The sequence below is a fragment of the Ornithorhynchus anatinus genome, chromosome 2 (genome assembly GCF_004115215.2).
Source record: "Ornithorhynchus anatinus isolate Pmale09 chromosome 2, mOrnAna1.pri.v4, whole genome shotgun sequence".
NCBI classification, from domain to species: domain Eukaryota; kingdom Metazoa; phylum Chordata; class Mammalia; order Monotremata; family Ornithorhynchidae; genus Ornithorhynchus; species Ornithorhynchus anatinus.
In genome coordinates, this window is record NC_041729.1 from 136,563,536 (window position 1) to 136,635,624 (window position 72,089).

Here is a 72,089-nt window from a genome sequence, read left to right on the forward strand (position 1 = left end):
ACTAGTAGTGACCATATTTATTAAGGGTTTACTATGTGCAGAGCTCTGTCCTAAGCACTGAGAGAGAGAACATAAGTGGGAATTAGACCTGGACCCTGTTCCTCAAGGGGTCCAGGGAATGTCTCTGATCCATTTATCTTGTATCTACCCAATGTTTAGCAGAGTTCTTGGCTTAAATAATGCTTAATATTTATAAATACCATCGAAAAAGACAACGAGGGTGTTTCTACTAAATGATTTCCTTCCAGGAGAAGCCTGAAGACTTCCATTTTAAGGATTTAGCTTAATTGAGCAGAGTGATGCAAGAGACAAGGAATCCCAGATCTTTGAGAACAGCAGCAGACTCCAGGAGAGGAAGGACACAGAGAGGCCAATCGATCAATCAATCGATTGATCCTGATGATCCCAGACACTGAAAATCATCAGCGTCTACAACCAGATCTTATGTGCTTGAGGTTGTGAGATTGGCAGGGGGATGGCGACTTCAGTGGAGAAGTCAACCCTAAAGATCAGAGACCCTGTGAATCGTTAGAGTCTACACCAAGGTCCTATGGGCCTGTGGTAAGCCTGTCAATGGGCAGGGATTGTCTCTGTTACCGAATTTTACCTTCCAAGCGCTTAGTATAGTGCTCTGCACATAGTAAGTGCTCAGTGAATATTATTGAATGAATGGTTGGCAGGGAGATGGAAGACATCAATGGCAGGGATGAAGGGTGGTGCTTATGGGCTCATTTCTCAGAGAGAAGTAGCATGACCTAGGGGATAGTCTTCAGGCCTGGAAGTTAGAGGATGTGGGTTCTGATCCTGGTTTTGCCACACCATTGCTGTGTGACTTTGGGCAAGTCATTCCACTTCTCTGTGCCTCAGTTACCTCATTTGTAAAATGGGGATTAAGTATGTGAGCCCCAGGTGGGACAGGGACTGTGTCCAACCTGAATACTTTATATCTACCCCAATCTTTAGAATAGTGCACATAGTAAGTGCTTAAATGTCATTTAAAAGAGGAAATGAATGATTGCAGGATAACCAAACAACTGCAGGGGACTAAAACTGGGAAACAGAAATCAGGGAAGGCAGAGGAAATGTGTGGGACATGGTAAAATATGTCCCAGACAAAATATCCCAGCCGCAAACGGAGTCATTCATTCGTTTAATAATATTTGAGTGCTTACTGGGTGCAGAGCACTGTATTAAGTGCTCAGAGAGTACAGTTTGGCAACAAACAGGGACAATCCCTACCCAACAACGGGCTCACAGTATGGGGGGGGCGGAAGAGAAGGGAGTCAGTAACTGAGGAAAGACCAGCGTCGTACACTGCCTTCAAAAAAGGAGAAAACTTCATAAGAAGTGAGCAACAAAGAAGCAGAAGTAAAAACACTATCAGGCACTGCAAACATTAAATATAACAATGCAAGAAGGGACACAGTGTGTGCGCACTGTGGACAGGATTGTGGGTCCCCCCATCAGCCTTTTTAGTCACACATGCGCTCATAGGTGAATTACACCATCATTGGTGTCTTTCAAATATAAATATGTATATATATTTATATATGATGGTATTTGTTAAGTACTTATGTGCCAAGCACTGTTCTAAGCACTGTGGTGGATACAAGTTAATCAGTTTGGACAGAGTCCCTGTTCTACTTGGGGCTCACACTCTTAGATCCTTCTTCTGTAAAATTGGAATTGAGACCCAGAGAAATTAAGTGATTTGCCCAAGGTCGCACAGCAAACATATGGCAGAGAGCCAGTATTAGGACCCAGGACCTTCTGACTTCCAGATCTGTGCTCTAACCACTAAGCCACACTGCCTCTCAGCGCTTGGAGAAATTCTGCCGCCTTCTCTTCCAAGCAGTAACGCAGGCACTAAAATCCGCTCTGATTCTCTCCCCGACCCGCTTTCCATCACCCCAATCTTGCTTTAAGCACCATTTTTGCCAGAGGAGATGTATGCGGACAGCAACCAGCAGGGCCCGACCCCTATCATCCTTTGGAATGAGGCTCCAAGGGCCAGAAGATTTCTTGACTCAGTCAATCACTGGTATTTACTGAGTGCTTACTATGTGCAGAAAACCAAACTAAGCGCTTGGGAGAGTACCATGCAACAGAATTAGCAGACATTTCCAGCCCTTAACGAGCTTAGAATCCTCAGCATCCTCAGCTACTTGCTCTAGGCCTGAACAAGGAACCAACAAAGGCAGTGGATGGCACGGGGAACCAAATTCTGTCACTAAAGGAGAACAATATATGACTTTCACTCTGGGGAACAGCTCTTTTCCAGATGAACACAGGTAGAAAAAGCAGGAAACACTTGTCCCTTCAGGCATGTACGCTCCTTATGGGCAGAAGGCCTCCAAATGGGCCCAGGATGGGAAGATTCCATGCTGATCAAATAAGAGCCTGCGTGCTTTAGGGAGAATAGCTGGAGACGAAGGGAGGTACAGGATGCGTCAGCCAGAAGTGACTTCCTCAAGGAGATGGATGAATGCAAGCACCTCAAGATCGCCCGCTTTCCCGTACTCCATCTTCATGCCGGCGGTTGGGGGGCTGAACCCTCAGAGGACGAAGCTGTGTAGTGTGTGTGCATATGTATACATAGATTCACAAACCCATAGGATTAATACTTGTTCCTGCAAATCTAGGTCTGGATCTGGGGGAAGATCCGGGGCCCAGAGTGATCCTCCATTTCAGGAAGGACTACTTTTATTTTGAGAGATGGACGGCTGAAGAGAAGTGGGTATAAAGATCACCAGGGCATTAACTAAATTGTTGCTTGTAGTACTAATCTGGAGGCAAGCAGGGTCATATGAGGAGGGAGGGAATGAGAGTCAGAACTTGCCTAAGGTATCTTGTAACAAGTAGTATCCATTGTTTCATTCATTCAATAGTATTTATTGAGTGCTTACTATGTGCAGAGCACTGTACTAAGCACTTGGACTGTAGAAATCAGTAACAGATAGACACAGTCCCCGCCCTTTGACGGGGAAGGCAGACAGACAAGAACAATAGCAAATAAATAGAATCAAAGTGATGTACATCTCATTAACAAAATAAATAGGGTAATGAAAGGGGCCGTAAATTGGGAAGGAAAAGTTATGAGCTACTTGGATCGGTCACTCTAGCTATTCAGAGATTGGGATTTTGGATAAAAGCCTGCTTGACGTTTACTGTGACTGCTTTAACTGCTGCTATTGAACACAGGAAGCTCCCATAACCTCCCCTTCTAGTCATTCAATACTAAAGGCTCCACCATCTCTAATCTCTAAACACACACATACAATAGGCTGATAAAAGGTAGCCTGTGAAAAAAAAGGATTTTTTCTGAGCCAGAATTTTCAGGTATCTCTCAAAATAAACAGCAGTAAATTTCTTTCTACATCATAGAACATCACAGAAAATGTGCATAAAGCTTTACCTACAAGCTGATCAAATGACCTGATTTTCTTCAGTCATTCAATGGTATTTACTGAGCACTTACTGTGTGCAGAACACTGTACTAAATACTTGGGAGAATACAAAATAGCAGAATCAGTAGACCCACCTCCTGCCCGCAACAAGCAGTCTAGAGGTTGTCCTATATCTAGATTGTGTCATGAGCCCCCAGTTGGTACCAAGCAGGATCTTCCTGGACCAAGGGAGCCGCAGTGACTCATAGTAGAGTTCAAATCACCCCCCGATTACCAAACTTACCATGACAAGCTTTTACTTAGTTTTTACCAACATGCAAGGGAGTGACACATACTCACTCATTCCATCAAGGATCCAATACCAGTCTGTAGTCAAAAAAGCCCATTCTGCAAATGCATCTTCTTTCTGCCTCCACTTGCCCCCTTTATCTGACTTAGTCGTTGCAGCTGTGGCTTTAAACAGCAGTCATTGATTGATCCAGGGCCCGTTACCTGATAGAAGAGGGAGAGAAAGCCCCGCTTCCCTCCATGCTCACCCCCCACAGGCCAACAGTCACCTGCCTCAAGTAGAGGCCCATCAGTGGCTTTGCAATGTCTCTTCCTTGTTGTTATTTGAAGGATCACAAACGGTCACTAAAAAGGCAGCTTACTGTGGGCTCCTCACAGATTGCCCAGCACATTTGTGTGTAAATGATGTTGGTATTTGTTAAGCACTTAATACATGCCAAGCATCCTTCTAAGCGTTGGTAAATAAATGGTTGCATTTGTTAAGTATGGACTATGTGCCAGATACTGTATTCAGTGCTGGGGTGGATACAAGCAAATTCAGTTGGACACAGTCCCTATCCCACGTAGGGCTCACAATCTCAACCCCCTTGATCTTATCTCCTCGATTCTAGTTATCTTGATGATGAAGCAGCGTGGCTCAGCGGAAAGAGCCCGGGCTTGGGAGTCAGAGGTCATAAGTTCGAATCCTGGCTCTGCCACTTGTCAGCCGTGTGACTTTGGGCAAGTCACTTCTCTGTGCCTCAGTGACCTCATCTGTAAAATGGGGAATAACTGTGAGCCTCACGTGGGACAACCCGATTACCCTGTATCTACCCCTGCGCTTAAAGCAGTGCTCTGCACGTAGTAAGCGCTTAACAAACACCAACATTATTATTATGCTGTCTTGCTTTGTTTTGTTCTGTTTTGCCTTGCCGTCTGTCTCCCCCGTTTAGACTGTGAGCCTGTCATTGGGCAGGGATTGTCCCTATTTGTTGCCAAATTGTACATTCCAAGCACTTAGTACAGTGCTCTGCACATAGTAAGCGCTCAATAAATGCTATTGAATGAATGAACCCCCCTTTTTCCACATGAGGTAACTGAAGCCTAGAGAGTGAAGTGACTTGCCTAAGGTCACACAGCAGACAAGTGGCAGAGCCGGCATTAATAATAATGTTGGTATTTGTTAAGCGCTTACTATGTGCCGAGCCCTGTTCTAAGCGCTGGGGTAGACATAGGGGAATCAGGTTGTCCCACGTGGGGCTCACAGTCTCAATCCCCATTTTACAGATGAGGGAACTGAGGCACAGAGAAGTTAAGTGACTTGCCCACAGTCACACAGCCGACAAGTGGCAGAGCTGGGATTCGAACTCATGAGCCCTGACTCCAAAGCCCATGCTCTTTCCACTGAGTGACCTTCTGATTCCCAGGCCCGTGCTCTATCTACTATGCCATTCCACTTAAATGGGATATTAGGATGAGGAGGAATGTGTCTGTTACATTGTTGTAGCGTACTCTCCCAAGGGGTTGATACAGAACACTGCATGCAGCAAACACTCAATTAATATAGAATTGACTGACTGACTGAAGATGAGGAGGTCTTGATTCTATTTATTGTGATTATGTTGTCTTGCTTTGGTTTGTCTGTGTCCCCCCATTAGACTGTAAGCCCATCTTTGGGCAGGGATTGTCTCGATCTGTTACCGAATTGTCCATTCCAAGCACTTAGTAAAGTGCTGTGCACATAGTAAGTGCTCAATGAATACTGTTGAATGAATGAATGAAGAGGACCAAGGAAGAGGAAGAAGAGAGGGGAAGGAAAAAAAAGAGAAGGCGGAGGGTAAGAGGGACAAGGGGAAGGAAGAGGAGGAACGGAAGAAGGATGAGTAGAACAAGGAGGAGGAGGAAGAGGAAAAGGATGGCGCCTTTTAGGAGCCAGAAACGGCTGAACAACTTTCAGTCTCTATTTCCATTCTGGGAGTAGGGAGGCAAAAGGGGATGAAGTGAAAAGTCCATTCAAGTTGGTCGAGACTGGTTCTTCCCAGTTTCCTCTGAGGGGATCTGGGACCGTGGGGCTAGAGTCTGGATTGGTTGAGTTCCTGTTGGACCTGAGTATCGGTATGTCCATCACAGCACCGATCGAGTAAATGCGGAGTATGGAGCACTGTATTGAGTGCCTGATGTGTGCAGAGCACCAGGATGTGGTATAGTGAGCACCTATAGGGTGCGGAGTAAGACACTAAGCATTTGGGGAACATAGAGAAGAGATCTGAATGCTCTGCACATAGTAAGCGCTCAATAAATACTATTGAATGAATGAATGAATGAATGAATGAATCTGAGAAAGAAGCCCTCCCCTCAGGGATCCTTAGGGGAGGATGTTTGAGGGCAATTTGATTCCTCTCCCCTCCAATTCTGGCCATCGTTCTGAGGGTCCAGGGGATTGGGAGGGCCCCCAGAGCTGTCCCGTCCTCTTAGCAGCTGCAGACTCCTCAGAGCCTTCCATCAGGCGAGTTTATTGAGTGCTTAGTCTGGGCAGAGCACTGTACTAAGTGCTTGGGACAGTACAGTAGAATAAGTGAGTGATTTAGGGGAAAGAGCAAGGGCTTGGGAGTCAGAGGATGTGGATTCTAATCCTGTTTCCCCCACTTGTATGCTGTGTGACCTTGGGTGAGGCACTTTACTTCTCTGTGCCTCAGTTACCTCATCTGTAAAATGGGGATTAAGATTGTGAGCCCTATGTGGGACAACTTGATTTCATTGTGTCTACCTCAGTGTTTAGAACAGTGCTTGGCACATAGTAAGTGCTTAACAAATACCCTAATTATTATTATCATTATTAAGTGGATAATCTGGGAGTGCTGGTGGAGTCAACTCAGTCCCAAATCCACATGGAGGGAAAAAAAGCCACCCTGGGGGTCCATCAGTGGGGACTAATGGGCCCAGAAGCAGATTATCATGGAAGGAGCAGAAAAGATTGAGGTCTCAGCAACCCTATGATCAAAACAGGCCAAAAAAAGTTGAGAGTGGGAGACAGGAGAAGGGTAGGGTAGGGCAGTCTGGTGGTCGGTTCACTTCTAGTGGCTAGAGTACCAGCCTGGGAGTCAGAAGGACCTGGGTTCTAATCCCAGCTCTGCCACTTATCTTTTGTGTGACCTTGGGCAAATCACTTTGTTTCTCTGGGCCTCAATGACCCCATCTGTAAAATGGAAATTAAGACTGTGAGTCCCTTGTGGGACAGGGACTGTATCCAATCCAATTTGCTTGTATCTACCCCAAAGCTTAGTACAGAACCTGGCAAGTAGTAAGTGCTTAACAAATACCACAATTATTATTAATATTATTACCCCACCCTCCCCAAGGTGTACAAATCCAGGGAGGCAGGAATTCTCTCCCCAAACTTCTTCTGACAGAAGCAACCCTTCCATGGATGCTGGACACGGATGTCTAATAATGTTGGTATTTGTTAAGCGCTTACTATGTACCGAGCACTGTTCTAAGCGCTGGGGTAGACACAGGGGAATCAGGTTGTCCCTCGTGGGGCTCACAGTCTTAATCCCCATTTTACAGATGAGGTAACTGAGGCACATGTCTAGTCTAGTGTAAACACTTCGGTACTCAGCTCTGGCTCCCATTGGGGACTTTCCATGTCATGTTATCATCAAATCTGCTGACAGCAGAATGAGATCTGCCTCCCCTATAAATTATAGCTATTAAATTACAACCCAAACCTCTGGAATTCCCCATCTCTGCCCCAACTCCCTCTCTCTGGGCATCAACCAAACCTCTACGTTTGCATGTAACATAGATGACAATAGAACCAAGCCCAAGGCCCACCCCACTTCCAATGACCTACCCTCCTACCCCACCTCAATGTTTTGAGTGACCTAGGGCAAGTCACTTAACTTCTCTGTGCCTCATTTCCCTCTTCTGTAAAATGGGGAGTAAGACTGAGAGTCCCTTGTGAGATAGTGACTGTGTCCAATCCAATTATTTTATATCTACCCCAGCATTTAGAGCAGTGCCTGGCACATAGTAAGCACAAATGCCACGATTATTATTATCTGTCAACTGGGGATTAAGTCCTACTCCCTCCTTCTTAGATTGTGATTCCCATGTGGGACAGGGACTGTGTCCAACCTGATTAAATGATCAACCCCACTGCTTAGAACAGGGCTTGATACATAGTAAGCACTTAAAAAGTGCCATAATTACTGTTATCAGACATGTTACCAGCCCACAAGGATCTTTCCGTCTAGAGGAGTTGAAATCCTGAAGGGTTTCTGAGCCCATCCCGTAATGCCAGCATTCTTCAGCCATAGAGCAACTCACCTCTGCGCCTGAGAGACTCAATTTCCTTGGGGACGGTGAGGTGAGCGGCCTGGCTTCAGCTGTCTCTCCCAGATAAACTTCCCAGCCCATTCGCCAACTGGGCAGTGGCAGAGCCAGGCCACCCCAGCTCCATGCCCAGCTTGGCCCTTGCCCCTGGGGAAACCAATCACAGATGGAAGCCACGTTTCCCAGGGAGGCACCTGTCCCATGGTGACCCCGGGGTAACCCCCATCTCAAGACCAAATGTTATCTCGTGACCACCCTAGCCAGCAAAGTGGAACTTGGAAGTGTGGGTGGGATACGGCCCCCATGACCAAAACTGCTAGATTGACAGCCAAAGCCGGGAATACAGAAGGAGCCCTCACCCCTGTGCCAATTAAATTATGCAAGGAGGAGGGGGAAGGGGGGAGATTGGATAAACTGAGGCCGGAAGCTGGAATGGCCTAGGAGTACAGGTGATAAATCCCTGAGGCCTCTGACCTTCTGTGCAGCGGATCGAGACTTGCAGCAGCTGGCTGTGGGTCACTTCTGCCCAGAGCATGAGATGCCCACTCTGCCCGCACCAAGTGAGGAGCCGTGGGATGGGGGAGTGTCCCATCCCTCTGAAAGCTCGTGGGGCTGGAAGTGGAAAGTACTCGTGGGTGGAAGCTAGGCGCTTTACCTCAGGGGTCTAACGCATAAGTGGATTCCTCGCAAGTGGGAAGAGCTCGTGGGTGGGAGCTAGCCGCCTCACCACTTGCGAACAAACCCTAAGCGAATTCCTTCTAGGTGGAAGCTGGGTGTTTTGCCATTTGCGAGTAACATATATACTGGAGGAATATACTTATGTGTTACTCATGCTTAGTAAAACACTCAGATCCCACCCAGGAGGAATTCACTTATGGTTTGTTCGCACGTGGTGAAGCGGCTAGCTCCCACCCGTGATTATTTCCCACTTGGGAGAAATACACTTATGCATTACGCACCCGTGACGGAGCACCTGGCTTCCAGCCCTGACTTCTCTCCTCCACAGTATCTCATTTTTTTTTTTAATAGTATTGATTGTTAGGCATTAGGAGATTCTTGCTCAGCATCTTCCTTCTCTCTGATCTCCCTTCCTCCTCTCTCTCCCCGCTCCAGTCTATTCTTCACTCCGCTGTCTGGTTCATCTTCCTGCAGAAACGCTCTGGGCATGTCACTCTCCTTCTTAGAAACCTCCAGTGGTTGCCTATCGATCTCCGCACAAAACAAAAACTTCTCACTCTAGGCTTCGAGGCTCACCATCACCTTGCCCCCTCCTACCTCTCCTCCCTTCTCTCTTTCCACTGCCCACCGCGCATGCTCCACTCCTCTGCCGCCCATCTCCTCACCGACCCCCGTTCTCGCCTATCCCGCCGTCGACCCCTGGGCCACATCCTCCCGCGGTCTGGGAACGCCCTCCCTCCTCACCTCCGCCAAACTGATTCTCTTCCCCTCTTCAAAAGCCTACTTAAAGCTCACCTCCTCCAAGAGGCCTTCCCAGACTGAACTCTGCTTTTCCCTCTGCTCCCTCTGCTCCCTCTACTCCCCCTTCACCTCTCCGCAGCTAAACCCTCTTCTCCCTCCTTTCCCTCTCCTCCTCCCCCTCTCCCTTCCCATCCCCTCAGCACTGTACTCGTCTGCTCAACTGTATATATTTTTATTACCCTATTTATTTTGTTAATGAGATGTACATCGCCTTGATTCTATTTATTTGCCAATGTTTTAATGAGATGTTCATCACCTTGATTCTATTTATTGCTATTGTTCTTGTCTGTCCGTCTCCCCCGATTAGACTGTAAGTCCATCAAAGGGCAGGGACTGTTTCTATCTGTTACCGATTTGTACATTCCAAGCGCTTAGTACAGTGCTCTGCACCTAGTAAGCGCTCAATAAATACTATTGAATGAATGAATGAATCTTCCTGGCCCTTGCTATCTAATGGAAGACCACCAGGGAGGCGGGACCTGCCGGGGATCTGCTCAAGTGTAATAAGTGGGATGGTTCGGTTACAAGAGAAGGCAATCAGTCTTTCCAAAATAATCAGGCAGACACACATCGGTTCTCAGCAACCATCAAAATTTTATTCAGCCTCAACCTGTTCCAACATTCACTTTCCCTGGACCTTCGCGCGGGGTAAGCTGGAATCATTTCTCAGACAAAAATATTTTATGCATTTCTTATCCTTCCCATTTCAGTAGCCAACAGCAACCTATTTCCCTAATTAGCATGACCAATTTTATTACCTCTAATCAGCATATTTTAATTAGCATAAGTCTTTCATTAGTAAAAACGATTTCTTATTTGCAAAGCAACACAAGAGCTTCGTCTATTATAGTATTTTGCAAACTTCTATTATTTCTCCAAGAATGTCCTTTTATTATGGTATTTAGCATTTACTATATGTCAAGCACTGTTCTAAGCGCTGGGGAAAATACAGGTTTATCTAGTTAGAAATGGTCCCTGTCCCACTTGGGGCTCGCAGGGTAAGTAGGAGGGAGTAGAATTTAATCCCTAGTTTTCAGTTGAGGAAACTGAGGCACAGAGAAGTTAAATGACTTGCCGATGGCCAAGCAAGCAAGTGCCACAGCCAGAATTAGAATCCAGGTCTTCTGATGTCCAGGTCTGTGCTGTTTCTACTAAGCCATGCTGACTCTAAGAGATTTAATTGATTCTTAACAAGGCAACAAGAGAGACAAATTTGGTTCATATCAACTTTCCTTAGATCTAAGACTTTCCCTCCCAGGAACCTGATAAAACTCTTCTTTGGCTGCAGTAATTTCCATTTTGTCCAAAGTCTGCTGCAGGCACCTTCTCCCTTTCCTAGTTTTTCCTCGGCACGAGTTCCACGCTCATTCTGACACGCAAACTCACAGCTTGGTGAAAGTCTCACTTTCTTCATTCTCAGGAAGGCCTGGACAGTGATCTGCAGGTTGTGCTGCATTTGAGAAGGATTCTCACCAAAAACCTTGGCTATAATCAAGTTACTGGCAATGACAAAGGTCATCAGCTCACTGTCATAATTTGGTGATTTACTGGCAAGCTCTGGGGCCTGGAGATGCTCAGGGTCCTTGACTGACAGAAAGTCAGATCCCTGATTCCCCAACCTCTGCTCCATGGTCCATCCCATTATTCCCCCTTGGAGTACCCTCTGGCCATTAAATCGTATTTGTTCCCTCTCTTGAAGTTTTATAGAAATTTGCCTCTTACACGAAGCCTTTCCGAGAATCTCTCTGTCTGCTCCCAGAATGATCTATCCTGGGCCAGGTACAAAAGTCATTACTGTGCTTCTTTGGCCCCTCTTCGCCTCCAGTTGAGCAAAACAACTCCTAATTGCAGTCTCAATCCCCCCACGTGCCTTCAACCACCACCACTACCACTGACAGCCCTCACCGCAGCTGAGGAACTCTCTGCCTACCCCTGGCATGTTTTGTGTAGTCCAGGCTGGCCATAAAAGCTGTTGTTATGCCTTCTCAGTCCTTCTCTTTCATTGCAACTGAGCGAAATGCATTCCCTGCATGCTTTTAACCCTCCTAACACAGCTGAAGAACTCTCTGCCTGGCTCTGGCGTATTCTTTGAGTGTCCGGCAGCCTGTTTCCAGTATGTTCTGTGAGTGTTGGGCGGGTTATAAAATCTACTGCCGTGCCTTCTTGGATGCTCTTCAACTCCAGAGCTGAACAAATGAGATCTCTGGCATCTGCAGATCTGCAGATCTCCCTGCGTGCTCTCACACCCCTCACCATAGCCGAGGAAAGCCCTTCCATCCTCACCATCCAGAGGTGGCACTAACTCCCCTCTGTATCATGGGGAGACCCCATCCCACCCTGCTTTCCACTGCCCTTAGTGTGCAGGAGAACAGTACATGCTATGTTAGACCTCATCATCATTCATTCAATCATATTTATTGAGCGCTTACTGTGTGCAGAGCACTGTACTTAAGCACCTGGGAGAGTACAGTGCAACCATAAACAAACACATTCCCGCCCGCTACAATCAACATCATCATCATCACCGACAAAAGTGTTGAGTACTAACTGTGTGCAGAACACTGTACTGAGCCTGTTGACAAGTACGGTTCAACAGAGTTGGTAGCCATGTTCCCTGCCCACAGGGAGTTTACCTCTGGAGAATTAGTGGCTATCTGGTTATTGCTGTGGATTTTGAATCACAAGGTGAAATTCTGCTTCTCTAGCTACAGCTCCCTACTGAATTTTGTTTTAGTTTGTGGATTGCATATTTGTCCCTGTTCATTTCGCTGTTTTAAATATTTAGTGTTTCATTGTTCTCAGTGTATTTGTCTCCAGTTCTCCCTTCTCCTCCCCCCCGTACTCAGATCGATAGATGGCAAGTCCCTTGAGGGACAGCATTCCTTGTCTATTTCCCTCTTGCATACTCTGTCCCAGCATTGAAAACAATGCTCTGCACACAGTAAGTGCTTTCTAAATGCTATTGCTATTCAATTACTTCCACTACTGCTTAGCAAATACCATCATCGTTATTATTATTACCATTAATAAGAATATTACTAGTCATGGATTAAATCATAGCAAACAAATGACAGCTTCTCTTGCTATACTGTCCTCACTGAGAAAATGAGTAATGGAGGTAAAGTCCTAAAGTTTTCTAACCCAGTTCTTCCATTACCTTCTCCTTTGGTAAAGATTTCCATTCTTTTGCAATTTCCCCCTTGCCCTCAAATTTTCCATTTTGAGCCTTTTCCAGATCTTTTTCAAAGTGACAGATAAACCATTTCCAGTAAGATAGCATAGAGGTTGCTGGTTTAATGTCCCACTTGGCATAATCAGGACCGACTTCTCTATACTCCTTGAATTGAAATGTCTTTCCTTCCAACGTAGTGGTGGAATCACTTTCTACAAGGCTTGAGCAAATGTCAATGATGAAATAATTTGTTCCGTTCCATTTAACACCTGATAGAGCCAAAGGACGATGCATCTCCACACTATGGTACCCTTCATGACCTGGAATTGTGTTAGTGCAGACAGCCAGGCAGAAGGGACATCATTTAGAGCAACCAGCCAGAGACTCATGAAGGATCTCATGGGGTTTGGATGGAAATGGATCCAAATCAGATGTAGCAAAGTCATTTGTCAACTCCTCAAGTTTGTTGTTCAGAGTTTTAGTCATGGTTTCCTTTAAAAGTTTTGTCAGTTATCTCGTGATGTTCGATATTTTCCAATTCTCTTCGTGAGAATTGCAAGTCATCTCCCAGTCTCTGATGAAATTCATCCAGCCACATAGATGCGTTCCCACTTTTATGTTGGATAACTTCAGTGGATCCTAGAATTGCTGAATGAGCAAGAACTCGGAGTTTCTCGAGGTTAATTTCTAACAAGCCCTTCAGTTTGAAGTTCTCTTGATTTACATGCTCATCATTAACACATTTTCTAATAAACTCCTCCATGTACTATTCTAGATGGCAGAGATACTGATTATACTTCTCCAGGTTTTCCTCTTCTGCAAGAGATTTCAGCATGTGGGATTCCACTTGTGATCTATTAGATTTGAAGGTTTTTTCAATCTGGTCAGCAATTGCCTTGGCAGTCTTCTCATAGATTTCATAGCTGATGGACTCTTTCAACTTGTTACAGAAGAAATCAGCAAAAACAGAGCTGGACACAGCTGCCTGAGAGTAAATTTGAAAACTGGAAAATAAGTCCTTTCTGTGCCTTGTAAGGTATGTGGTTGGGTCACTGTATTTCTGAAATGTATTGCTCATCTCATTTAATCTCTTTGTTGCTTTGTGGCACAAAAACAGACACACATCTGTTTGATAAGAAGGGGGGAATTTTGATTCAGCAGATTGAGTTTTTAATGTACTTTCCATCTTAGCCACTATTTCTGCAAAGTAATGGGGGCTGTAATCTTGGCCCTTTGTGTTCTTCCTCGAGAAGGTAGTCATCCATCTGTTTTTTCAAGAGTTGAGTTGTTTCCTTTAGCTTATCTTTACTACATGAGTTGCCAAAAAAGGACCATACTCTTTGTAAATTTCTCTCCTCATAACGTTCCCAGGGAACACAGGTCCATTTGGAGGATTCCCGAATTTTGTTTTCTATATCAGCAACCGAATGAAAATGACTTCTAAGAAATTTCTCCATGTCATGAATGATATTGTGTTTTTCAGATGTGTTCTCAGCCGATAACTCATCAATCCACTTCTCCCAAAGTTTATCAAATTCCTCTCTGAGTTCAGAGTCACTTACATTTTTATTGTTGAATTTTACCACCAAATCTTTGCTTCTTTTGAGGAGTTCATGCTTGTAGTCTTGTTCCTTCTGAGCTATAAGAATGAGGTGCTTGGTTTTTGTCATGAAAATTTCACACTGTTTGTAAATATTATCCACAAGCTCTTGTTTAAAACAAAGCAACTTTTTTTCAGAAGAGGCTCTCCATTGAACCAATAGTCCATGGTCATCATGTTCTTCGAAGAAGACTTGGAAACTATCCGTTGTGCTTTTAAATTTCTCTTCTATTTGATTTTCAATGAGACTTCAGTTTATATTCAGATATTTTTCATTCTTAATTTGAATACCCAATTTGTGTCGCACATCTAGCATGTGACTTCTCAACTCCCAGGTCCACCTGCTAAACTGGGATTCCAGCTTGTTGTATGCTGAAATCTCCAAGCTCTTTTTGAAGCTGAAAACAAAATTCTCATTTAACAGAGCTTTCCATAACTCTCTAAATTGCACTGTAAACTTTGACACTATGAGAACCTGGGGATGGAGTATCTCCTTTTCAGCCTTGAGAATCTGACTCTTCAGATCCTGTACGCTGTGGCTGTAACTGGGATTGGGAGGGGCCATGGGGGGATCCCCTTCCCACAGGTGAGCAAAGTAATGGACGTGAGTGTTCACTTCAAACTGGATCACATCAGTGAAGGAGGTTACCTCATAATGCACTTCTTTGCCTGCAATAATTGCCATTTTGTTCAAAGTCTGCTGCAGGCCCCTTCTTCCTTCCCTAGTTTTTTCCTCTGCACCAATTCCACCTACATTCTCATGCACAAACACACAGCTGGGGGACAGTCCTACTTGCTTCATCCTCAGGAAGGCTTGGATTGCGATCTGGAGGATGTCTTGCATTTCAGAAGGATTCTCTCCAAAAATGTTGATCACTGTCAAGTTACCGAGGCGGATGACAAAGGTCGCCAGCTTGTTGTTGTGATTCAGTGACATATCGGCAAGCTCTGGGGCCCGGAGACCCTCAGTGTCTATGACGAGCACAAAGTCGAACCCCAGGTCTTTCCTGACCTTCTCCTCCACCTTGAAGAGATGCATATAGGCTCCCTGTGTACATTTCTCCGCAATGACAGCGAACTGCAGACTGAACATAGCATTCATCAGTGTGGACTTCCCACTGCTCTGGAGGACCAGGACGGAAAGCACAAACAGCCTTTTGTCTCCCAGGATTTCCGTTAGCCTGTCAAAAACAGCCATGACCCATTTCAGGGGACCGTAGGAAGCATCCCCATCCACGAGCTCCATGGGATACCCAGCAACCAACAGGTCTGCGACAATCTGGGGAAGGGAAAGAATGAGTTTGTCCTGTTTAGGTAAAGTTTCATCCACAGCTTCGTAGATTTGACCCATTTCTCTCAAAATGTGTTCAAGACCAAAGGTTGATTTCCTCAGCTCCTCTGCCAGTGATTGTAAGTTCTTTTGGCAGTTCTTCTTGATTTGCAATTCCAAATGTGTTTTGTGGTATTTTTGATGAAGTTTTGTCAGGTGATCGCAAGAAAGTTCCTTGATGAATACTTTCAGCCACTGCAGGAAGTACAGTTTGGTGTCACCTGACTGGGAATGAAGAGCTGAGAGCACCAGCTTCATTAGATCATTTAGAGGAAATGCTTTCTGAACTTGCTGTTGGCATATTTTGAGTTTTTTGGATTCAGATTGGCTTCCCGTCCCCTCCAATCTACCGAGACTGCTCTCTCTAAGGTCACCCGTGACCTCCTTCTTGCCAAATCCAATGGCTCCTACTTTATCCTAATCCTCCTCGACCTCTTAGCTGCCTTTGACACTGTCGACCATCCCCTCCTCCTCCATACCTTATCTCACCTTGGCTTCATGGACTCCATCCTCTCCTGGTTCTCCTCTTATCTCTCTGGCCATTCATTCTGAGTCTCCTCCTCCCCCTCCCATCCTCTAACTGTAGAAATTCCTCAAGGGTCTGTTCTTGGTCCTCTTCTGTTCTCCATCTATATTCACTCCCTTGGTGAACTCATTCGCTCCCATGGCTTCAACTATCATCTCTACACAGATGACATCCAAATCTACATCTCCTTCCCTATTCTCTCTTCCTTCAGACTCGTATCTCCTCCTGCCTCCAGGACGTCTCTACCTGAATGTCTGCCCACCACCTAAAATTCAACATGTCCAAAACTGAGCTCCTCATCTTCCCTCCCAAGCCCTGTCCTCTTCCTGACTTCCCTATCACTGTGGATGGTACGACCATCCTTCCCGTCTCACAGGCCCGCAACCTCGGTATCATCCTTGACTCGACTCTCTCATTCACCCCACACATCCAGTCCGTCACCAAAACCTGCCGGTCTCACCTTTATAATGTCGCCAAGATTTGCCCTTTCCTCTCCACCCAAACGGCTACCTTACTGCTATAGACTCTCCTAATATCCTGGCTAGACTACTCTGTCAGACTGCTCTCTGATCTCCCTTCCTCCTCTCTCTCCCCACTCCAGTCTATTCTTCACTCCGCTGCCCGGTTCATCTTCCTGCAGAAACACTCTGGGCCTGTCACTCCCCTTCTTAAAAACCTCCAGTGGTTGCCTACTGACCCATGCACGAAACGAAAACTTCTCACTCTAGGCTTCGAGGCTCTCCATCACTTTGCCCCCTCCTACCTCTCCTCCCTTCTCTCTTTCTACCAGTCACCCCGCGTGCTCCACTCCTCTGCCGCCCACCTCCTCGTCGTCCCCTGTTCTCGCCTATCCCGCCGTTGACCCCTGGGCGACGTCCTCCCGTGGTCCTGGAATGCCCTCCCTCCTCACCTCACCACCCTACTTAAAGCTCACCTCCTCCAAGAGGCCTTCCCAGACTGAGCTTCCCCTTTTCCCTCTGCTCCCTCTTCTACCTCTCTGCCCCCCCAACCTCCCCTCAGCTAAGCCCCCTTTCCCCCCGCTTTTCCCTCTCCTCCTCTCCCTCTCCCTTCCCCTCCCCTCTGCACTGTGCTCGTCCGCTCACTTGTATACATTTTTATTACCCTATTTATTTTGTTAATGAGATGTACATCCCCTTGATTCTATTTATTGCTATTGTTGTTGTCTGTCTGTCTCCCCCGATTAGACTGTAAGCCCATCAATGGGCAGGGATTGTCTCTATCTGTTGCCGAATTGTACATTCCAAGCGCTTAGTACAGTGCTCTGCACATAGTAAGCGCTCAACAAATACTATTGAATGAATGAATGAATAGTATTTATTCTCAGAATAACACAGACAGATGCTCACTGAGGGAATCCAATATACCCAAAGACACACAGCACACAGATAAGCCTGGGTACACAACCACACACTCACACACACACACACAAGTAAATAACACATAAATATGAATGCTTGGGCAGATCCCCAAAATGCTCCTGGGGGCTCACAGATGCAGGGATACCCGTGACATAACCCTGGTGTACCCCCTCACAGACAAACCACCCCAGTAGACGTAAAATGTAAAGAGATAAGCACATATGCACAACTATGTAGACACCATCACACAAACATAGATGTACATCCAGACGTTCAGAAACACTCTCCCACACTCTCCCACCAAAAGACGAGACAGACACGCAAGCCTATATGCCCACACAAATCTATGAGAGACTCATATACCTACATACGCATAGATACACACACTTTCACACTCATGTACAAAGGCAAGCACCCTACTGAGGCATACAGATCAAGCAGACCTCATTATTGAGCACTCACCACGTGCGGGCACCATACTAAGTACTTGGGAGAGTACAATATAACAGAGTTGGTAGACATATTCCCCGCCCACAGTGAGCTGACAGGCTAGAGGCTAGAAAGAAATTGATATAAATAAATTACGGCTAGATGCGTAAATCCTGTGGGGCTGAGGAGGGGATGAATAAAAGGTGCAAATCTAAGTGCAAGGAGGATGAGTCAGACAGAGGTGCAGGTGGTCAGAGACCAGGGACACAGAGTCCGTCTGCCCCTTCCCCGGAATGAAGAGCGAGGTCACCTGCTCTCTTGGCCCCTTCTCCCCTGGCCCCACACTGACCAGGGGGACGTTGGCCGCTCGCCAGCCCACACCCTTCCTGCCCCAATCCCACCCAACTGCAGGAAATGACCAGATGTCTTGCTGGCCCCCAGAAGATCCCTCCCTCTGCGGGTTTGGCTCTGAATGTACCAGGTCTGAGGAAAGGGAGAAGGGGGAAGTCTCCAACTCTGCTTCCTAATTTTCTTCTCCCAATTAGCAACCCTCTGCTCCCATGTCCCTTCCCCCATCCCCAGCCATAGAGAAAACTCTGTGGATACACTACCAGAACGACTACAGATGGAGGCGGTGTATTCTGAGAGAGATGTGGCCATGACGTCACTATGGGTAGGACATGACTTGACAGCCTAAGACAACAACAACAACAAAAGAATGAAACCAAAGGATTTGATGACATGGGTTGAGTGAGAGAGATGAGTCAAGGATAACACCAAGATTACGGGCTTGTGAGACAGGGAGAATGGTGGTGATAGGAAAGCCAGTGGCAGGGCAGGGTTTGGGTAGGAAGATGAGGAGTTCTGTTTGGACAAGTTAAATTTGAGGTGTCGGAGGGATATCCTGAAGGCAGGAAGAAATGTGGGACCGTAGAGGAGAGAGGTCAGGGCCGTAGAGGTAAATTTGGGAATAATCCACATAAAAATGGTATTTGAAGCTATGGGAGCAGATGAGTTCTCCAAGAGACTGGGTGTAGGTGGAGAATAGAAGGGAACCAGAACTGAGCCTTGAGGTACTCCCACAGTTAGGGGGTGGGAGGCAGAGGAGGATACAATCTTGATCCTTTCCTATTATTCTACTGCTTTTGACACAGTGGAGCACACTCTCTTCCTCCTTGAAATACTAGCAGGACTCAGTTTTGCTGATGCAGTTCTACTCTGGTTCTTCTCCTACCTCTCTGATACTCTTTCATTTCATTTGTAAGTCCTCCTATGTTTCTCGTGCTATTACTGTGGCATTCTCTAAAGACTCCTTTCTAAGTTCTCTACTTTTCTTGCTTTCCATGCTCTCTTCCAGGGAGCTCATCCACTCCCACCTGTAGACAACACGCCCAAACTCTCTGTACCAGAAGTTCGCAATCTTGGTGTCATCCTCAGCTCTTAGCCCTCATTCATTCATTCGTTCAATAGTATTTATTGAGCGCTTACTCTGTGCAGAGCACTGTACTGAGCGCTTGCCAATTCTCATAGTCATTCTACTGCCAAATCGTGCCAGTTTTTCTTGCATGAAGACTCCTGGAACCAATCTTTTCTCTCCTCACAACCTGCTTCCACGATATTACAAGCTCTGGCCTTGCCACAGTTAGATTATTTTATGAGCCGTCTGGCTGGTCTCCCATCCTCCAGCCTCTCCTCACTCCAATCTATACTGTGGTTAAGGTCTTGCTATGTCCAAGACACTGTACTAAGCACTGGGGTAGGTACAAACTAATCAGTTTGGATAGAGTACATGTCCCTCATGGGGCTCACAGTCTTAATCCCCATTTTACAGATGAGGTAACTGAGACATGGAGAACTGAATTACTGGCTCATACTAAGCAGTTAATGTGAAAAGCCAGATCACCAAGGTTACTGTGGAATGCTTTACTTAATTCTTAACTCACGTGAAGAGGAGTAACACATACATACACTCACTCACACCTACTCCAACAAATGTCCAGTTAACAAATGTTAGCCAATCAAGGTAGCCTGTCCCGCAGATCCCACTTCTGCAGGTTAGGAGAAGTTCCCGGCGGCTCGGCAGCACTGCACTTTAGTAAAATTCCTAAATTTAGTAAAGACCGCTGCTGCAAGTCTCCAGATGCTGCTTTTATCCCCACGTGCGATTCAAGGCAACCACCCTTATCTGCCTTGGATGTTTCGGAAGCTCTATGTGGCAGTTGTTGATTGGTCTTGGCCTGTTACCTGGTAGAGCAGAGAGAGGGAGAGAAAGATTTTAAATATCAGCATGCCCAAAGTCACACAGCTGACAAGTGGCGGAGCCAGGATTAGAACCCATGATCTCTGACTCCCAAGCCTGGGCTCTTTCCACTGAGCCATGCTGCTTCTCCATTGTTATGGAACAGTGGTATACAGTCTCTTTTTTTAGTGCTGTTTGTTAAGCTCTTACCAAGTGCCAAGTACTGTACTAAGCGCTGGGGTAGATAGAAGTTAATCAGATTGGGCAGAATCCGTGTCCCACCTAGGGCTTACCACCTGGGAAGCAGAATAGTCTAGTGGATAGAGCACAGGCCTGGGAGTCAGAAGGATCTGCGTTTATTCAACCACATTTCTTGAGCGTTTACTGTGGGCGGAGCACTGTACTAATCGCCTGGGAGATTACAATACAACAATAAACAGATACATTTCCTGCCCATGGCAAGCTTACTGGGTTTCAATTCCAGATTCCCCACGTCTGCTATGTGAACTTGGGCAAATCTATTAACTTCTCTGGGCCTCGGTGACCTCATCTGTAAAATGGGATTAAGACTGAGAGCTCCATGTGGGATCGGGACTCTGTCCAACCTGATTAACTTGTATTTACCCCAGTACTTGGCACACAGTAAGCACTTAACAGGTACCATTATTATTATTATTATCATTAATAACAAATCAATCATATTAAGCATTCAGCATTTAGAACAGTGCTTGACCTGTAGAAAACCTTTAACAAATACCATCATCATCACCATCATCATCATCATCATCGTCATCATCATCATCGTTAATCCCCATTTTATCGATGAGATATTCTGAGTCACAGAGATGTTTAGTGATTTGTCCAAAGTCACACAGCAGAGAAGTGGCAGAGCTGGGACTAGAACCCAAATCCTCTGACTCATTCATTCATTCATTCAATAGTATTTATTGAGCGCTTACTATGTGCAGAGCACTGTACTAAGCACTTGGAATGTACAAGTCGGCAACAGATAGAGACAGTCCCTGCCGTTTGACGGGCTTACAGTCTAATCGGGGGAGACGGACAGACAAGAACAATGGCGATAAATAGAGTCGAGGGGAAGAACGTCTCGTAAAAACCGATGGCAACTAAATAGAATCAAGGCAATGTACAATTCATTAACAAAATAAATAGGGTAATGGAAATATATACAGTTGAGCGGACGAGTACAGTGCTGAGGGGATGGGAAGGGAGAGGAGGAGGAGCAGAGGGAAAGGGGGAAAAGAGGGTTTAGCTGCAGAGAGGTGAAGGGGGAGGCGGTAGAGGGAGTAGAGGGAGAAGAGGAGCTCAGTCTGGGAAGGCCTCTTGGAGGAGGTGAGTTTTAAGTAGGGTAAGACTCCCAGGCCTATGCTCTATACACTAGGCAACGCTACTTCTCACTAATTCACTTAGCCCACATAAAACCTTCATCATTCTCCCAGCTGGGCCAATGACCTCCTCCCTGCCAGAGAGGGTGCCAACCCCAGGGTTACAGAAATGGGCCCCTCCTGCCCCCGAAGATGACGGCCTTATGCTAACAGAAAGATGCAAGTTTAATTTTTAATGGAGAAGGGAAGGCAAAATTTGCTGGACAGAAGGACTGAAACAGTGACTTGGTTGACAGAATCTAACAAGTTCAGGCAACTGATAAGAAGACATGGGATTGCTTCACCATTTACTTTCTGGAGTGTTTATTGTAGAATTTCAATAGGGAGGGAGCTGAACTAAGGGGCTGGTGGGGCAAGAAAAAGGGGTCAATAAGGGACCTGGGGTGGGGGGAAGGAAAATGGAGAGAAGAAATGGTGGACTCCTAGCTGGTTATTGTTTAGGGCTTCTAATGGGGAACCCGAAAGCAAGAGCAGAGGAATCCTAGGGGCAGTGCTGAGAACTCAGGACTGGGTCAGGCCTCTGGGCAGCAGAAATAGGTCATAACTTAGAGATGTGAGGATCTGTGCTGTGGGGTCCTAGGATTTAGGGATCAGCCCTGGGTCTGAGGGCTCATGATTATAGGAGCTGGAGACTGGGGAGGGGTCCTGGGGCTGAGGATTGAGAGTGACGGGGAGAGTTCTGATCTTAACATTCAGTACACGGGTCCCGGAGCTTGGGAAAGGAGATCTGAGAGAGTAATTTCCTATGTACAGGTTCTGAATTGATTCGGGCAGTGGTAATGAAACTCATTATTCCTATAGAGTATTTGTCAGTATTTGCCCGCTAATATCAGTTTCAGAACACAAATTGAATAAATGACATTTATCTACCATATTGGTACAGCAAGATTCCTGGAAACCTCTTCCTATGCATCAGGTACTTTAGATTAGTCAATATTCAGCCCCAGAATGATTAGGGAGGGAAGAATAAAAGGAGGGAGAGGTATAGGTGGAAGTTAAGGGAGGAATAGGGAGGAGGAAAGGGGGAAAAAGTGTGGGTGTTTCCAGGAATTCTCATCCCTGAATCTTGGCTGAAAGAGCTTCTGATGTCACTCAGAGAGTCCTAAAGTCCTCCAGTTTATCTCTTCCAGGGAAAGATAGCACTGGAGCTCTTTACCTCGTGAAGTGAACCCCATTTCTGCACCTCCTATGACCTGTCAGGTGCATTAGTCCTGGGTTCTAGTCCTAGCTCTGCCACTTGTCTGCTGAGTGACCTTGGGCAAGTCACTTCACTTCTCCTGGCCTCAGTAACCTCATCTATAAAATGGGGATTGAGACTGTGAGCCCCACGTAGGACAGGGAGTGTCCAACCCAATCTGCTTGTTTCCACCCCAGTGTTTAATGTAGTGCCTGGCACAGAGTTAAGCACTTAAGAAACACCATAATAATAATAATTTATTATTATTATTAGTCGGACTCCAGCCAGCCACCAATCCCCTTCCTGAGCTTGGCTGCAGGAAACTTGGGGAAGACAAGAATCCCTCCCCTCCCTCAGCTTCCCAGGCAAGTACATTTCCCCAGCTCCCAGAACCACTCTAGAACCAGCCAAGTCTGCACCCTAGGTAGACACAGTCGTTTGAGCTTTATATGGATTTTTAATGGAAGGAGGGCAAGTATTATCAAAGCTTTAATTTGTTACCAAGTAGAACAGAATCACAATCCAAAATACCTTTCCCTTTTCTTTTAATATTTTCTCCTTTTCCCCTGGACTTTTTTCTTTTCCTCTCAGGGTCCTGGTACATAAGTTTTCCTGACCCTTCTTCTTCCTCTCTCCTTAGGTTCCCGGTTCTAGTCTCACCCTCTCAGAGTCCCTCCCTCAGGATCTTTAAATACCAGGGTAGTTCTGCTGCCACCTATCCGATCCTCTTAATCATTTCTCCTTCTCTAAAGCAGGAGCCTTATCCCTCAGGAGTACTTCCTTCAGAATTTCTTCCCTACCCGGTGGAGAACCTTTCTCCTGCGACCTGTTGCTTCAGGCTCACACCTCTGAATTGCCCATCTTTGTGTCCTCACTCTCCAGGATCACAGTCAAGAAGACCATCTTATCTTTTTTTTTTCTTTTCTTTAATTTTCCTTTCTTTTCTCTTCTTTTCCTTTTCTTATTTTTTTCTTATTTTCCTTTCTCTTATTTTCTTTCTTTTTTTCCTTCCTCCCTCCCTCTTCTCACTTTTTCTTTCTTTCCTTCCTTCTTTCTTTCCCTCCTTTCTCCCTTCCTCCCTCTTTCCTTCCTTCTTCCTTTCTTTCTCTCTCCCCCCTTCAAATAATGACTCTCTAATGCCCCCAGTTCTTCCTTTTCATTCATTCATTCAATAGTATTTATAGCATTTAGTACTGTGTGCAGAGCACTATGATAAGTACTTGGGAAAGTACAATACAACTGTGACATTCCCTGCCCACAACAAGCATGGATTTAGCTGAGTCCAAATGTCAGCATCTGATCATTCTCTCAAGCCTTCTTCTCTCAGGGAGGGGAAGCTTGGAGGAATTTCTCCTTGCCATTCTCCAACTCTGTGGGACTAGGTTGATTGACTGCCTTGCAAGAGTGTTGGTTGATCTTTGGAAATCTCTGGATATGCATCAGATACTTTGGACCAATTGGTATCCAGCACAAGAAAAGCTAGGGAGGGAGCTCTGGGAGGTGTGTGTTTGTGTGTGTGTGTGTGAATGTGTGTATGTATCTGTGAGCAGAGATAAGGGGAAATGGGCATAGAGAGGGGGAAGAGAAGGCAAGGGAAGGGAAAATACGTGGTCATTGGGAACAGACATTGATACCAGGTCTCCTGGGGAGCAGGAAGTTGTCTCACCTTGTTCTCCTCTAATTCAACTTTCTCTTCTGCCTCACAACTTTTCTATTCCTTCCTCCTTGACTTCCATTCCCACATCCCTACCTACTTTCCCAGGCCTTCAGTGTCCTGCTGAATCCCCCAAAGTCCCTATTGCCTCCCTCCCTAGTCCCTAATTGTTTAAATAGTACCCATCTTCCCAAAGTCTCCCCACTAATTTCTCACCCCTCCTATTTCTCCTCCTGTCCAGATGTTTCCCAAAAGGAAATCTCCCACCTGTTCTCTAAATCCATACCCTTTACCTATATCTAAGATGGCATCCCCTCTCGCCTCCTAAAGTGCCTCCTCCCACTCACCTGCCCGCTAACCTTTCATCCTTAAATGGCGCCTTTCCATCTGCCTTCAAACATATCAAAGTCTCTGCCATATTAGACTATACTAAATAATGTTAGGGTGGCTGAAAAGTGACGTTAGGTGGGGGTCACGAGGCTGATATAAATATATATATATACGTATTGTAATTTGGGGTAATTTAACAGCAGGCATGGAAAAACACTGGAAGGAGCAGGAGAATGGGATAGATCAGTTACCGGCAATTGCACAGCAGTGAATGAGCACAAAAGGTGAAATGATGGGATCGGTGAAGGTGTCTGCTAATTCTGTTGTATGGTACTTTCCCAAGCACTTATTACAGACAATATAGACAAACAATGTGATTGTAAAAAGAATATAGAAGCTTATCATCTCCAGGAAAACAACAATACTGAAGGGGCAGGAAAACTACCACATTTCTCTGGATGATCAGATAGGATTTTTTATGGTATTTGTTAAGTGCTTACTATGCAACAAATGCTGTTCTAAACGCTGGGGTAAATCCAAGTTGGGTTGGACACAGTCCTTGTCCCGCATGGAGCTCACAGTCTAACTAGAAGGGAAGGAGAATCATATTTAATCCCCATTTGACAATTGAGGAAACTAAGGCACAGAAAAGTTAAGTGATTTACCCAAGGTCACATAGTAAGGATTTGGCAGAGCTGGGATTAGAACCCAAGTATTCTGACTCCCAGGCCTGCGCTTTTTCCATTAGGCTGTGCTGTTAAAACTACTGTTGACTCCAACAACAGACTGAGGTCATACTAGCTGAAATGTCCATAATCTTTAGCCAGGAGGGTGTAAACTCTTGACCAAGGTGCAAAATATGCAGACACACCTCAGGAATACCCAAGACTGCCCAAAGTGACGTCAGAGACAAGGAATCCCCCCTTTGGTGTGGAACCGGGCGGGGAAGGGGATGTTGGAGGGGATGAAAGGAGATCTGTGGTGACGGTGGTCTTTGTTCTGCAGGCTGGGACCCACTGAACCGAACACCAGTGAGGAGTGAATCAATAATCTGTGTTATTTTGGACCACTTGATGAGTTGTCTCGTTCATGGATCAATGATTATACTTGGGCAACAGGTGGGCTCTTTCTCTTTTTAAGGGGTATCTCTTACAGGAATCCTGGTAAGCAGAAGTAGCATGGCCTAGTGAATAGAGCCCGGGCCCGGGAGTCAGAAGGACCCAAGTTCTAATTCTGGCTCAGACTCTTGTCTGCTGTGTGACCTTGGGTAAGTTGCTTCACTTCTCTGTACCTCATCTATAAAATGGGAATTAAGACTGACAGCCCCATGTGGAACAGGGACTCTGTCCAACTCAATTTATTTGTATCCACCTCATTGCTTAATACAATGTCTGGCACAGAGTAAGTGCTTAACAAATACTACAGTTATTATTTTTATTACTAATTGTCGGCTACAATCTATGTATATTTTTATTTAGATTCTCATTTGAATATTCATTTACTTATTCTGCTATTTCATCCTGAAATACTTGAACTACTTTCTTTTATACCTTCCCCAATCATATTATTTGAAAAAAAACCCCTGTCTCCTCCATTAGTTGTGAGCTCCTTGAGGACAGGGAATGTTTTGTATTCTCCCAAGAATTTAGAACAGTGCTTTATAGTCAGTAGGTGCCTGATAATGTAGAAGTGGGTAAGTCTGAGCCAACTCCATTTTGTTCCCTTGAATCGATTTTGTCTTTCCACATTCTAATTGTCCATTATTTGACATGAGCAATGGTGGATTATTATTTGTCCATTATTTGACAAGAACAACGATAAGGATTATGCCTGTGTTATCTGAATCTGTATCTGTTTCCTTGTAACTATTTGCTTCTTTTAGCTTGTAACCCCACATTCCTGGGAAGACTTGTTTGTTTGGGTCTATAAAAGCTCTCTGCTTGCTTCCTTCAGCGGGGGAGAACACATCTAACAGGGAACACTCTGCGTTCTTTCTCCCCACCCTTGCAGTTGCTGGAATAAAGAATTTATTTGCTTCTTAATCAAACAAAATAGTAGAATCTCTGTTCACTTCCAAAATATGTACTACTGATCGATTGAAGTTTACATTTTTAGATATATAGATCTATTTGAATGTGACAATAAGTACTGAAGAGTCTTGAGGACTTATAGTTTTTTCAGGTCAGCAATCACTTCTTCCTTGTGAATTTTTCTCCACACATGAGGGATTTCTCCTTTGTCACTGAATCTTTTATTATACTTCTCTTCCAACTGGTCCTTGAAGCGGCACACAAACCATTTCCAGTAGGGTTTGTCATCCATGTCTGGAGTGATACTCCACGTGGCATGCTCCCCTCCCGCCAGGCGATATGTCTTGTATGGGAAGCTTCGGCCATCGTTAAGCAGAAAGTAATTATCACTTGCTACTGCAGAGGTACAAAAATCTATTGAGAAATTATCCGTTTTATGCCAACTCCAACCATTCACTGCCTTGGAGCGATGGAAGGGGACGCTGTGGTCCCCAGTATGACCAGCAACTGTGTTGGTACAGATCGCCATGCAGAAGGGACATTGCTTCCAACAGCCAGAGAGCTGGTCAGAAAGCATCTTCTGGACCTTTGGGACCACTTCTTTCATAGCCGTGCCAGCCCAGTCTAGTTCACTGGTCTGCAGGGTGGGAGACCGGGGCCCTTCCACAGCTCTGATCACTGCCTCTTTGAGAAATTCGATGTCCTTGATTTCCTGATGTTCGATGCTTTTCAGGTCTCCTCTTGGAAGGGTTAAGCGATGCCCAAGGTGTTGACAAAATTCATCCAGCCACATGGACACAGACCCATTCCCCGTTTTGGTAGCAACAGTTGATTCATGAATAGCTGTAAGAATGTCTGCCTTGAAACTCTCAGAACTGCATCTTACAAAATGCTTTAGTTTTTCCCATTTCTGGGTTGAGCAAAAATTCTCAACCTGTTTCTTTATATAGCTTTTGAAATAGTCCCTGGGAAAGTGAATGTACCGATGGTAGTTATCAAAGTTTTCGTCTTCTGCCAGTGAGATCAGAATGTATCTCTCCAGGTTAGATCTGTTACCATTGAAGGCCGGAGTGTTAGACCTCATGTCATCAGCGAGATCGATGGCTGTCTTGTTCCAGACTGCACTAAACATAGCAGAAGATACTTTATCCCACAAGAAATCAGCAACATCTCTGATGGAGATGGCTCCTTGGCAGGAAATCTTAAAACTCATGAAGAAATCCTCTTTCTTACTTTCTAGGTAGTTGACAGGATGATTTGCTGTGGTGAATGCCTCATGCATATTCCAGAATCTCTTTTCTGCTCCATGGCATAGATACAAGGACAAATCAAGTTTGTACTGGTTTGTAAAAGTATATTTTTCACTTTTTGCAGACTCTACTTTTGTGTCTATTGTTCTCAATATTTCATGGAAGTAACTGGAACTGTAGCCTGCCCTCAGCTTCTCTTTGGTATCAATGATCTCATTAACAGCTTCCTTAATTTGCTGTGTAGTTTGATTGATGTTCATTTTATCATCCTCCTCTAATTTATGGTCAAAAACATAATATTTCTTATTTGTTTTTACATACTTGGAATAGTTCATAGAAAATGTTTCCTGGCTGGAAATACCACGGATTTTGTCCACAATATTGTGCTCCTGTTTAAAGTGGTTAAAGAGGATGTTTTCCAAATCCAAGTCAATTTTGGGATCAGTGGCAGGAGGGTGATTTGAGGACAATTTTGTTACCCACGTTGCCCAGACATCATCAAACCTCACTCTCAGTTCCTCCTCATGTAATTCTTTATCTCGTAATAAGAGAGCAAGCTCTCTGCTCCTGCCCAGCAACTCATTCTCATATTCGGATTTTTTCTTGTCCAATTCATTCTGACTGACTTTAAAGGCAATGAGCTCTTCAGTTTTTCTTTTTGTTTCTGAGACAAGTGTCTCTTTAAGCATCTGCAGTTTACTTGCAAAATTTGCTTTCCACTGAATCAATATTTCACTATCTTCATCTTCGCTGAAATACTTTTCAAGATCTTGCTGGATAGCCATGTATTTCTCTGATACTGGATTCTCGAGATGACAAACAGTGAGGTCTTTGAATTTTCCATTCTGAATCCGGTTGTTCAGTTCATTCTGTAAGGCCAATATATGACTCCTCAACTGCCAGGTCCAGCTGTTATACTTCGCCTCCAGCTTGCTCATGGCCACAATCTCCCGAGTGTTCCTGAAGCTGAAAATGAAGTTCTCATTTACCAAGGCTCTCCACAGATCCTGGATGCGGTCCTTCAAGACTGACAGCCGCAAGATGCGGCCTTGAGATTCTTCTTTCGCCACTTTAAGAATCCAGCTTTTCAGATCCTGAATGTTGTGGCTGTAACTGGGATTGGGAGGGGCCATGGGGGGATTCCCCTCCCACAGGTGAGCAAAATAATGGACGTGGGTGTTCACATCAAACCGGATCACATCACTGAACCGTGTGATGTCGGAGCTCTGTTCTTGCTCTGCGGCGGCCACGGCCATTTCATCCAGTCTCTGCTGCAGCCTTCTGCGTCCTTCCTTATTCCGATCTTTGGCTGTGATCTCCCCCACATTCTGATGCACAAACACACAGCTGGGGGAAAGTCTCACTTTCTTCATTCTCAGGAAGGCCTGGACTGCGATCTGCAGGATGTCCTGCATTTCAGAAGGATTCTCTCCAAAAATGTTGATCACGGTCATGTTACCGAGGCCGATGACAAAGGTCGCCAGCTCATTGTCATGATTCAGTGATTTATTGCTGAGCTCTGGGGCCCGGAGACCTTCGGTATCCACAACGAGCAAATAGTCAAACCCAAGGTCTTCCCAGACCTTCTCCTCCACCTTGAGGAGATGCATATAGGCTCCCCGGGTGCATCTCCCTGCACTGACAGTGAACTGCAGACCGAACATGGCGTTCAGCAGTGTGGACTTCCCGCTGCTCTGAAGCCCTAGGATGGAAAGCACAAACAGCCTTTTGTCTCCCAGGGTTTCAGTTAACCTGTTCAAAACAGCTGCCACCCATTTCAGGGGCACGTAGGAAGCATCCCCATCCATGAGCTCAATGGGGTACCCAGCAGCCAACAGGTTTGCAGCAATCTGGGGAAGCGAAAGCATCAATGTGTCCTTTTCAAGTGAATGTCCATCTGTAGCTTCATAAATCTGTCCAATCTCTCTCAGAAAGTGATCAATCCCAATTGTAGAGTCATTTATCTCCTTTGATATGATTTCTAATTCACTTTGTAAGTACTTTACTGAATCACTGACTGACCCTTTTCGCTTTTCTGCAAAAATCACTTGGGACCAGAGTCCATCGTATTTCTGTTGAAGGCCTTCCAGGTGGCTTGCAGTCAAGTTGTCCAGAAAGATGCTCAGCCACTGCAGAAAGTAGAGCTTGCTGTTTGTCTCTGATGGGGCCTGGAGGACATCAACCACAGACCTCATGGGAGCATTGAGGGGAAACGCTGTTTGCCATTGAGTTCTCCGAATTTCCTGCTTTTCCGACTCAATCTCACTCCTGTGCTGTTCGATGTTTTTGTTGCCTTTCGCATGCAGGTGACTGAGTTCCCTATCCCTCTTACACCACCGGTGCCATAATTCTCCTTGGAGGGACAGGAACTTTTCCTTCATCGCTGTCAACTTGTTTTTTGTCAAGAGAGACACCAGTGACTGGGCCAGCATTTCAGCCTCCTTGCATTCCTTCCGATCCTCATCTACAGAGAACCCGTGCTGGCGTGCAATCTCAGCACATTCAACAGAACTGAGGGGTGTTCCCTGAACCTCCAGGAGGCATGTGATTGTGGCTCTCAGTTCCTCCGTTACCTCTGCTTCATTTCGGTTCTTCATCCCCATTCTCACTTTGAGGCCACAGTTACCACCAGCAATCTTCTCTCTGTCATCACACAGGCAGATTAAAGGTTTTGGTGACTGCAGAAGCTCACGGATGACTTGTCTGTTCCTCTCACCTTGCTCAGAAGCTGACAAGAGCACGACAGTGACCGAAGAGATATCCTGCAGGAACCTGAGCTGGGCCTCATGCTCTTTGGCGTCTCCATGGAGATTGGTGAACGTGATGCAGTTATCAAAGCTGTCATCATCCTTCCCTCTGGGACAGTACCAGCAGACTTCCACCACACCTCCCATCAGGAGAACATTTTTGCTGCTCCCCCGGCAGTGACGATGGAAAAATATGTCATGTTTCTTTTTACTCAGCAGTGAGTTTAGGATCTGGGACTTGGAGGAGGAGAAGGAATTTCCAACCCTCAGGAAGGACACGATCGGGGTGGCCGTTTCACAGATCAGTTTGCCATTGTAATTTTTCATCTTCTTCTCTTCCCCCAGTTTCTCCACCCGTCGCCAGCTCTTCTTGACTTGGCGCAGAGACCAGAGAGGGAATTCTATTTGGAAAGAACAGGGATTAGGGACCACAAATGGAAGAGCAAATTGACAGACGGAAAGTTTGGTTGAAATATACTGCCGCATGAAGTCATCTGCACAATGGAAAATTGCCATCTGGACGTCCATTGGATGAATATGTGTCTGAGTGATGTCAGAGGGAGCCAGGTGTGTCTCAGTAATGTTAAAGAAGTCATCTAGGAGGTCTGAGGAGTTACTCCCATGCCCCGAGGGACTCAGGGGCTCAGTTATGGTCAGGGCTGTCTTCCCGTCGTCCTCGTGGACCAGATACCTCAGCCGATAGTCCAGCATCAGCAGCTTTTGCAGGAAGTAAAATGGTAATTCCTGGTCACTTTGGGGCTGACTGTCATGTACGGAGGCTTTGTAAATCAGGTGGAAATCTGCTTTGCCCATCTTCCGAGGGTAGTACCGGTCCAGGCCTAGTCGCTGGATCAGGCTCAGAACATCTCCATTGTCTCCCCCTTCCAGTTCTTGAATGCTTCCTGACTGGTCATTTGTTGCTTTTGCTTTCAGTGATGAGCCTTCTGCCTCCCCAGACCTCGACTGCTGCGTTGAGCCAAGGAGAGAGCAGTCTTCTGCAGGTACCTCTGGAGTAGACATGGTAGTGGAAGAACTCTGGATGGTGGACCTAGAAGGGAACAGCACACTGGTAATACTCAAAACAACTGTAAGGAAAAAGAAAATGATTTTGATTAATCTAAACCTCTAAAATGTCATTTTCTCTCCAGAGAGGGATAGGTGAGGTATTTTTCAACTTTACCAACTGTCAACTTGTTCCTCTGGGGAACAGACAGGGGAAATACATTCATGGGGTCCTGGGGTCATGTCCATGTTACGATTGAGGGAATGGAATTTCTTTGTATCCTACTGATCTTCTGTTTTTATTTTGTTAATTTGTCATTGTCTTTTGTGTTGTTTTAGTGTCTCATCCCTCCCTGTGTGACTGTTGCTGGTCCTCTCTCCCCCTTTTATTTTTAGCCGTGAAGCCACTTGTGTACCAGGGACTTCATGTATTTCTCACCCTTGCATTCTTTCCCAGTGTTCAGTTCAGTGCTTTATAAACACTAAGTGCTTAATAGTTAAGAATACTACATTCTCAAACAAATTTATTCCATAAAAGATTCTCCAGAAAAGTTTTCAGAAGTAGATGAAAGAATGAAGGAACAGCCATAATGGGCTGCTAGAGGGAAATTGGGGCTTGGAAGCAAAAGTAAGGGCTGTTAGAGGATCCATCCCTAATCATGAGCATGGATGTTCAGGGGTCCAACCATCTCACAGTCTCTTCCAGAATCCTGACCTCATTTGAGACACGAAATGCCGGGCTGGATGGATTATTGATCTGACCCAGCAGTGACGTGGGGCATATCTGTAATGCATTTATTTATATAATAATAATAATGATGGTATTTTTAAGTACTTACTATGTGCCAAGCCCCGTTCTAAGCACTGGGGCAGGTACAAAGAAATCAGGCTATCCCACGTGGGGCTCACAGTCTCCCCATTTTACAGACTCCCTCCTCGACCCCCTCTAATCTGGCTTCCATATCCTCCGCTCCACCGAAACCGCCCTCTCATAAGTCACCAATGACCTCCTTCTTGCCAAATCCAATGGCTCCTACTCTATCTTAATCCTCCTCGACCTTTCAGCTGCCTTTGAAACTGTCGACCATCCCCTCTCCTCAACACTTTATCCAACCTTGGCTTCAGGGACTCTGTCCTCTTCTCTTCTACAGCCCACCACGGTGTCCAACCCAATTATGTTGCATTTACTAAAGGACTTATATCTCTGGCCATTCGTTCTAATCTGTTGCGTGGGCTTCTCCTTCCCCTCCCATCCACTAACTATAGGGGTTCCTCAAGGGTCAGTTCTTGGCCCTCTTCAGTTCTCCATCTACACTCACTCCCTTGGTGAACTCATTCACTCCCACGGCTTCAACTATCATCTCTATGCAAATGACACCCAAATCTACATCTTCTCCCCTGTTCTTTTCCCCATACTCGAGGCTTGTATCTCCTCCTGCCTTCAGTACATCTACACCTGGATGTCTGAACGCCACCTAAAACTCAACATGTCCAAGACTAAGCTCCTTTTCTTCCCTACCAAACCCTATCCTCTCCCTGACTTCCCTGTCACTGTGGATGACACTACCATCCTTCCCGTCTCACAGGTCTGCAACCTTGGTCTCATCCTTGATTCTGCTCTCTCATTCACCCCACACATCCAATCTGTCACCAAAACCTGCCAGCTTCAACTTCAAAACATCATCAAGATCTGCCTTATTCTCTCCATGCAAACAGCTACCTTGCTGGTACAAGCTCTCATAATATCCCGACTGGATTATTGCATCAGCCTCCTCTCTGATCTCCCATCCTCCTGTCTTTCCCCGTTCCAGTCTATTCTTCATTCTGCTGTCTGGATTTTCTTTCTACAGAAACGCTCTGGGCATGTCACTTCTCTCCTCAAAAACCTCCAGTGGTTGCTTATCAACCTTTGCATGAAACAAAAACTCCTCACTCTTGGCTTCAAAGCTCTCCATCACCTGGCCCTCTCCTACCTCACCTCCCTTCTCTCCTTCTACAGCCCACTCTGTACACTCCGCTCCTCGGACGCTAACTTCCTCACAGTCCCTCATTCTCGCCCCGTCCCAATGTTGACCCCTGGCCCACGTCCTACTTCTGACCTGTTATGCCCTCTCTCCTCACATCCGCCAAACTAACTCTCTTCCCCTCTTCAAAGCCCTCCTGAGAGCTCACCTCTTCCAGGATGCCTTTCCAGACTGAGCCCTCCCTTTCCCTTTGCTCCTCCTCCCCTCCCCATTCCCCCTACTCCCTCTCTCTGCGCTTCCTCTTTCCGCCCCCACAGCACTTGTGCATATTTGTATATATTATTCACTACTCTATTTTGTTAGTGATGTGTGTATATCTATGAATCTATTTATCTTGTTGATATTGACGCCGGACTACTTGTTTTGTTTTGTTGTCTGTCACCCCCATTTAGACTGCGAGCCCATTGTTGAGCAGGGATTGTCTCTATCTGTTGCTGAATTGTACTTTCCAAGCACTTAGTAGAGTGCTCTGTACATAGTAAGCACTCAATAAATACAACTGAATAAATGAATGAATGACATCTACAAAATGAGGAAGTTGTTCTTCTCTAGGTGCTAGGGACTAGGTCTATGTCACAATTTACAGTTCTCCTTTGAAATCTCTGTTGGCTTCTTTTGGCTGCTAATGACCCTTGAGATTGTACCTGGAATTTGCTGCCACCACCCTTTGACTCTTGGAATCTGCACTCTTGCCCAGAGTGGGAAGCATCTGGAATTCAGCTCCTGGAATTCCTGCTCCTAAGGGCTTCTGTCCAGAGCAATGCAAAATCCTGCTCCCTACTGTAATAGCAAACTTTTCAAAGTTCATGATTTCCACACACGAATTACACAAACAATTCAGGTGATGAATATGAGGCCAATATTTACTTATTTAAGGAAACAAATGAGAGCAGTATTTAAGCATCCATACCCAAACTATCTTCCGTTGGTGATCAAATTGATGCTTTCAACACCACCCTCTGTATTGAACTCAACTCACTCATTCCCCTCTCCCTCTGTCAATCTCATACTACTAACCCACAGCCCTGGATCATAGCCACAGCCCACCTCCTTTGTTTTTGAGCACGAACTGCAGAGCACTGTTCAAGTTATCTAAATATCGGGCCGACAACTTCCACTTCAAGTTTATTCTTGCTTGCTTTAAATCTGCCCTCTCCTCGGCAAAATTATTTCTCCATCCTTATTGACACCCATGCCCATTGCCCGCAGCAGTTGTTCCAGATGTATAATTCCCTCCTCAAAACTCATGTGCCCCCATCTCTCCCATCCCTTGCCTCTAATGTCCTGGCCACCTACTTTATTGAGAAAATTGACACCACCAGGCTTGATCTCCTTAAAATCTCCCCTTTCCCTCCCCAGTCCTTCTGTCCTCCTGCCCCTTTTTCAACTCTTCCATCTTTCCCAGCAGTATCTCTAGAGGAGATATTCTGCATTTTCTTTAAATCCACCTGCTCCACCTGCACACCCAACCCAATTCCTTTGTACCTTATCAGAACACTTGTCCCTCCCTTCTTCCCTCCCTAACTGCCATTCTCAACTGTCCTTTCTTCAATGGCTTCTTCCCCACTACTTTCAAACACACGTCTCCTCATCCTAAAAAACCCTCCCTTGACCCCACATGTTATTGTCCTATGTCCCTCATACCTTTCCTCTCCATATTCCTTGAGCAAGTTGTCCATACCTACTGTCAAGTTCCTTTCCTCTAATTCTATCCTTGAGTCCCTCCAATCTGGCTGTCATCCCCTTCACTCCATAGAAACTATCCTTTCAAAGGTCATAAATGATTTTGCCAAGGATCCTCCTTGACCTCTCAACTGCCTTCAACACTATCGACCATCTCATTTTCCTGGAAATACTATCAAACCTTGGTTTCACTGATACTGTCCTCTCTGGATTCTCCTCTTATCTCTCTGGCTGTCATTCTCAAGCTCTTTCATGGGCTTCTCCTCTGCCTCCCAACCCCTAACTGTGGGTGTCCCCCAAGGTTCATTTCTGAGTCCCCTACTATTCTCCATCTACACCCACTACCTTGGAGAACTTATTCACTCCCATTGCTTCAATTACCACTTCTATGTGGGTGATACCCAAATCTACATCTTCAGCCCTGATTTCTCTTCCTCTTTCCAGTCCTGCATTTCCTCCTGCCTTCAAGACATCTCTACTTGTATGTCCTTGTGTCACCTTCTCATCTTCCCACCCAAACCCAGTCCTCCCCCTACATTTCCTCTCCATCCAAACTGCTACCATGTTAATCCAAGCACTTATCCTATTCCACCTTGATTACTCTCTCAGCCTCCTTGCTGATCTTCCAACCCCCGTCTCTCCTTACTCCAGTCCCTACTCCCCTCTGCTGCCCAGATCACTTTTCATTCATTTATTCAATAGTATTTATTGAGTGCTTACTATTCATTCATTCACTAGTATTTATTGATCGCTTACTATGTGCAGAGCACTGTACTAAGCACTTGGAATGTACAAGTCGGCAACAGATAGAGACAGTCCCTGCCCTTTGATGGGCTTACGGTCTAATCGGGGGAGACAGACAAGAACAATGGCAATAAATAGAGTCAAGGGGAAGAACATCTCATAAAAACAATGGCAAATAAATGGAATCAGGGCGATGTACATTTCATTAAACAAAATAAACAAAATAAATAGGGTGATGAAGATATGTACAGTTGAGCGGACAAATACAGTGCTGAGGGGGTGGGACGGGAGAGGGGGAGGAAAAGAGGGAAAGGAGGGAGAAGAGGGTTTAGCTGCGGAGAGGTGAAGGGGGGGTAGAAGGAGCAGAGGGAAAAGGGGGGAGCTCAGTCTGGGAAGGCCTCTTGGAGGAGGTGAGCTTTAAGTAGGGATTTGAAGAGGGGAAGAGAATTAGATTGTCGGAGGTGAGGAGGGAGGGCATTCCAGGACCGCGGGAGGATGTGGCCCAGGGATCGACGGTGGGATAGGCGCGACCGAGGGACGGTGAGGAGGTGGGCGGCAGAGGAGCGGAGTGTGCAGGGCGGGCAGTAGAAAGAGAGAAGGGAGGAGAGGTAGGAAGGGGCAAGGTGTTGGAGAGCCTTGAAGCCTAGAGTGAGGAGTTTTTGTTTTGAGTGGAGGTCGATAGGCAACCACTGGAGTTGTTTAAGAAGGGGAGTGACATGCTCAGAATGTTTCTGCAGGAAGATGAGCCGGGCAGCAGAGTGAATAATAGACTGGAGTGGGGCGAGAGAGGAGGAAGGGAGATCAGAGAGAAGGCTGACACAGTAGTCTAGCCGGGATATAACGAGAGCCTGTAGCAGTAAGGTAGCCATTTGGGTGGAGAGGAAAGGGCGGATCTTGGCGATACTGTAAAGGTGAGACCGGCAGGTCTCGGTAACGGATCAGATGTGTGAGGTGAGTGAGAGAGATGAGTCAAAGATGACACCGAGGTTGCGGGCCTGAGAGACGGGAAGGATGGTCGTACCATCCACAGTGATAGGGAAGTCTGGGAGAGGACCGGGCTTGGGAGGGAAGATGAGGAGCTCAGTCTTTCTCATGTTGAGTTTTAGGTGGTGGGCAGACATCCAGGTGGAAATGTCCAGGAGGCAGGAGGAGATGCAAGCCTGAAGGGAGGAGGAGAGGACAGGGGCAGAGATGTAGATCTGCGTGTCATCTGCGTAGAGATGGTAGTCAAAGCCGTGAGAGCGAATGAGTTCACCAAGAGAGTGAGCGTAAATGGAGAACAGAAGAGGGCCAAGAACTGACCCCTGAGGAACTCCAACAGTTAAAGGATGGGAAGGGGAGGAGGCGCCTGCAAAGGAGACCGAGAATGACCGACCAAAGAGATAAGAGGAGAACCAGGAGAGGATGGAGTCCGTGAAGCCAAGGTGAGATAAAGTGTGGAGGAGAAGGGGATGGTCGACAGTGTCAAAGGCAGCTGAGACGTCAAGGAGGATTAGAATGGAGTAGGAGCCATTGGATTTGGCAAGAAGGAGGTCATGGGTGACCTTAGAGAGAGCAGTCTCGGTAGAGTGGAGGGGACGGAAGCCAGATCGGAGGGGGTCCAGGAGAGAATGGGAGTTAAGGAATTCTAAGCAGCGAGTGTAGACGACTCATTCTAGGATTTTGGAAAGGAAGGGTAGTAGGGAGATAGGGCGATAACTGGAAGGGGAAGTGGGGTCGAGAGAGGGTTTTTTTTAGGATGGGGGAGACGTGGGCATGTTTGAAGGCAGAGGGGAAAGAGCCAATGGAGATTGCGCGATTAAAGATAGAAGTTAAGGAACGGAGGAGGGCAGGGGCGATGGTTTTTACAAGGTGAGCGGGAATGGGGTCCGAGGCGCAGGTGGAGGGGGTGGCACTTGTGAGGAGGGAGGAGATCTCCTCTGAGGATACTGCAGGGAAGGATGGGAATGTGCAGAGCACAATACTAAGCACTTGGAATGTACAATTTAGCAACAGAGACAATCCCTGCCAATAATGGGCTCACAGTCTAAACAGGGGAGACAGACAGCAAACCAAAACAGAAAAAAACAAGACAACATCATCAAGATAAACAGTATCAAGGAGATAGACACCTCATTAACAAAATAAATAGGGTAATAAATAATATATATAAATGAGCACAGTGCTGAGGGGAGGGGAAGGGGGAAGAGCAGAGAGTGGGAGGGAGGGAGGGGAAGGAAGGAGGAGCAGAGGGAAAGGGGGCTCAGTCTGGTTTCCTCCTCTAAATGCTAACCTTCTCACTGTACCTCCATCTTGTCTATCTCACTACTGACCTCTGGCCTATGTCCTGCCTCTGGCCTGGAATGTCCTCCCTCCTCACATACAACAATTTATTACTCTCCCTTCTTCAAAGCCTTATCGAAGGCACATCTCCTCCAAGAAACCTTCTCGGACTAAATCCTCCTTTCCTCTTCTCCCACTCTTTTCTGCATTGCCCTGACTTCCTCCCTTTATTCATCCCTCCTCCCAAGCTCACGGCACTTATGTGTATATCTATAATTTATTTATGTTGATGTATGTCTCCCCTTCTAGACTGTAAACTCACTATGGGCAGGGAATGTGTCCTCTTTTTGTTACAGTGCTGTGCAAATAGTATGCACTCAATAAATATAACTGGCTGACTGACAAATCTGAGAATAACTGCCTTTCCCTACTCTAGATCTTAAACCCCACTAAACCCCAAGGTAATCTCAATCAATAATATTTGAGTGATTAATGTGTGCAGAGAATTTAGTAAAGGTAATAGACCTCAAGGAGTTATAATCTAGGAGGAGAGAGGGGCTCTAAGATATTTTACAGACAGGAGGAAGGAGGAAAAGTGAATTAAGTGCCTTAAAGCCAAGGGTTGGGAGATATCTCTCTGATTTTATCTACCTTAAATTCATTTTTATCTACTTTGATTTTGTCCTCTCCACTGCCCAACAGCAATACTTCTCCTTCCTAATTCACTCTCATACACACTGCCCACACCAGATGTTTCAGGCATTTAACTCCCTCAAGACTCCTATCCTTCCACCCCCACCATCTCTTTCCCCTAATGACCTGGCCATAGACTTCATCAACAAAATTGAAACCATCAGACATGATCTTCTTAAAATCTCCCCTACTCCCCTCCAACCCGCCCCGCCCACCCACCCTCTTTGACTCCTCCTACATTCCACGCAGCAACTCAAGGTGTGAAGCAGCGTGGCTCAGTGGAAAGAGCCTGGGCTTCGGAGTCAGAGGTCATGGGTTTGACTCCCAGCTCTGCCACTTGTCAGCTGTGTGACGGTGGGAGAGTCACTTCACTTCTCTGTGCCTCAGTTACCTCATCTGTAGAATGGGGATTAACTGTGAGCCTCACGTGAGACAACCTGATTACCCTGTATCTACCCCAGCGCTTAGAACAGTGCTCTGCACATAGTAAGCGCTTAACAAATACAAACATTATTATTGAGAAGCAGCGTGGCTCAGTGGAAAGAGCATGGGCTTTGGAGTCAGGGCTCATGAGTTCGAATCCCAGCTCTGCCACTTGTTGGCTGTGTGACTGTGGGCAAGTCACTTAACTTCTCTGTGCCTCAGTTCCCTCATCTGTAAAATGGGGATGAAGACTGTGAGCCCCACGTGGGACAACTTGATTCCCCTATGTCTACCCCAGCTCTTAGAACAGTGCTCGGCACATAGTAAGCGCTTAACAAATACCAACATTATTATCTCTCATCTCCTCTCTACATCTATTCCCTCCACTTGTGCTTCTGATCTCTTCCCTTCATACCTATTTAAAGCACTCATCACCTCCCTTCTTCCCTCCTTGACTGCCATCTTCAACTGTTTGCTTTCCAATGTCTTCTTCCTCATGGCTCCCAAACATCCTTATGTATCTATCCTAAAAAAACCCTCTCTTGACCCCATGGCTCCTTCCAGCTTTTGACTTAACTCCCTGCTACCATTCCTTTCCAAACTCCTTAAGAGTTTACCCCCCTTGTCATCACTTCATCTCCTTCACTTGTCTGCTATGTAAGCTTGGGCAAGTCATTTTACTTCTCTGTTCCTCAGTTCCCTCATCTGCAAAATGGGGATTAAGATTGTGAGTCCCATGTGGGACATGGACTGTGTACAATCTGATTAATGTATGTCTACCCTGCACTTAGTACAGTGTCTGGCACATAGTATGTGCTCAACAAATACCATAAAAAACAAATTCTCTCCTTGGACATTTTAAATTGCAGAGTTGGGACTAAGTGATCCTGGGGCAGGATGCAGAAAGAAAGATTCGCCAGGTTGGGATCTAGAGGGCAGGATCCTCAAGGTGGGTGAGGGTAGGTGGGAGAGGTTCCCTCTGCACAGTGGGGGAAGAGCAACCGAGTGGGTTGGCAGCAATTTCACCGCAGCTTCCAAAGTCCCAAGGGGAGGATCCAGAAATGGTGAACCTGAAACTTGGGGACCCCTGAGTAAGGGCAAAGGGTGTGGACCAGAGGAATGGGCCCCAAGGTGGTTGCAGGAAAGTAGACAGGGTCTTGGGGAGAATCAACAAGGTAACCGTTAAGGTGAAGAAAAGGAAAGGCATTTTGGATCAGAGTTCTTTAATCTCTCTTACCTAATTTTATTTACTATAAGTTTTTGCTATTTTTTCCATGAAAAGCTAGTTGGAGTTCTAACCTTCTCGGGCTCTGTATTTGTAAGGAGGCTTATGTGGTTTCTGCTTGGAATCTCCTTGGACCAATTATCCTGTTCCGTAGGCCCTGCTTCTTATTACAACTGAATAAGCTCCTTATGGTCAGGGAATGCTTCTACCATCTCTATTCTATCATGCTTTCCTTACCTATAAACAGTGTTATTTATTGAGCACTTAATCTGGGAAGAGCACTGAACTAAGCACTTGGGAGAATACACCACAAGAGAAATGGTAGACATCTTCCCTGTCCACAAGGAGCTTACAGTTTAGCGCTTAGTATAGTGCTCTACACAAGTGTTAAGTATTAAGTGTTACACAAGTGTTGAATAAACACCACTGAATGATTGCTTGATTGTCCACGCAATCCATAAGCATAAGACACTAGTGTGTATCCTAACAATTCGATTCTCGCCAATAAGTGAAAATTCACTTCTCCTCTCCCTTCTCTCCATGGAAACTACCCTCTCTAAGGTCATCAGTGACTACCTTCTTGTCCAATCCAACATCCTCTACTTCATCCTAACACTCCTCAACCTCTCAGCTACCTTCAACACTGTGGACCACCCTCTTCTCCTGGAAACATTATCCAACTACAACTTCACTGACACCACCCTCTCTTGCTTTTCCTCCTATCTCTTTTTTCAGTGTCTTTTGCTGGCTCCTCCTCTGCCTCCCACCCTCTAATTATGGGGAAGCCCTCAAGAATAATTTCTGGGTTCCCTTCTGTTCTCCCTCTACACCCACTCCTTTGGAGAATTCATTCACTCTTACAACTTCATCTGCCATCTCTACACAGATGACTCCCAGACTGACAACTCAACCTTTCTCATTCTTTGCAGCCTTGCATTTCCTCCTGCTTTCAGGACATCTATACTTATATGTCTCACCAATACCTCAAACTTAACATGTCCCAAACACAGCTCCTCATCTTATGACTGAAACCCTGTCTTCCCACTGACTTTCACATCACTGTAGACAGCATCAGCATTCTCTCTGTCTCACAAATGTGTAACCTGGGCATTATTTTCAACTCTTCTATCAACCTACATGTTCTATTGGCTCTATATTCACAACATCTTTATAATCTGCTCCTTACTCTCCATCCAAACTGCTGCCACCTGATCTAAACTCTTAACATATCCGACCTAGACTACTGCATCAGCCTCCTCACTGACCCCTCACTCCAGTCACTTCCCGCTCCACTCCTTCACCCTCTGCCTGAATCATTTTTCTAAAATAATGTCTGCACACTTCTTCCCACTCCTCAAAAATCTCCAGTGGTTGCCCAGCCCTCTCAGCATAAAACAGAAGCTCCTTACCTTTGGCTTTAAAGCATTCTTTCACTTCTTCCCCTCATTCCTTACCTCACTCATCTCCTGCTACAATTCAGCCTACACATTACACTCCTATAGCTCCAGCCTACTTACTGTATCTTGATCTCATCTCTCTCAAGGCCGACCCTTACCCAAGTCCTCCCTCTAGCCTGAAACTCCCTCCCCTTCATATCTAACAGATCATAACTCTTCCCATCTTCTATGCCATATGAAATATCTGTCAATCAATCAATCATTGGTATTATTGAGTGCTTACTATGTGCAGAGCACTCTACTAAGTCCGTGGGATAGTGCAATACAACAGAATTAGGAGACCTGTTCCCTACCCATAATGAGTTTACAGACTAAAGAGGGGAATGGATATTAATATAAATAAATAAAATATAATTTAAAGATTTGTACTTAAGTGCTGTGGGGTTGGGGATGGAGCAAATATAAAACGCCCAAGGGTCAACAGATCTAAGTGCATATCTTCAAGAATTTTCCTTTATTAGTCTCTCTTTTCTCAATCCCCATCCCCACAGAATTTATATAAATAGCCTTATATTCTGCTGCTTCACCTATCTGTAATTTATTTTAATGTCTCTCCACCACACTAGACCAAGTTTCCCTCCAGGCTCACATCTCCTGCCGGTCTCACCTTTGTAATATCGCCAACATCTGCCCTTTCCTCTCCACCCAAACGGCTATCTTACTGCTACAGGGTCTCATAATATCCCGTCTAGATTACTGTGTCAGCCTGGTCTCTGATCTCCCTTCCTCCTCTCTCTCCCCACTCCAGTCTATTCTTCACTCCGCTGCCCGGCTCATCTTCCTGCAGAAACGCTCTGGGCATGTCACTCCCCTGCTTAAAAACCTCCAGTGGTTGCCTATCGACCTCCGCACGAAACAAAACTTCTCACTCTAGGCTTCGAGGCTCTCCATCACCTTGCCCCTTCCTACCTCTCCTCCCTTCTCTCTTTCTACTGCCCATCCCGCACACTCCGCTCCTCTGCCACCCACCTCCTCACCGTCCCCCGTCCTCGCCTATCCTGCCGTCGACCCCCGGGCCACGTCCTCCCGCAGTCCTGGAACGCCCTCCCTCCTCACCTCCGACAATCTAATTCTCTTCCCCTCTTCAAAACCCTACTTAGAACTCACCTCCTCCAAGAGGCCTTCCCAGACTGAGTTCCCCTTTTCCCCTGCTCCCTCTACCCCCCCTTCACTTCTCCCCAGCTAACCCTCTTCTCCCCGCTTTCCTTCTGCTCCTCCCCCTCTCCCATCCCATCCCCTCAGCACTGTACTCGTCCGCTCAACTGTATATATCTTCATCTCCCTATTTATTTTGTTTAATGAGATGTACATCACCCTGATTCTATTCGTTTGCCATTGTTTTTATGAGATGTTCTTCCCCTTGACTCTATTTACTACCATTGTTCTTGTCCATCTGTCTCCCCAGATTAGACTGTAAGCCCGTCAAAGGGCAGGGACTGTCTCTATCTGTTGCCGATTTGTACATTCCAAGCGCTTAGTACAGTGCTCTGCACATAGTAAGCACTCAATAAATCATATTGAATGAATGAATCTCCTCCTGCCTTCAGGACATCTCCAACTGGATGTCCTTCCTGCCTTCAGGACATCTCCAACTGGATGTCCTCCCACCACATAAAACTCAACATGTCCAAGACAGAGCTCCTTATCTTTCCTCCCAAACCCTGTGCTCTCCCTGGCTTTCCCATCACTGTGGAAGGCACTGCCATCCATCCCATCTCAGAATCCCACAACCTCGGTGTCATCCTTGACTCCGCTATCTCATTCACCCCATATATCCAATCCGTCACCAAAACCTGCCGGTCTCACCTTCACAACATCTCCAAGATCAGCCCTTTCCTCTCCATCCAAACCACTACCCAGTTACTACAATCACTCATCCTGTCCTGACTGGATTACTGCATCAGCATCCTTTCTGATCTCCCAACCTCCTGTCTCTCCCCACTTCAGTCTATGCTTCACTCAACTGCCCGGATTATCTTTCTACAGACATGCTCTGTGCATGTTACCCCTCTCCTCAAAAATCTCCAGTGGTTGCCTATCAACCTTCATATCCAGCAAAAACTACTCGCTTTTGGCTTCAAAGCTCTCCATCACCTGGCCCCCTCCTACCTCACCTCCCTTCTCTCCTTCTCCAGTCCAACCCACACACTCCGCTCCTCTGCCACTAACCTCCTCACTGTGCCTCGTTCTCGCTTGTCCCGCCATCGGCCCCTGGCCCACACCCTACCTCTGGCCTGGATGCCCTCTCTCCTCACATCTGCCAAACTAGCACACTTTCCCCTTCAAAGCCCTACTGAAAGCTCACCTCCTCCAGGTGGCCTTCCCAGACTAGGTCCCCATTTTCCTCTGTTCCTCCTCCCCTCCCCATCGCCCTGACTTGCTCTCTCTGCTCTATCCCCCTCCCCACCCCACAGTACTTTCGTATATGTGTTACATATTTCTTTTATTTTATTAATGATGTGTATATATCTATAATTCTATTTATTTATATTGATGCTATTGATACCCGCTTACTTGTTTTGATGACTGTCTCCCGCCTTCTAGACCATGAACCCATTGTTGGGCAGGGATTGCTTCTATCTGTTGCTGAATTGTACTGTCCAAGCACTAAGTGCAGTGCTCTGCACACAATAAATGCTCAATAAATACGATTAATGAATGAAGCTCTGTCATATTGTACACTCCCAAGCACTTAGCACATGCTCAATCAATAAATCTATCAATCGTATTTATTGAGCACTTATTGTGTGCAGGGCACTGCACTAAGCACTAGGGAGAGTACGACACAATAATACAAAGGACATGTTCCCTGCCCATAATGAGGGACACAAGGTAAACACTCAATAAATATGATCGATTGATTCATCTTTCTTATTCTTGCTGCTCCCAGTGGTAACTTTGTTCTTTCTTCTGTTTCTGTCATTAATAAATAATTTATATCTCTCCTCGATTAATTATTATTATGATATTTGTTAAACCCTTATTATGTGCCAAACACTGTTCTAAGCACTGTAGTAGATACAAGGTAATCAGGTTGTCCCACGTGGAGCTCACAGTCATAATTCCCATTTTACAGATGAGGTAACTGAGGCACAGAGAAGTTAAGTGGCTTGCCAGGTCACACAGCAGAGGAGTGGCAGAGCTGGGATTAGAACCCACATCACCTGACTCCCTAGCCTCTGATCTTTCCACCTAGCCATGTTGCTTCTCTGCTTGAGCTCAGGAATGGTGTCATCTCCCAAATACTTAATGCAGTGCTTGACACACAGTTGGTATTCAGCAAATACCACTTTTTTAGGAAATTGCCCCGGTGTACAATATGTTCACATCAGTGTGGCAGGTGTAGCGGAAACCAGGTGTAGTGGAAACCCAAGCCCTAAGTGCCCCCACATTCCTGCCTCTTCCCTAATAGAGAAGCAGAGTGGCTCAAAGGAAAGAGCCCGGGCTTGGGAGTCAGAGGTCATGGGTTCTAATCCCGGCTCTGCCACTTGTCAGCTGTGTGACCCTGGGCAAGTCACTTAACTTCTCTGTGCCTCAATTACCTCATCTGGAAAATGGGGATGAAGACTGTGAGCCCCACGTGGGACAACCTAATTCCCTTGTATCCACCCCAGCACTTAGAACAGTGCTTGGCACATAGTAAGCACTTAAATAACATTTTTATTATTATTAGTATAGTAATAATAATAATAATAATCACCTATGGGAGGCACAGGGCTAGGGCTGCTAGGATGGGCACCTTGTTACCAGTCCATTCTAATCCTCCTTGGCCTCTCACCTGCCTTTGACCCTTCCAATCACCCCCTTATCCTGGAAAAATTATACAACCTCAGCTTCACTGACACCATCTTCTCTTGATTCTCCTCCTATGTCTGTGGGCACTCATTCTCAGGCTCTTTTGCTGGCCCCTCCTCTGCCTCTCATCCCATAACTGTTCATGTGGCTCATTCATTCATTCAATAGTATTTATTGAGTGCTTACTATGTGCAGAGCACTGTACTAAGCTCTTGGAATGTACAATTCAGCAACAGATAGAGACACAATCCCTGCTCACTAACGGGTTCACAGACAGCAAAGCAAAACAGAACAAAACAAAACAACATCATCAAGATAAATAGAATCATGGAGATATACACCTCACTGACAAAATAAATAGGGTAATAATATATACAAATATGTACAGTGCTGAGGGGAGGGGAAGGGGGAAGAGTAGAGGGTGGGGGGGAATGGGGAGGGGAGGAGGGGCAGAGGGAAAGGGAGGGCTCAGTCTGGGAAGGCCTCCTGGAGGAGAGGAGCTCTCAGTAGGGCTTTGAAGAGGGGAAGAGAGTTAGTTTGGTGGATGTGAGGAGGGAGGGCATTCCAGGACAGCAGTAGGATGTGGTCCAGAGGTCGACGGCGGGACAGGCATGAACGGGGGATGGTGAAGAGGTGAGCGGCAGAGGAGTGGAGTGTACGGGGTGGGCAGTAGAAAGAGAGAAGGGAGGTGAGGTAGGAGGGTGCAAGGGGATGGAGAGCTTTGAAGCCAAAAGTGAGGAGTTTTTGTCTCGTGAGAAGGTTAATAGGCAACCACTGGAGGGTTTTGAGGAGGGTTTTGAGGAGGGGAGTGACGTGCCCAGAGTGTTTCTCTTGGAAGATGATCTGGGCAGCAAAATGAAGAATAGATTGGAGTGGGGAGAGACAGGAGGCTCAAAGAAGCAGTGTGGCTCAGTGGAAAGAGCCCGGGCTTCGTAGTCAGAGGTCATGGGTTTTAATCCCGACTCCACCGCTTGTCAGGTGTGTGACCTTGGGCAATCACTTAACTTCTCTGTGCCTCAGTGACCTCATTTGTAAAATGGGAATGAAGACTGTGAGCCCTACGTGGGACAACCTGATTATCTTGTATCTGCCCCAGCACTTAGAACAGTGCTTGGCACATAGTAAGCTCTTAATAAATACCAACATTATTATTATTATTATTGTTATTAAGGTTCATTTCTCAGTCCCCTTTTATTCTCCATTTACACCTACTCTCTTGGAGAACTTATTCACTTCTATGATTTTAACTACCACTTCTATGCAGATGATATGCAAATCTACATCTCCAGCCCTGATCTCCCCACTCTCTGCAGTCTCACATTTCCTCCTGCCTTAGAGATATCTCTACTTAGATGTTCTCCTGTCACCTCAAATTTAATATGTCCAAAACTGAACTCTTTATCTTCCCACACAAGCCCTGTCCTCCCTACAACTTTTCCATTATTGCAGACAGCACCACCATTCTTCCTGTCTCACAAGCCTGTAACCTTGGCTTTCCCTTCACTTTTCTCTCACACTTTCCTTCACTTTTCTCTCACATTCAACCCACGTATTCAATCCATCACTAAATCCTGTTGGTGCCACCTCCACAACATTGCTAAAATCCACCTTTCTATTCCATCCAAACTGCTAATTTGTTAATCCAATCATTTACCCTATTTTGCCTTGATTACTGCATCAGCCTCCTTCCTGGCCACCCAGCCTCCTGACTCTCCCCACTCAAAACCATATTTCTATCTGCTGCTCAGATCATTTTTCTACAGAAACATTCAAGACATGTTCCCCCACTCCTCAAGAAACTCCAGTGGTTGCCCATCCACCTTCACATCAAACAAAAACTCCTCATCACTGGCTTTAAAGCACTCAATTACCTTGCCCCCTCTTACCTTACCTTGCTACTCTCCTACTACAACCCAACCCGCATACTTCATTCCTCTAAAGCCAACCTTTTCATTGTACCTCAATTTCATCTATCTTGCCGCTGACCCCCTCACTCAGGTCCTCCCTCTGGCCTGGAATGCCCTCCCTCCTCAAATCCGACAGACGATTACTCTCCCTGACTTCAAAACCTTATTGGAAGCACATCTCCTCCAAAAGACCTTCCCTGACTAACCCTTTCTTTCCTCTTCTCCCACCCTCCCTGTGTTGTCTTGATGTGCTCCCTATATCCATTCCCCCTCCTAGCCCCACAGCACTTATGTACATATATGTAGTTTATTTATTGATATTAATATCTGTCTCCCCTTCTAGACTGTAAACTCGTGGGCAGGGAAGGTGTCTGTTTATTCTTATATTGTACTCTCCCAAGCACTTAATACAGGGCTCTGCAGAAAGAAAGTGCTCAATAAATGCAATTGAATGAATGAATGAATCCCTGAATTCCCAGTTCTTCCCTATCAGCTGCTCTGTTGGCAGCAAGAGAGGGAGATGTTTGGGTCTGTCCCTTCCTCCCCGAAACCCTGCGCTGACAGTCTGGTGGAAAGGACGACCCTTGTTTCCCCAGTTAAAATACTGGAAATTGGGGAAATAGAGTCATCAATCTCATCTTGGGGGAGGGGTGGCAGGGGGGAACAGTAGAAAACACTTACCTGCTGTGACCCTCTTTGACACCCCATTCACTCTTCAAAGACAATGGGACAGGGGTTAAATAACAACTGAAAATGTGAAGGGGGGGGCGGAGCCAACCAGCTCTGAGATTGGCTGCTCTTGCAGTAGAAGGAAAGACCCTGGCCCCGCCCCCACCGGCCAATCCATCTTCCCCCACCCTTGTACCATTTTGCCTCCTCACAGCCTTTCACTTTCAATTCTCAATAATTTCAAAGTTTCTTGTGAGAATTATGAACCCCATGAAGGAGTGTCAGGTTGTAAACAAGTAAGCTTAGGGACAGGAAATGAGTGCAGGGCTGAAGCCCCACCATGGATGCTGAGTTCACAGTTCTGAGAAAACTGCAGTAAGAATTCATTCATTCAATCGTATCTACTGAGCATTTACTGTGTGAGAAGCAGCGTGGCTTAGTGGTAAGAGCCCGGGCTTGGGAGTCAGAGGTCATGGGTTCTAATCCCAGCTCTGCCACTTGTCAGCTGGGTGACTTTGGGTAAGTCTCAACTTCTCTGTGCCTCAGTTACCTCATCCATAGAATGAGGATTAAGATTGTGAGTCCCTGTGGGACAACCTGATGACCTTGTATCTAACCCCAGTTCTCAGAACAGTGCTTGGCACCTTTTAAGTGCTTAACAAATACTGTCATTGTTATTATTATTATTATTACTACTAAGTGCTTGGGGGAGTACAACACAACAGTAAACAGACACATTCTCTGCTCACAGTGAGTTTACAGACTAGAGGTGAGGAGACAGACATTAGTACAGATACATGACGGATATGTACATAAGTGCTGGGAAGAACAAAGAGAGCAAGTCAGGGCAATGCAGAAGGGAGTGGGAGAAGTGGAAAGGGGGGACTTAGTCTGGGAAGGCCTCTTGGAGGAGTTGTGCCTTCAATAAGGCTTTGAAGCCAGGGGAGAGTAATTGTCAGTTGGATTTGAGGAGGGAAGGCATTCCAGGCCAGAGGCAAGATGTGGGCTAGGGGTCAGTGGTGAGATAGTCAAGATGGAGGCACAGTGAGAAGGTTAGCATTAGAGGAATGAAGTGTGCAGGCTGGAGAATAGTAAGGTCAGGTAGGAGGAGGCAAGGTGGTGAAGTACTTTAAAACCAATGGTGAGGAGTTTTTGTTTGATGCGAAGGTAGATGGGCAAGCGCTGGAGTTTTTTGAGGAGTGGGGTGACAAGTCCTTACATTTATTCATTAATCATATTTATTGTGTGCAGAGCACTGTACTCAGCACTTGGAAAGTACAATTCAGCAACAGAGACAATCCCTATCCAACAATGGGCTCGCAGTCTAGAAAAGGGGAGAAAGACATCAAAACAAGTAATCAGGCATCAATAACATCAATATAAATAGAATCATAGATATATACAGATCCTTAATTCAATAAATAGAATAAAAAATATGTACAAATATACACAAGTGCTGAGGGGCGGGGATGGAGGTAGAGCAGAGGGAGGGAGTGGGGGCAATAGGGAGGGGAGGAGGAGCAGAGGAAAAGGGGGGCTTAGTCTGGGATGTTTTTATGTCCTGATTGTTTTTATAGAAAAATGATCCAGACTGCTGAGTGAAGTGTGGACTGGAGTGGGAAGAGGCAGGACGCTGGGAGGACAGCAAAGAGGCTGATGCAGTAATCCAGATGCGTTAGGATGAGTGATTGTATTGACATGGTAGCAGTTTCAGTGGAGGAGGAGAGTGATGTTGTGATGATGTTTAGTGATGTTGTGAATGTGGGACCGACAGAATTTAGTGATGGATTAAATATGTGGACTGAATGAGAGAGAGAAGCCAATTTTAACACCAAGCTAACGGGTTTGTGAGACAGGAAGGATGGTGGTGCCCTCTACAGTGATGGGAAAGTCAGGGGGAGGACAGGGATTATGTGGGAAGATAAGGAGTTCTGGACATGTTAAGCTTGAGGTGATGGGATAATCCCCTCTCCCTAAAAATTGTAGATGTAACCCACCTGGTCACAAGGACAAAAGCTGCCCTGATCATTAGCAATGGTTTTGAACAGACAATGATTTATGTAATAAATGATTAGATTTCCTGAATACCATCAAACTCTTTGATCATGTCCTTCCATCAGCCATTTGTATTGGCATATTTATTCCATTTTTTTAATTTACTCCTTTATTTTTTGTTTGTTTGCTTACTTTTATTACCAGTGCATGGGTTTTTGCTGTTGTTCCCATTGTGTATCTGGCTACCTCCTCCATTAGATTTTAAGTTCCTTGAGGGCAGCAACCATGTCTTCTATTTTTATTGGATATCGCCACACACCTATTACAGGGCTCAAGTGATGGTAGGTGTCCAATAAATGTTACAGCTGTTGAAGAGGAGGTGGCCCTGCAAGGAAAGAAAATTACAGATTGGGATTTTTCTTATAAGAAAGGATATCATTCCAGTCCATTTTAGATCAAAGTCATTGCCCTCCAGAACCGTGTGGAGTCTAAATTCATGCCTGAAGTTCGGTTGTCTCATAGGCCCTGTCCCCAGGTGACCCTGGGCTACTGACCATCTCAAGGTCAAATGCTATCTCGTGACCTCCTGAACCAGCAGGCGGAACTCGGAAGTGAGGCTGGGACACCACCCCCACAACCGAAACTGCCAGATTGACAGCCCAAGCTGGGAATACAGAAGGTGCCCCTCGCCCCTGTGACAATCAAATTAGGAATGGAGAAGGGGGGAGGGCAGAGATTGGATAAAGTGAGGCCAGAAGCTGGAATGGCCTAAGGGCACAGGTGATAAATACCTACCGCCTCTAACCTTCTGTGTAGAGGAATGGGACTTGCAGCAGCCGGCTGCAGGTCACCTCTGTCCAGAGCGTGAGAAGGCCGCTCTGCCTGCATTAAGTGAGGAGCTGTGGATGGGTGAGTGTCCCGTCCTGCTGAGCGCTCGTGGGGTTGGAAGCCAGATGCTTCCCCATTGGTATGTAGCATTTAATTGGATTTGATGTCTAAGTGGGTGCCTCCCCAGGGGGACGTGAATATGGTGGGAGCTAGCCGCCTCACCAAGCCCGAGTAACCATAAGTGGGTAATGCATAACTGGGTTTAACGCATAAGTGTATGTAACTCATAAGTGTATGTAGCTCATTAGTGTTTAATGCATGTCAGTGTATTTAATGCAAAGGTGGATTCCTCCTGGGTGGGGCGAGCACATGGTGGGACCCAGCCGCCTCACCATGTTGTGAGTAAATCATAAGTGGACTCGGGTGTCCGGCCACACGCAAGTAACGTACCAGTGTATTCCTCCCATTAGGGAAGCTTTCACACCATATTTCTTCCAAAAGGGAAGGCCGATTTGTCGTGTCTAAATAATTAATTCTATTCACCCTGTGGAATAAATTCTATACAAAAGTCAGGTTTTCCATCCCCGGCCTCTCTCTCTCTCTCTCACCCCGCCGATTCCGAAAGAACCTGTCCCCAGCGACGGGTGACAGGCCCCCCTCTGTGTGATGTTGATACCCAGGGAACATTATTGCATCACTGCCTTGCAGCATAATAATAATAATAATTTGGTATTTGCTAATTGCTTACTATGTGCCAAGCACTCCTCTTCTCCTGACCACAGCTCTTCCTAGCTCCAGAATCCTGCCGAAGAAAAAAACATGCACACCTCCTCCATGGCCCCTTTTTAGCAGTGATGGCAGCACAAGTAATGGGTGGGTAGAGGGTCTTTCCAGACTGCTCCTGGAGGCAACAGCATTCTAGTCTGGGGCTGTGTCAGGAAGCTGGGAGGTGCTGGTGGAAGCAACAGTGGTGATGACATGGGTGCTACATGAGAAATAGCATGGCTTAGGGGATAGAGCACCGGCTGGGAGTCAGAAAGTCGTGGGTTCTAATCCCTGCTCCACCACTTGCCTGCTGCGTGACCTTGAGCAAGTCACTTCACTTCTTCATGCTTTAGCTCCCTCATCTGTAAAATGGGGATTGAGACTGTGAGCCCCACTTGGGACAGGGACTGTGTCCAACCGGATTTGCTTGTATCTACCCCAGTGCTTAGTATGGTAGCTGGCACATAGTAAGCGCTTAACAAATACCATAATTATTATGCTGGGGGGCAAGGGGGAAGATGGCAGTGACAGCAGGCTGTGGTTGTGGCAGGGGAGGAGAGTGAAGGCAGGAGGCAGAAGTTAATGGTGAGAACTAGTTCAGTAGTGCCTCTTTCCTGGAAGGTTCTGGGGCTCTGCCATTTGCCACTGAGCTTCTTAGGCACCTATGATTGGGACCAGGAATTCCAACTCTGCAATCCGCTTCTCTGCCCTCCACCTCAGCCAACTAGCTAGTCCTGTGACATCATCAGAGGTAGTGTAAATAACCATTGAGGAATCAAGACTGGACCTGGAAATGGAGAAAATACTTAAAGGAAAGGAAAATAGAGCAGGGCCAGATTAGCACAGGGGCTAAAAGGGTTTGAACTCTGGACCTTTGGCCTATGGGGCTCAGTTGGCCACCCCCCCAAACACAAATCCTGCCCCTTCGACCTTACCAACACAGTCGCAAAAAGGCCACTAGGACTAGGCAGCCTATGCTGGTGTGTACTGCTCTTGAAGGGGACACTGTTCTTTTAATTACAGGGAATGGGGCAAAAGGGAAAGAATCCACCAGTCAATCACTGGTATTTATTGAGCACTTACTGTGTGCAAAGCACTGTACTAAGTACTTGGGAGAGTACTTAGCAACAGAGTTGGTACAATAATTATGGCATTTGTTATGGGCTTACATTGTGCCAGGCACTGTACTAAGCACTGGGGTGGACACAAGCATATTGGGTTGGACACAGTCCCTGTACTCTGCAAAGATCATAGTCTCAATTCCCACTTTAAAGATAAGGGAACTGAGGCCCAGAGAAGTGAAGTGCCTTGCCCAAGGACACACAGCAGACAAATGGAGGATCCAGGATTAGAACTCATGACCTCCTGACTCCCAGGCCTATGCTCTATCCACTATGCCATGTAGATATATTCCCTGCCCAAAAGCAGCACACCTACAAGCCCAGAAGTAGTGTGGCTCTGAAGTCAAAGGTTATGGGTTCTAACATCAGCTCTGTCATGTAACTGCTGTGCCTTAATTACCTCATCTTTAAAAAGAGGATTCAATCCTACCTCTTCCTATTTAGACTGTGAGGCCCATGTGGGACCAGAACTATGCCCAACCTGATTAACTTGTATCTACTCCAGTGCTTAGAACAGTGCTTTACATATAGTAAGTGCTTAACACATAGTTAGTGCTTAACAAGGATTATTATTATTATTATTATCATTATTATTCATTCATTAAATCACATTTATTGAGCACTTACGCTGTGCAGAGCACTGTAATAAGCACTTGGAAAGTACAATTCAGCAACAAAGAGAGACAATCCCTGCCACAATGGGCTCACTGTGTAGAAGCAGGAAGATAGACATTAAAACAAGTTAACAGGCAACAATAGCATCAATATAAATAGAATTATAGATATATATGCATCAAAACGAGTGAACAGGCATTAATATAAATAGAATTATATGTACATATATACACAAGTGCTGTGGGGTGGGGAGTGGAGGTAGAGCAAAGGGAGTAAGTCAAGGCGACCGGGAGGGGAAGCTGAGGAAAAGGGGGGCTTTGGGTAAAGGGGGGCTAAGTATTATCTTTGAGCCTACAGTCTAGAGGGAGCCTACATGTCCCCAGAAATGGCTTAACACCAATAGATCACGTCCCCACCCCTAGCTCTCATCTCAGTTCCTCCAGGAGTTATCTTGTTGATTCTGTAACTGGTAGAGGTTGTGAGTCAATCGATCAATCAGTGGTATTTACTGATCGAGCACTAAATGTATGCAGAGCACTGTGCTAAGTGCTTGGGAACTGTAATACAATAGAGTTGGTAGACAAGATTCCTGACCAAAAGGAGCTCACAGTCTGGAGAGGCATCAAAATACAGTACAGATAAGGAAATTGGGGGAGGATAAGGAGATTTTGTATATATGTATAAAATGCATATTCCACATATATATTCTCTCTCTATATGCTGTGGGACTGGGAATGGGATGAATATCAAATGTTTAAGCGATGTAGAAATCACCAGGTTACTTGTTTAGGCTTGCAGGCGTGTGTGTGTGTGTGTATGTCTGTTTTATAATAATGTTGGTATTTGTTAAGCGCTTACTATGTGCCGAGCACTGTTCTAAGTGCTGGGGTAGACACAGGGGAATCAGGTTGTCCCTCGTGGGGCTCACAGGCTTCATCCCCATTTTACAGATGAGGTAACTGAGGCACCGAGAAGTTAAGTGACTTGCCCAAAGTCACACAGCTGACAAATGGCCGAGCCGGGATTTGAACCCATGACCTCTGACTCTAAAGCCCATGCTCTTTCCACTGAGCCATGCTGCTTCTCTGTTTTATGTGTGTTGTGTGTGTGCTTTATGTGTGTTGCTGTGTGCGTGTTTACTCATGGGGTGTTTCCTTGTTGCAAGAAGATATAAATAAGCACACAATCTTGTCTCATCTTATGCTATCAAGTCATTTCCAACCCTTAGCGACTCCATGGACACATCTCTCCCAGAACACCCCAACTCCCTCAGCAAACGTTCTTATAGTGGATCCAGAGAGTTTTCTTGGTAAAAAGAAGGAAGTAGTTTACAGTTGCCTTCTTCCAGGCAGTAAGCTTGAGTCTCTGCCCTCGACTCTCCTTCATTCTGCTTCTGACAAGCACAGGGGAGTTTTGTCTTATAGCAGATTGCCTTCCACTCGCTAGCCACTGGCCAAGCTAGGAATGCATTGGGTAGGCCTCTGCTTGACTCTGCCTCCCATAGCTGAAAACTCTTATGGTACAGTCCTGAGAGGGGCAAGCACTCAGTAATCACTCAATACAGATCATCGAGTGATTGACTGATTGGTAGTTACAAGGATGGGAGCCAAAACTTCTTGCCGATTAGGTGAAGGGTGATTCGCCATTTCCAGGGAGAACGCCAATAGCCAGCTGTATCTGCAGATGGATAATCTGAGAGGGGGGAATATAATCCAATATCTCTGTGTGAAATGCACATCAGAGGTAGTGGGTTTGCATGTGAGTTCTCTCACACAGGTGACCAAAATTACTTTTGCTGCTGTGTATCAAAGGTACTGGGAAGCCAGATTGAGAGCTAGATCTCCCTGGAGATGATCCCTGTAGAACAGTAACCGATGGCAAAGAAGAGCCACAATGAAAGGGCTATTTCTATCAAAGTTCTGCTCCCAGACACTTGCTTGAATACAAAATTTCATAATAAATTCCTGTTATACTGTTGGGCACATGCCTGGGCTCTCTCCTAATTGTAAATTCTTCAGAGGCCTTCTGCAAAACACAAATGGATGTTCAGTAAATACTGATGATGATCATGTTAACAAAAGGTGATTTTAATGGCACAGAAGTTAATGATGAGGATGTAAATGATGATGATGGTGGTATTTGTTAAGCACTTACTATGTGCCAAACACAGTTCTAAACACGGTGGTAGATACGAGGTAATCAGGTTTTCCCACGTGGGGCGCACAGTCTTAATCCCCATTTTACAGATGAGCGAACTGAGGTACAGAAAAATTAAGTGACATGCCCAAAGTCACACAGCAGACAAGAAGTAGAGCCAGGATTAGAACCAATGACCTTTGACTCCCAAGCCCATGCTCTTTCCACTAAACCATGCTGCTTTTCTAAATAACACTGACTAAATAACACACCCTCCCACTTCCTCTATCTGTCTCAGTGCAATTTCCTGTTCTCACAACATAGCTCTTCAGTGTCAAATTCTGTCTTTCTTCCACCTGGCTTATGCAGGCAGTGGCATAACACCAGCAACTGGTTGCGGTAATTCTATCTGCTCAGGGTCCAAGCTTGTCACTCCTCATCCTCCTTCCTACTGGATCCTTCCCTTCTCCTCTTGCGTGGATTCTCTCTTTTCCTTCCAAGGCAGCTAGGCTTTCTCACCAAAACCTGGAGGGTGTGTTGCAGCTGGCAGAATCTTGGGGAGGCGTGAAATATTTCAGGGAGTCTCTGCACCTCTCATGCCAGACCTCGGGGTTCACCTTTAGGGACTACTCTATATGTTGATATCAAGAGGTTCCAGGAAAAGCCCATGGAATCTACTCCAGCGTCAGTTAAACTTCTAGACTAAAAACACCGTACGGGCAGGGATCATTGTCTACCTACTCAATTTCATGTGATTCTCTCAAGCACCAAGTTCAGTGCTCTGTTCATAGTAAGCACTTGACAAATAACATTGAGTGACTGATTGATAGTTACTAGGATGGAGCCACAATTCACAAGGACCCTACATTCAACAGGAGAGACAGACATAAAAGTATTTACAAGCAGTGAAATCAGAATAAATCTATTGAATATTTAAAAATTGGAAATGGTAAAGGCTTTATGGAGATCCAGCACCCTTCCAGCAATTCCAAAACAAAAACTAATGCAGTCTTAGGTAATTCATGCAGTATTTCAGAACCAAGAAGACACATTCCCTCACTATTGTCCTGGAGTTTTTCCAATCATTCAGATTCTGTTCTTCTGACAGTTAGGTTAACCCATTTCTTGGTTCTAGCAGAGATCTCAGCCTCCTGAAATTCTTCAGGTTTCATATTGTATTGTGCTGGCTGGAACAATCTGCACCTTCATCTCTGGATGGCTTCTAGAGATCTCTGTCTCTAAAATGTGAACTTTTATTCCTAACAGGTAAATCAGCAAAGTCAGATGGACCACAGCTCTTCCTTTGAAATTGTAGGAGTGAGCATTTTCTTATAGTTAAACATTTGTCTGGACTGTATGGTTGCTTAGTTTTGGATTTTCCTGGTATTTTTCAAATGATTTTTGAAGTTTTCCCTGCAACTGGAATTAAGTTTCTTTATGCTGTCTGATTCAGTTTATTGGTTCCACTGTTTTCAGTTCATCACCTCTGCAACTCCTCTCTCATTGACCCAATTCCCCATAACCCCCCAACAGCTCTTCAAAACCTTCAACTCCCTCTTGAAACCTCCAACCTCTACTCCTGCTTTTTCATCTTTCTCCTGCCTCCAACTTTATCCCACCTACTCCTTAAATCCACCCTACTACACTGAGCCCCTGGCTCTATCCCGACTCACTTCCTAAGTCAATCAATCAATCAATCAATCATATTTTTGAAGTGTAGAGCAGTATACTACACTCTTGGGAGAAACAGTACAGCAGAGTTGGTAGATATGTTCCCTGCCCACACAGTTTACAGTCCACAGAAGGAGGCAGGCATTAATATAAATAAATAATAAATATGTTCATAAATACTGTTTGAGGTGAGGATGGGGTGAACATCAAGTGCTCAAAGGGTACAGATCCAAGTACATAGGTGATACAGAATGGAGAGGGAGTCAGAGAAAAGAGGACTTAGTTGGGGAATGCTTTTTGGAGGAGATGCGACTGTAATAAGCCTTTGAATAAGCCTTTGAATAAGGCTTTTGTGGGTTAAATGGTGGTCTGGTATATATGGAGATAAAGAGTTCAAAGCCAGAAGGACATGGAAAAGAAATTGGCAGTGAGATAGATGAGATCAAGGCACAGTAAGCAGGCTGATGCTAGAGTAGTGAAGTGTGGGGTGGGCTTTAATAGATCAGTGAGGTGTAGTAGGATGGAGCAAGCTGATTACATGCTTTTAAGCCAATGGTAAGGAGTTTCTGTTTGATGCAGAGGTGGATGGGAAACTACTGTTGGTTCTTGAAGAGTGGGGAAATACGTACTGTATTTTTTAAGAAAAATGATCTGGGCAGCAGAGTGAAGTATGTACTGCAGAGGGGAGGACCAGAGGCTGGGAGGTCGGAAAGGAGGTTGACACAGAACTCAAGGCAGGATAAGACAAGTGTTGGGATCAGCAGACCAGCAGTCTGGATGGAGAGGAAAGAGTAGATTTTAGCAATGCTGCGAAGGTAGAACTGACAAGATTTGGTGACAATGAATATGTGGGTTGAATGCAAAAAGTTACATCTTTGTGAGAGAGGGAGGTTAGTGGTATTGTCTAAAGTGATGGGAAAATGGGAGAGGGCAGGTTTTGGTTGGGAAGATGAAGAATTCTGCATTGGAAAAGTTTATTTTGAGGTGTCCACAGGACATCCAGGTAGAATCCTGAAGACAGGAGGAAGTACAAGAGTGCAGAGAAGGAAAGATGTCAGAGCTGTTCTTCTTTTCTTCCCCACTTTGTCATCATCAACCTCTCACACTCCGATGGCTCCTTCCCCTCTGCCTTCAAACACACATATGTCTCCCCCATTTAAGAAAAGCCCTCTCTCATCATATGACCCACCCCCTCCAGCTATTATCCCAGCTCTCTTCTCCCATCCCTATCCAAACTTCTAAAATGGATTTGGATATACCTACTAATTTAAGTTCTTCTTCACCAATTCTCTTCCTGATGTTGTGCAATCTGCCTCTCACCTCCTTCACTCCACTAAGACTGCTCAGTGAAGTGGGAAAATCCTCTTCCCTATGCCTCAAAGTTTCCAGATGGCAGTTTTTCCTTGCAGACAGTTGGTCTCTCAGCTCTTTCAGGACTGCTCATCTTGTGCTTGTCTCCTCTTGAACTTCCTCAAATGCTTCTCCAGCTTTTCCTCTACCATCTGGAGATGGGATGGAGAAAGCATTTTCTCCACTGCCTTTCTTTCCCATATCTGTTGGAACTGGGATTCAAACCTCAGCATGTCCTCTTCCTCCAGAAAGTGGAAGGTTCATGAATTAGTCACCTCAAGGTGTAATTGTAGCTTAGGCAGTCAGTGGTCTGCATCCAAACTCATCTCCCTCTGCTTCTTCTGCAGATGGAGATTGTGAGTGTCCTCCACTAAGGTAGACATGGCTTTGGAAGAAGTCTGGATAGCAATAAAGGCTACAACCAAGAATAGATAATCCCATCACCCAGACTGATGTGAGAGACTAGGATGCCCACATTCGGGGGGAATCTGGGAAGGGCAAAGAGTGATGGAGGGATAAAAGGGGTCTAAGGACAATGGTCTTTGCTCTGCAGCCTGGAGTCCTCTAGTTGAGCCAGTAAACTGCAATGTGTGGACCTCTTGATGTGTCATCGTGTTCTTGGCTTGGTAATTATACTGGGGCAATAGGCGGGTTTTTTTCCTTTTTTGAGATGGATTCTTTTCCTGGAACTTCTATACATTGTTGAAAGGAGGCAAGTGTTGGCAACAGCTTCTGAAATTTTCAATCTTGGGGAATTCACCAAACGGGAGGATCTCTCTCCATTCAGTCAAAACTCTACGAATACACTACCAAAATGATTGCAGATGGAGGTGGGGAGTTCTGGAAGAGATGTGTCCATCGAGTCGCTATGGATCACAGGTGACTCGATAGCATTAAACAAGAAATCCTTCCTAGCAATCATGTGTGGTTTCACAAATCCTTGTCGCTATGTCTCCTGACCCTGTACAATGGTGTCTTTAGGTGAGAAACCTGTTCTTTAAACACTGACACAATTTCTAGCTCAGGCCCATTTTGGTATAAACAATTGATTCCTGTAAACATCCTGCCAAATTTGCACTCGAGTGAACCATCCCTTGGGTAGATCTTGTTATTATGCGTGTGGTTTCCTTCAAAACAGAAATGTGTTTTGAGAACATATAACCTGTCCTTTCCTGTGTGTTGGAGTATATTAAATTATTAAATATAAACTCTTAATACCATACTTGTTTCCTACAACCACCTCCTGTCAGCAATGTATGAGAGTTCCTCTAAGAGAACCCCCACCCAAAAAAGGGAAAAGAACCCACCTGTTGCCCCAGGATAGTTACCAATCCAAGAACGAGATGACACATCAAGAGGTCCACAACAATGCAGTTTTCTGGCTTGCCCAAACACTGGGCTTACTATGTGCAGAGCACTGTTCTAAGCGCTGAGGTAGATACAGGGTTGTCAAGTTGTCCCACATGAGGCTCACAGTTAATCCCCATTTTACAGATGAGGGAACTGAGGCCCAGAGAAGTGAAGTGACTTGCCCACAGTCACACAGCTGACAAGTGGCAGAGCTGGGATTCGAACTCATGACCTCTGACTCTAAAGCCCGTGCTCTTTCCACTGAGCCATGCTGCTTCTCCTTCAAAAATCCCCAGTGGTTGCCTATCAACCTTAGTACCAAGCAAAGTCTTCTCACAATTGACTTCAAAGCTCTCCATCACCTTGCCCCTTCTTACCTCATCTCCCTTCTCATCTACATCCCACCCTGAACACTACGCTACTCTGATCCTAACCTTCTCACTGTGCCTTCATCTTGCCTGTCTCGCAAGATGTGGGGATTAAGACTGTGAGCCCCACATGGGACGTGGACTATGTCCAACCTGGTTATCTTGAATCTACCCCAGTACTTAGTACAGTGCATAGCACATATTAAGTGCTTAACAAATGACATTAAAAAAAGTTATGGGAATATGAGGTGTGGAAAAGTAGTTTGACAGCTCTATGTCCCTCCCCTTAAGTATGGATCTCCAATCTCCAAAGTGTGTTTAGTCTCAGGTGCACTGAGGAAGGAGCAGAGCAGACCAGAGAGCAGATCACTGTGGAAATACTGAGAGACCTCTCTTCAGCTTCAGTGCACCGACCAGGGGAGGGCCAGGAGCTAAATTCCTTTCAGGGGAAGCAGGAGTTTCTCCCTCCAGTCACTGTGCAGCTAGAAGCCCAGCTGGATTAGGTGAATGGGCCATTCCTCAGTGCAGACAGACAGCAGGCCAGTGCTGAGAGGGCTCAGGAGGAAATGGAACTTGAAAGGGTAGATTCACTTGGTAGGAATCAGACCCCGGGGGGCCTAGGGACTCACTGCAGAGGCTGGCTAGGGTCAGTCTCCTCTCTGTAAGGCCAGCTCTGCCCTTCTTTGGTTCAGCCCTTAGACTTCCCACCACTGAAGTGCCATTCCTGGCTCTCTCTTCCTCAGCTGGGAGGCTGCCAGGTCTGGGCCTACTCTGAGCCCCAGGTCCCAACTTCAAATCTGCTTGTTTTGTTGTCTGTCTCCTCCTTTCAGACTGTGAGCCCGTTACTGTCTCTAGATATTGTCTCTATCTGTTGCCAAATTGTACATTCCAAGCAGTTAGTACAGTGCTCTGCACACAATAACCGCTCAATAAATACGATTGAATGAATGAATACTTTGCTGCCACAACCCAGCCAGGCCTGCCTGACACAGGTCTCTGCCCTGGCCCTCACCCTAAGAATTGTCACAGGGCCTGGTGGGACACCCCCACCCACCCTCACCCCCACCCTCACCCCCTTCTCCCCGCAAAACCTCAGCTTTACCCAGAAGATAAGATCGGGGAGGAGTTAGAGGGTGTGGGAAGGATTGGAGGGTTTGGTGGGGAAAATGCCAGGAGTGAGAGAAGTCCTGATAGTTGCCAGCCTGCCTGGAAGGAGCGGTAGGCTGTGGCTGCTTTTCTTTGTCCCTAAAGGGTGATGAAAAGCAGGGTGGGATGGAGCTTCCTCCATAATGCAGAGGAGAGCTGGTGAAGAATTCATGGCTGTCCAGTAGAGAAGTATATCATGTTTATCATCGTTGGAAGGTGGCAGGGGTTTCCAGGAGAAAAGTATTTCGGCTGTGTGGTGAAGAGAGAGGCTGGGGTGGGGAGGAGAAATTTGCACTGTAACCATTTAAATTCTGGCCCTGTGACCAGCAGTTCCTCTTGTCAAGTCCTCCCCAGCTACTCACCTGGTCATTGTGGCCACTCCTATTGCCCCATCCAGCTGCAGCAGTCTACTCTGCCCACATGGGCCTTAGAGGTCCAGCAGGATCAGAGAATATTCCAACAATAATCCAGGCATTTCAGATAGAGTTACTAACATTCCAGAGAGGGACTTGATAGAACACAAATTTTTCATGCTCAGAAAATGCAGTGGTGAGGGTCTATGTAACTGACTCAGCAAGCATGTAACCAAACCATGAAATGGCTCAAATTAATGGCCCAGGGACAAAAAGTGATTTCAAACACTTTATTATGCTGCTGTCTCATTTTCTTAAACATTTAACATAATGCATTGTCCTTGGTAGGCACTCAATAAATACCATTGATATCACTACTTTCCCATCTTTAACCCCTTCCTCACACTTTTCTTTCAGTCTAGAACTCTGCTCCAAATCAGACAGACCACAGACCTCCCATGTTCAAATCCTCCCTAAAATCCCACCTTTTCCAACAAGACTTCCCTGATTCAGATTCACACCCAAAACTTCAAGTTCAACAGAATGGTCACCTCTAACACTTACATATTTATTTATACCCTTCCTGAGCATTTGTTGATTTATGAGTAATCAATTGTACAGTCACTTATTCTGATTATCCCATACATTTATATTTTTACATCTGTCTCCCCCATTAGAGTGTAAACTCCTTGTGAGTAGGGAACATGGTTCTTGTTTCTGCTGAACTCTTCCAAACGATTTGAACAGTGGATGGAACTCAGTGGATGATTAATAAATAGCATTGTTACAACTGCTATAATTCAGTCAGTCAATCATATTTATTGAGTGATTACTGTGTGCAGAGCACTGTACCTTAGCACTTGGGAGGGTACACTATAACATTATAGCAGACACACTCCATATTACCATTCATTCAATGGTATTCATTCGTTCAATGGATTATTGTGTGCAGAGCATTATACTAAGCGCTTAGGAGAGTACAGTACAACAATAAACAGTCACATTCCCTGCCCACAATGAGCTCACAGTCTAGATGGGGAGAGAGAGACATCAATACAAATAAAATTACAGATATGTACATAAGTGCTGTGGGACTGGGAGGAAGGACGAGGAAAAGTGGGGCTTAGTCTGGGAAGGTCTCTTGGAGAAGATGGGCCTTCAATAAGGCTTTGAATGAGGGGAGGGTAATTGTCAGATTTGAGGAGGGAGGACGTTCCAGGACAGAGGCAGGACATGGGCTAGGGGTTGTTGGTTAGTCAGGAGAGATTGAGGCACAGTTAACACTAGAGGACCCAAGGGCGCAGGTTGAGATGTAGAAGAAGTGAGGTGAGGTAGGAAGGGGGAAGGTGATGGGGTGTTTTAAAACCAATGGTGAGGAGTTTTTATTGATATGGAGATGGATGGGCAATCACTAGAGTTTTTTGAGGAACAGAGTGATGTGTCCTGAACGTTTTTGTAGAAAAATGATCCATGCAGCAGAATGAAGTACAGGACTGGAGTGGGGAGAGACAGGAGGCCGGGAGGTCAGCAAGGAGATTAATGCAGTGATCCCTGTGGGACAGGATGAGTGACTATTAACATGATAGCAGTTTGGATGGAAAGGGCAGATTTTAGCTTTGTTGTGAAGGTGAAACCAACAGAATTTAGTGATGGATGGAATATGTGGGTTGAATGACACAGAGTCAAGGATAACGCCAAGATTATGGGCTTGTGAGATAGGAAGGATGGAGGTGCCCTCTACAGTGATGGGAAAATCAGGAGGAGGACAAGGTTTGGGTGGGATGATAAGGAACTCTGTTTTGGACACATTAAGTTTGAGGTGATGGGAGGACATACAAATAGAGATGCCTTGAAGGCAGGAGGAGATGCGAGACTGGAGAGGAGGAGAGAGATCGGGCTGGAGATTTGGAGCTCATCTGCATAATGGTAGTAGTTGAAGCCATGGGAGTGAATGAGTTCTCCAAGAGAGTGGATGTAGATGGAGACTAAAAGGGGACCCACAACCAAACCTTGAGGGACTCCCACAGTTAGGAGGTGGAAGGCAGAGGAGTAGCCCCTGAGGGAGATTGAGAATGAATGTCCAGAGAGATAGGAGGAGAATCAAGAGAGGACAGAGACAGTGAAGCCAAGATTGGCTAACGTATTGAGTATAAGGGGATAGTCCACAGTGTCAAAGACAGCTGAGAGGTCAAGGAGGATTAGAATGGAGTAGAGGCCAATGACCTTGGCAAAAAGATTACTGGCGACATCTGAGAGGGCAGTTTCTGTGGAGTGAAAGGGATGGAAGGCAGATTGGAGGGGTCAAGGAGAGAATTGGGACAGGAATTTGAGACAGCAGGTATAGATGACTTGCTCTAGGAATTTAGAGAGGAATGGTAGAGGGAGATGGGGCGAAACTGAAGGAAGTCTAGGAGTCAAGGGATTTTTTTTAGGATAGGGGAGACTTGGGCATGTTTGAAAGCAGTGGGGAAGAAGTCATTGGAAGGTGAATGGTTGAAGATGGCTGTTAGGGAGGGAAGAAGAGAGGGGCCGAGAGTTTTGATAAAGTGCAAAGGAATAGGGTTGGATGCACAGGTGGAGGGGCTGGCTTTTGAGAGGAGGGAAGAGATCTCTAGAGATCTTGCTGGGAATGAAAGGACAGTTGAAGAGGGGCGCAGAACGGGGAGGGAATGAGGGTCTTAGGGGTAATCTTAGGGAGCTCACATCTGATGGTGTCAATTTTTTTTAATAAAGTAGGTGCCAGGTCACTGGGGGCAAGGGATGGGAAAGGAGGGGGGATAGGGGACCTGAGGAGGGAATTAAATGTCTGGAACAATTGGTGAGGCTGATGGGCATGGGTATCAATAAGGGTGGAGAAACAGTTTTGCCAAAAGGAGAGGGCAGAGTGAAAGCATGCAAGGATAACTTTGAAGTAGACAAAGTCAGTCTGATATTTAGATTATCACCAGCAGCTCTCTGCGGCTCTAGCACAAGAGAGAAGGAGCCAGATTATGCAGGTGATCCAGGGCTGTATACTAGTATAATGAGATCAGTGAAGGAATACGGGAGCCATTGAGTTGAGTTCAGTAGAGGGGGTGGCATTGAGAATGTCTATTTGGTCATCAAGAGAGGAAGTTTGGATATGGAGGCTAAATGGGGCATAATGATTTGAGGAAAATCAGATGGGGTCCAGAGATCAGAGGTCACGGTGGGGGAATAATACACATTTATGGGGCGGAGGTTGAGATCAGATAGAGGGATTTCAGAGTTGGTGAGCGTAGAGATCGTGCAGTGGTTAGAGATAATGAGATTAAGTGTGTCCCCAAGTTGGTGAGCGGGTGAGATGGGGTGGAGCAAGAGGCCAATGGAGTTGAGCAGTGATAGTAGGCAAACAGCAGAAGGGTCATCAGGAATATCTCTGTGGATACTGAAGTCCCCAAGTACCAATGTGGGCATGGACAAAGAGAGAAGGAATGTGGGAAAGGGATCAAAATGGCTAAAGAAGTTGGAGGTGAGAACTTGGGGGTGATAGGTGACAGCTATTTGAAACTGGGGTGGGTGGAAGAGGTAGGATGATATGGGCTTCAAAGGAAGGGAAAGAAAGGGATGGGGGAGGTGGAATGGTGCGAAAGCGAGACTGGGATGTGAAAAGGAAGCCAACACCACCAACTCCTCCTCCTCTTACTACTACAACAATGACTACTATTATTATTAATTCTTCTGCAAATACTACTAATACTAATAGTTACTGCTCATAGGAAATTCAGTCCTACAACCCCTAACACACTTGATTTAGCTCTAAGAAACCTTTGGGTGTGAAGAAACAAGCATGGTGGGGAGCCAAAGAGAAATTCAGGGAAAGAACGTGGAAAGCTTCCTGGTCCCATACACACTCTTATAGTGTTCAGGAGCCAAGAAGAGGGAAGAGAAATCTGCTAAAAGGAAAGAAACAAGTCAGAAAAACTCACAGGGCAAATGTGGGCTCCGGATTTGGCAGTTTTACTATGATGTCGGATGAGATCCTCAGACAGCTTCTGAGTTGGAAAACACAGCCCCCAATGCTAGTTCAGGCCTATCTCTGTGGTGCAGAAAGCCTCCCCCTGGGGCAGGGATGGATATTTATGGGCTGCAGCTGCAGAAACTCTGCAGTGCTTAGTGTCAGTTCTATGCCCAAATTCCAGGCATCTGGAGACAAATCACTCTGTTCCCATAAACCACGGTGATTAACAGCCAATCTGCCCACCAGTCTTTCCAGCAGGCCAGTCCCAGGTTGTTTGGGGTGACTTCTTTTCTGTTAGGCAGTACCCCAAACTATTTCCCCACCCTGTTGCCTGTCTGCAAGAGAGACTAGAAACAAGAGACAGCCATTATATGAAAACAGCTAAGTTTGTCACCTGGGTCTTCCTCAGCCTTTGTCCTGTGACAGGTTTCCCCTTCCCGCCTAAAAACCAAGAGTCCCAAGATCGGAGCATCAAGACCTCAACCCCATGCTGCACTCAGGCTCACATTTTATTCCCTGTGAGTCATGTTAGCACCACCCAGAGGGCAGAGAAATATTGGTCACTTCCTTCTCCATCCCTACAGTCTACTTATTATGCATACATGTATTACTTGAGCTTGGCATGACCATTCAAATTAGTCTCTTGATATATTAAAATCACAATTTCACCACTGTATGGTCTGGTCAAAATGGTGAGAATGCAGGACAGCTCAGAGGTGTTCAGCTCTACCTACATCTCACCTGAGTTCCTCATCAATTTCCAACTGGCACAAGCAGGTCTCTCCAATTATTGTCTCGGAGAATTCTCCACTCTTTATACATAATTCTACCATTATTTTAGAGAGTTGGTTCCCCTAGCAATGGGGACCCCAACCCCGTTGTGGGAAGGAATTGTCTCTCTTTATTGCTGCATTGTACTTTCCAAGCTCTGAGTACAGTGCTCTGCACACAGTATGCACTCAAAAAATACGATTGAATGAATGAATCAAGGTCTCTCAACATTAACTCTTCTCTTCCCCGATACTCTCCATCTAATACAATGTTTTCTTTAGCCCTTCTATAATCTTCTAGAAGAGGAAGACCACCATGGCCATTTCTGTTTCCCCAAAGAAATCCAGTGGCCCTGACTTAATTGTCCCAGGGCCCTAGCAAGAAAGTGGTGTGCTAATCAGGGGTGTACACCCAAAGCAATAGCTCTCCAAAACTACCAAGTCATTACTCATGGCTTAGTGGAAAGAACATGGGCTTGGAATCCCAGGTCTGCCACGTATCAGCAGTGTGACTTTAGACAATTCACTTAACTGCTCCGTGCCTCAGTTACCTCATCTGCAAAATGGGGACTGTGAGCCCCACTTGGGACTACCAGATTACCTTGTATCTATCCCAGTGCTTAGAACAGTGAGTCCGTCGTTTAGACTGTGAGCCTGTCATTGGGCAGGCATTGTCTCTAACTGTTGCCGAATTGTACATTCCAAGCGCTTAGTACAGTGCTCTGCACATAGTAAGCGCTCAATAAATATTACTGAATGAATAAACAGTGCTTGGCATATAGTAAGCGCTTAACAAATACCATTATTATTATTATTATTATTATTCAGAGCAACCACTGGATGGCAGCAAACCCACTGCGAATACTGTGTTACAGTTTGTGACAATTGTGACAACAGAAATAAATTGAAATTGTGGCAAGTAAATTGGATAAAGGAAGGAAGTTCTTGAATGACAGGGGGAATAAGCTACAATTGCAGAGTGTGAAATCACCATCCCTGAGATCTTCAAGGAAAGGACCATGTAACAGCTGTTTTGGATGGAGGTGAGGGATTGTTCCAATGACCCTCTCAAGGTCCTGTCCAACTCTGGGATTCTTTGATTGTCCATGTCTCTCTGATTGCCTCCCTGATCAGTCTGAGAGCTCCCTGAGGACAAGTCTGGTGTGCAAGCTTTAGTCTGGGTTGCTGGTTATGTGTACAGACCCCTATGGTGATATCTTTATAACAAATGACCAGGGGTACTGATGAGCTTTCGCTTGTGGCCTAACACTTTTTCACTTTATCCAGGTCAGTTCCTCTTTCACAGGGAGTGATTGACCAGCCAAAGTTCCCAGGTGAATGGACTTCTGCAGACAGGAGAGATGAGGGGAAGAAACTAAAGGCAAAAAGGTGTAATCTCACAGGGAGGGATTCAATTTATTAGAATCTCACTTATTGGTCTGGATTGCTTGTTTAATTCAAGGTTAACTTATTTTCTTTCCTTTCTGCTTCATGGGTACAAGTTAATTTGTGCACTTGATATGATTATTATATCATTACCCATGTAATGATATAATAATATTAACTGTGGCATTTATTAAGTGTTTGGCATGCTAAACCCTGGGATGGATTCAAGATACATCAGACAATCTAAGAGGCAGAGAAAGCACGGATTTTATCCCTGTTTTATAATAATCATAATATTATGAGCTGAGCGGATTTGGGCAAGTGCCCTAACCTCTCTGGGCTTCTTAGACTGGGAGCCCCATGTGGGACAGGGATTGTATCTAACCTGAGCACTGAACACAGTGTTAACACACACTAAGCAATTAATAGACTCTCCCCCAACTAGACTGTAAGCTCAATGTGGGCAAGGAAAATGTCTCTCAACTCTGTTGTACTGCACTCTCCCACTTGTTTAGTACAGTGCTCTGCTCAAAGTAAATACTGAGTAACTACTACTGATGATGACATACCATTGATGAGGATGACGACGATACTAGATACTATAATGAGTTAACAGTGGTGTATGAGGGGAAGAATACTGGGATTGGTAAAGACCATGGATGAATTCATTTATTCATTTGATCAAAATAGCTTTTCATGGAGCCTATTATTTCAACTGATACGTATAATCTTCCAGATGAAAGTAAAATTCAACTCACTTTTCTAAGGAGTTCAGAGATAAGATGATTCTGAGGTAGTCTGTCAATCTTCCCTTCCTGAAGAAATGACTTGCACACTGAGTTCTGTGTTATCAGATTGAGTGGTAATAATAATAATAACGGTATTTGTTAAGTGTTTATTTTGTGCCAGGCACTGTTCTAAGCAGTGGGGTAGATATCAGATAGTCAGGTTGGACAAAGTTCTTGTCCCACATAGAGCTCACAGTCTTAATCCCCATAGACAAAGCAGCATGGCCTAGTGGCAAAAGCACGGGCTTGGGAGGCAGAGATCATGGGTTCTAATCCCTGCTCCACCACTTATCTGCTCTGTGACCTTGGGAAAGTCACTTCACTTCTCTGGGCTTCAGTTCCCTCATCTGTAAAATGGGGATTGAGACCGTGAGCCCCATAGGGGACAGGGACTGTTCCAAACTGATTGCCTTGTATCTACCCCAGTGCTTAGAACAGTGCTTGGCACATAGTAAGCACTTTACAAATACCATTATTATTATTATTTTACATAATAGGGAATAGAAACCCAAAAAAGTTAAGTGACTCACCCAAGGTCACACAGCAGATAAGTGGCAGAGTCAGGATTAGAACCCGGAACCTTCCGACTCCCAGACCTGTACTCGATCCACTCAGCTATGCGGCTTCCCTGTGAGCAGAGACCATATCATACCCTGCAGTCTCATTTCTGCAGGCCCCCAGATCCTCTGCCCTAGTCTCTCCACACAGGATTCCTGCCCAATCCACACCCCATGCCTGCATTTCCCCCTGCTGTCACCACTCTGCCAGAGAATCAAGCATCTGGTAACTGCCCACTCCTCTCTGCACCAATGAAGGCCTCTGCCCTGATAAGCTCTTTGCATGCCAGGAGGCAGAGTACAAGCTGCTTTGGGAGTTTCTTGATGTCCCTACATCGTAGTTGCCTCCCCAGGAACTGGCACTGGCTCCCCACTCCTCCACCCTACCCTGCTTTCCACCCCCCAGAGAGAAAGAAAACAGACCCACAAGCTGACACCTCCATAAACCTTCCATGTGCTGTAGTACACTGCAGCTCTGAGTGTACCTTGGACTCTGACCCATAAAGAGCCTGAAATTCTTCTCCTCTAGCCACAACACCATACTGATTTTTGTTTTCAATTTGTGTATTTACCCTTGCAATGATAATGCTAATAACTGTGGCATTTGTTAAGTACTTGTTAGGGTGCCCAGCACTTACTAAATGCTGGGGTAGACACAGGGTAATTCTGTTGGATGCAATCCCTGTCCCGCCCGGAGCTCACAGTTTTAATCCCCATTTTACAGATGAGGTAACTGAGGCACAGAAAAGTGAAGTGCCTTGTGCAAGATCACACAGCAGACAAGTGGCAGACCCAGGATTAGAAACCAGGTTCTTCTGACTCCCAATCTCATGCTGTATCCACTAGACCCCGCTGCTTCCCTTGTCTTTTATGCTGTTTTAAAATTTTCTTATTTCATCACCTTATGAGTCTGTCTCCAGGCTCCTCTCCCCCTTACATTTTTATGCTGTAAGCTTCTTTCCCAGCATTTAGTACAATGCTCTGCACATAGTAAGCACCTGATAAACAACTTTACTTTGAATTCTCCTACTATGAGAGTCTACTGGGTTATGGGTGCAAATAACTGCTTCCTGTAAACATCCTGCCCAGGAAGTGGGTTCTGGACAGCGGAGGTTTTATTGAACTTCTTACATGAGCGAACTGTGCCTAGTTTTAAAATCTTGTAATAGTGTTTGTGGTTTCTTTCATAGTTGAAATTGTGTTTTGAGAGCACTTAGCCTTCATTTCCTATGTGCTGGTACATATAAATTTTCTATTAAACACACATTTTCAACTCCACTCACAGTGCAATTTCTGGCTCAGACCAACAGCTGCACCGGGATGCTCAGAGGAACCATGAGATAGCCAGAGACCCAGCCTCGACACCCATCCATCCTCAAGTTTGGGGATGTGCCATCCAACATCCCTACAGATAACATTCCCCTCTGAATTCTTAGCTTCCCTTCTCATGACTTAGTGCCGGTCTGTTGTATGCAATCCCTCCAAAACCCTCCTGAATTTAAGGATACTAAGACATATCTACCTTTCCCTTCTCTTCTATCACCTCCTTTACCTCCTCCATTTCCAAAAAGCTCATCCAATCATATTTATTGAGCACTTACAGTGTGCAGAACACTTTACTAAGTTCATGTCACCTAACTTCCCTAACTTTCTTGTTCACACCCACAATATTTTTCTCTGCTTTGTGGTCTCTGTGCTCTCTTTCTGTCTCTCATTCTCTCTCAAAGAAGGAGGGTTAGATAAAGAAATCACAGCCAAAGTGGTGTGCTGTAAAATTCCCCCAGACAGATATGATAAAAGCTATCAAAAGGATTTCAGGAAAGGAAATGGCAAGACAAATTACATAACTCAGAGAGCAAAGCAAATGTTTTTTTTACACCTCCCAGTAGCCACTGGGGCATTCTGAGAAGAGTTTGCTTTCCCTGCCAATAGTGGAAGAGCTCCACCCCTCTCTGAATGGAACTGGGTTTTCCTAGAGATTACTCTTTCTCCCCCCCCCAACACGGTCTACTGCATAGGTTTAATGTGTGCCTGCATGTTACATTTGACATGACTATTCAAATGAATCTCTTCCCACATGAAATCATTATCTTGGCAACTGTGCATGTCCAATCACTATGGCGAGGCCAGAGGTCAACTCCCAAGTGATCAACCCCACCTACACTGTAGTGGGGCTCTTAGTCGATTTCTAAATGATGCCAGTGAGTCTCTCTTGGCATTATCTCAAGATAGAGGCCTTCCCCACCTATGCTCTCATTTCGTCTTCTCCC

At 45.7% G+C, this 72,089-nt stretch overlaps 1 protein-coding gene across 1 annotated transcript; it reads right to left on the reverse strand.

The window, feature by feature from the left end:
- Positions 1 to 26,181: 26,181 nt before the first annotated feature.
- On the reverse strand, positions 26,182 to 48,695 carry LOC100087614 (interferon-induced very large GTPase 1-like). The gene is made up of 2 exons (XM_039911210.1): positions 48,654 to 48,695; positions 26,182 to 31,805 (listed from the first exon to the last, which is right to left on the reverse strand). The coding sequence occupies exon 2, from the start codon at positions 31,775 to 31,777 to the stop codon at positions 26,897 to 26,899; it is 4,881 nt and encodes a 1,626-aa protein (XP_039767144.1). The 5' UTR covers positions 31,778 to 31,805; positions 48,654 to 48,695; the 3' UTR covers positions 26,182 to 26,896.
- Between the last annotated feature and the right edge of the window lie 23,394 nt (positions 48,696 to 72,089).

Excerpts from the sequence above, each read along its gene's own strand:
- LOC100087614 (XM_039911210.1), bottom strand. The coding sequence starts at position 31,777 with ATGTCTACTCCAGAGGTACCTGCAGAAGACTGCTCTCTCCTTGGCTCA.